This window comes from Emydura macquarii, unplaced genomic scaffold (assembly GCF_026122565.2).
Source record: "Emydura macquarii macquarii isolate MOO-44397 ecotype Brisbane River unplaced genomic scaffold, CSIRO-AGI_Emac_v2 contig_573, whole genome shotgun sequence".
Taxonomy (NCBI): domain Eukaryota; kingdom Metazoa; phylum Chordata; order Testudines; family Chelidae; genus Emydura; species Emydura macquarii.
Genome location: NW_027130710.1, coordinates 1,160,028 through 1,217,501, shown reverse-complemented (window position 1 = coordinate 1,217,501; position 57,474 = coordinate 1,160,028). Strand labels below are relative to the sequence as shown.

Genomic DNA, 57,474 nt, shown 5'->3' with positions numbered 1-57,474 from the left:
CCGACACGCCGTGCAGAGAGGACGTGGTGGGCCTTCGCTAAGAAAGACAGGTTTAAGAGGCAGCTGGGATTATACTCTGGGAGTATAATCAAACCCCTTCGTTTAACAATCCCCCCCCCCCCCCCCCGCTCACCTATTACAATAAGCTCCTGCCGCCTGACTAATAAAGTCACTAATGGTTCAGTTCCGGCAGCTAAATGAACAACGTTGTGGCTTTCTCCTCTGGGTGACACCGAGACCATCTATTAATGACTGAGGAGAGCTGGAAGCCCATGTGTTTAACCAGAATAGGTGCCTTTGTCCTGGTCTCCCCCCGCCAAACGCCCCCAAAACTGCCCTCTTGAAAAGCAGGATCTGTAGCACCCCGAGGGCTGGTCTCAGCAAGCCGGGCTATTCGCTACTTTATTGCTTCGATGATAAGGCCAAAAGATAAAGCCAAAACACTGCTCTGGCCACCTCCCAAGCTGAAAGATGGTTGGGCTAGTGAACGAGGGCTTTGAAATCTCCATTTCCCAGAACCCCGTGCTCTCCGCTGCCCTGACGGCCATGGTGTCCTGTGGGTGCCTTTTTCTGACCGGATCAAGCTGCCTGCTCAGGGGTAATGTCTTTCCAGACCTAGGAGCTTGTTTATAGACGCCACCGTTGGGTCTAATTATCTTTAATATGTTTATCGAGCTGGAAACAGGCTGATCTGCGGTGCCAGAACAGCCCCGGGGAGTCGATTTGCCTCCCCGCTTCCCGTTTAAGCTGTCTCCAGGTTGGCTTATTTAAAGGGTGTTTTTGGAAGAGGCCAATCTTTGTTAATTACACTATTTAGCGACCACCCTGGAGAGGTCAGGTCGCAAATAACAGGTAGCCAGATATTTATAATTACACCGTTCATCAGCGTGTGCTTGGCTCGCAACCAACGCCCACTCGGCCTGCACATGCCCCGCACACACACACACACCCCTGGCCGTGCTGCCTTGTCGATAACTGGCACGGCTTTTCAGTCCCCTCGGCCTTGTTTTAAAGAGGCAAACCTCTCCAGTTTGTGTGTAGGATTTGATGCTTCAGCGCAAACCCAGCTGCCGCCGTGAATCACCGTGGACTGGAGAATTACAGCTTGTGTTTTCAAAGGGAGCCGTGTTTACGGAGTGTTTCCCGGCTCCTTTTTCCATCCTCGGCGTTGAAATGAAGCTTGCCAGGGATTTAGACATACAAGAGATGTCCCGGGGGGGCGGGGATGTCAGGATTTAGGTCCCTTTCCCTCCATCTCGCCGGCTTAGGCCAGCTGATTTTAAAGCCACTCCTACCTGCAGGCTGTCGAGGGTTTGGGGGGGCCTCTTGTGCCCCAAAATCAGCCTCAGCTAAGAGGCGTGAGTATGGCCCTGCCCCATCCACCACCATGGTAGCAGGACCCCTCTGTGTGAGGGGCACAGAGATCAGTGCCTGGGTGAGGTGGAAGAGAGATGCCCAGCGCTGCCCACCCCCAGCAGCTGGGCCAGCACGATCCCGGCTGGGGGAGGCTGTGGGGCGTGACCGACCCCCTCCAGCCCCCCTCGCAGAGCAGGCCCTGACTCAGGGAGCGTGGGCTGGGAGCGGTGACGTCACATGCCAGCGAGCGGGGGCGAGAGCCTGGTTTCCCCGCCCTTGTGGCTGCCAGACGGTGGCTTTGGCAAGCCAGGGGCTGTGGTCAGGCTGGAGGCCGACGTGACGCCCAGCCGCCCCCGCTCCCCCTCCCGGCAGGTCGCGCTGCCCTAGGAGTGCCCAGCTCTGATCAACAGCCTCCTTCCCGCAGCCTGGAACCCCCCACCCCAAGCAGCGCCCCCAGCTGCAGCCTCGCCCAGCTCACCCGTTGATCTCAGCTCCTCCCCGGCTGCATTTGATCTCGCACAGAGCAGGGGGGTCCTGCACAGAAGCACACGGCAGGGGAGGCTGGTTTGTGCATCAGGAATATTATTAACCCAACCTCGGATGGGGCTTCTCCCCCCCCCCCGTGGGGGGACCTGAGGCACAGATGGCTGGGCAGAGCAGCCCCGGGCAGCTCCGGGATGCTGGAAAGTGGGATTAGACAGGACGTGGAAACAGCAACGCCCAGGCGGCGAGGTGGTTTTCCAAGGCCCCCCAGGGGTCCGCCCTGTATGGCCAACAGGATGGGGGCTGTCATCTGTCTCTGGCACTTATCCTCACAATCTAATGCACTCATCTGACACCCCCTGTGGGGCAGGGCAGGGCCGGTTCCCCCATTGTAGAGATGGGCCAGAGCAGCTAAGTGGCTGGCCCAAGGTCACACAGGGAGTCGGTGGCAGAGCTGGGAACTGAACTCAGGCGTCCTGAGTCCTAGACGAGGCCCCGACCACTGGGCCTCCCTTCCTCAGCTGTAAGCGCTGCGCCGCCTCTGAAGGCTCCTGGCCTTCCTCCCGCGTGGCCGGGCAGGGTCCGTGGCACGATTTTGCCTGCCAGCCTTTTGCGGGACGGCTGCAGAGCTGCACAAGGGAGAAGCCAGCGAGGTCCGTCCCGCCAGGGGGGCGGCTGAGGGCACGGAGCTGGGATCCAGCCCCGCTTGGCTGCCCGAGACGGCTCGCCCCGGCTCCAGAGCGTGCCCAGACTCCCCCCTTGCCACGTCCCTGACTCCCCCCCCACCCCGCACTCTTGCGTAGGATGCCGGGCACAGCCCAGCTCAGAAGTGGCCTCTGCCATCCCGAAGCTCTGTGGGGCAAACTCACAGGGGCCGGGGGGAGGGTCCCAGCGCTGGTGGGGAGATTACAGGTTTCTCAGCCTCCCCCCCTCCCCAATTTCTCCAGGATGGTGCCAAACTGCCCCAGTTCCTGCAGAGCCTGGGCTGGCATCCGGAGCTGTCCCTCAGAAGGGGGCAGGGATGGGCACAGGCAGGGCGAGGGGCAGGGGGCACTGGAAGAGGGGTGGGTGCTGGCAGAGGAGGGAGGGAGCAGGGCTGGCGACATTGGAGGCGGCGTGGGGCAGAGCCCATCCGGTGCCACTTGCCTGCTAGCTGGCTCAGCCTGGCCCTTCCAGGGTCCCTCCTGGCTGCAGCCCCATTGAGGGAGAGGCCCTTCCCCTAATCCTCCAGGAATCCTGTCCTCACCCATCCGCCCCCCTTGCCCTGCACCTGGTGCACCACCTGGGCTAGGCCAAGGAGAGCAACTGAGGTGGCCGGGGGCACCCGGGTCGTGGGCATGGGCCAGGGATTGCTCAAGCATCCACCTCCCCTTCCGCTGAGACCTGCAGTCCTGGCCCCGGCCCTCCACCCGGCCCCTTCCTCCCATCACGGGCTGGGTGGCTGGCGTCGATCATTTACTTACAGGAAGCACGGTTCAGCAGACAGAGCAGGGGGCTGGGAGCCAGGACTCCTGGGTTCCTTTCCGGACTTGGGGAGAGGAGGAAGGCCGGGTGAGTCAGAGCAGAGGATGCTGGGAGCCAGGACTCCTGGGTTCTCTCCTCAGCTGTGGGAGGGGAGTGGGGTCTAGGGGTTAGAGCAGGGGAGCTGATGCACTGAATGGTCGGGGGGGCGTTCCCTCCCCTCTCTGTGTCCCAGTTCAACCCTAAAACCCGGGGCAGGCCCTTCCTTGTAAGAACACAGGAGCCCCCACAGCCCTTGCTGGGCTGTCTGCAGGGCGTGGAGTGGGGGGGCTCATTTGGGGGACACTCTGCCCAGTGCTGGCCCCCAAACCATACCACTGTGCGGGGGGGCCCTGCTGCAGGCGGTGTTTGGACGAGACCCAGCCCCAAGGCGCTAATCTGAGTGCACAGGCCGGGGGAGGACGTCCTGGTCTCGCTCAGCCGGGCTGCAGTGCCCCCCGTTCTGGGGCGGAGAGCCCATCCCCGGTGCCGCCGGTCTGCCTCCCTAAACGGCCCCTGCAGGCGCCGTTCCATACAGGGCCCTCTCTGCCTCCGGTCCTACCGCCCTGCCCTGCGCCTGGTGAACAGCTGCCGTGCCTCACCCCAGAGGTGGCTGCATTTCTGGGCGGGCTGGATGTGCAAAGGCAATGGCTCCCTGGCTCTGAGCTGCTGGGGAGATGCCCTCTGCGGTGGGGGCAGGTGGGGGGCAGCCCAAGGCTCCTGACCCTCCGTTGCTAGTTCCCTTTAAGGGTCTTTAAGAGACAAAGCCAGATCTCCTCCATCTCCAGCCTTGGGCAGACCCCACTCCCCTCCCAGAGCCCGCGATAGAAGCCAGGAGTCCTGGTTTCCAGCCCCGCCCCGTGGCTCTAGCCCCTAGACCCCATTTCCCTCCCAGAGCCGGGGACAGAAGCCTGACATTGGCCTCTCCCTGGTCCAGTCCCAGGACAGGACTGGGCTTTTCAAACACGGACCAGAGCCCCCGAGTCAAGCATGATCCTATGACGGGCCCGATCCAGACCATCCCGCAGCAGCGCCACCAGCCCAATCCAGCCACCCGAAAGCCCGCGTGGCTCTGCCAGATCCATAGGGCCGGCTGCTTTCCCCCACGCCGGCCCCGAGCTGCAGATTCTCTGGTTCCTGGCAGCTTCCTGGCCCCCTCCACTCCCCCCTGCCATCCTCAGTGCCCAGGATCAGGGCCAGTTCCCCCAACCAGCTGAGCGCAGGCGGGTGCCAGCAGGGGGCCGGACTCCTCGAATCCAGCACCAGCTCAGCCCCGCTTCCCCGGCTTCCTTTGCCCAGGCTGCAGGGACGCTCGGTCACGGTGGGGCTAACCCCGCCTGCCCCAGCACGTCTCACCCCCATCACACGGTCAGCCCGCGCCACCGTATGCCACCTTGAGCAGGGTGAAATCGGCTCCTGATCTCTGCCAGCCTAGATCCAGCCCAGCCGGGCGCTAGCCAGCCCTGGTGGGTGACCCCCTCCCAGCCCTGGGGAGCGGCCGCGTGCCCCCGCAGCTGGCTGGCAGGAGCGGGTTGCCCTGGCTGGGTGGGGCCATTCCCCTCGGCGAGGGCAGCGCCCCGACGGGCAGAGCACCCAGCGGCGGGCTCCTGGCGGCGAGGTGCCAGCTGCACACAGCCGGTCCTGGGCTCGGAGCCACTGGCCCATCCCAGGATGCAGCCGTAACCCGCTGTAGGCATCTCTGCCCGACTGCCCACGGGCTCCGGTCCCCCTGGGTTGCCCCCTGTGCCAGCCAGCCAGCTCTGAGCCCAGGGTGTCTGGGGGCCCGTGACAAGCCTGGGACCGCGTCCGCACCAGGGTCCCTGCTAGGTGCCCCCCGCCACGGGCAGCGCCTCCCCCGCCAGGGAGAGATCAGAGCACCAGCCCCTCCGAGCGCACATGGCAGCAGCGCTCCCGTGGTACCCGGGTACCGCAGAGCCGGGCAGCGTGCGGGGGTCCCAGCGCGACTCACCCTGACGCCAGGAAGGACAGACGTTCAGCCCCCTTCCCCCCCAGTCCTGGCTGCCATTTCAGATCCCCTGGGCCTGGGAGCGCGGCCCCCCCGTGACTCCCCCGCCCGGCTCAGGCGCTGTTTTTCACACACCCGTCAGCTCCTCCACGCAACGCCGAATTCATTAACGCCTGCCCTGACGCTCGTCACTGGCTCTGAACTAGGCCACGGGCGCGGGGGGGGGGGAGCAGCCGGCGCGCTTAGTGCCCGTGATGTCCCAGAGCTCCCCCCCGGGGGGGGGGAGATGCTGGCACATCCCAGAAACCAGACACTCCGGCACGTCAGGCCCCCGCCGCGGGACCCCGTGCACAGGGCTAGACTGGCCGTGGAGCGACTGGGCCTCACGGGAGATGGGGGCTTACGAGGGGCTGGGGGGCTCTGCTGTGGGCAGAGAGAGACGGGACTGGCCGAGCGGGGCAGGCTGGGGGGCAGAGCCGGGGTTGCCATGGCCTGGCACCTGGATCCCCCTGACTGGTGCGGGGCTGGGACCCGGCCCCGCCAAGGCTCAGCTGAGGGAAGAGGCAGCAAGACGCCAGGAGACTGGGGCTCCCAGCCAAGCAGCTCAGGATGCCCGGGCACCGGTGCCTCCTCCACACTGACGCTCTCCTGGGACCCTGGCGTCCGGGCCGGGCTCTGCTTCCTACTTCCCCAGGCTGGGCTAGGGGCCAGCTCCCCGCAGCCGGATGGCCACGCTGTTCCCTGACGCCAGCGGAGGGGCAAGGTCCATCGCTCCCAGGACCGGAGCGAGGCGGCCAGGGCGCGTGGGCATGAGACGCTGCACGTGAACAGCCAACACGAGACAGGAGTCAGGGCCCAAGGGGCCATGGCAAGCAGGGGGGCTACTGCCAGGGCAGGGCCAGGTGAGGGCAGCAGTAGGGCAGCGGGTATCACTGAGGCCACGGCTCTCCCTGCTCCCCTCCCGGCCTAGAACACCGGGGGGCTGCGGGTTGGGTTTGAGGGGCACCAGCGGGGCTAGGGTGGGGAGCCCAGATGCCCGTCCCGGCACTGCCCAGCCCAGAGCCACGGGCGCTTTCCCCCGCACCATGCCCCAGGACTGGGGGAGGCTTCTCCGTTTCACACGTACTTGGGAGATTCACGGCCCAGCCCCGGCACAGAGCGACTGGAGCCAACGTGGGGACCAGCCCTGGCAGCTGCCATGGGAATCCTGCTGCAGCCCAGGGTACCTGCCTTCTCCCACACGCTGGCCACTGTAAAGCCGGGTGCCAGCGCCGCGCTGGGAGCTGCAGTGATTAGCTGGGAAGCAGGACTCCTGGGTTCTTTTCCTGGCTCTGCCCTGGGTAAGTCACTTTGTCGCTCCCTGCCTCAGTTTCCCCAGCAATGAAGTCACTTCTCCACTCCCTGCCTCGGTTTCCCCAACAGCAAGGTCACTTTCCTGCTCCCTGCCTCAGTTTCCCCAGCAGCACGGTCACGTCCCATTTCCTGCCTCAGTTTCCCCAGCAGCGAGAATGAGGCTGAGCACATTACTGTCTAAGGGGCACAGGTGGGGTTGGTGTCAGAGGGCGAGGAGGGGCCATGCTGAGCACAGCTCTTCTGACCACCATGGGTTGGCACTGACGGGGGGGCGGGGAAATAGCCCCTAGGGCCCCACCCTGCTGGCTGCTCCTTGCAGGTCTTCCAGCCACACACTGGCCCGGCCCAAGCCGGCTTGGTACGAGGCTGGCAGGGCGCCCAGGCCGCCAGGAAAGTTAGTTTCCCACAACTCATCTTCTCCCTCTGCCCCCTCCGAGGGCCATGGGAACGGCGCAGTAAATCACTCAGGCAGGATGGGCAAATCCGCCTCACTCCGGTTTGACTCACATGCCCTCAGCTGGCACCGGGCCCAAGTGGGGTCAGGGCATGCACCTGCCACCGGGGTTGCAGCTTCCAAGCCAAGGGCAGGGAAGGGGGGAGACAGCAAGACCCTGGGCAAACCTGAGCTTAGAACCCAGGAGTCCTGGCCATCAGCCACCCCCTGTCCCCTCCAACCACTAGACCCCACTCCCCGCCCAGAGCTACGCCCAGAACCTAGGACTCTAGTTCCTAATTCCTGGGGCTGGGAGCCAGAACTCCTGGGTTCTAACTGGCCCATCCACCGACTTGCCATGTGACCCTGCCCCCTCTGCGACTCGGTTTCCCCAGCGTTCAGCTGGCTGGAGCAGCAGGAAGCAAAGCGTTATTGTTATTTACAATCGTTCAGAGTCCATCCCACGCCAGCAGAGAACCCTGCGGCCCCGCCCAGCACGTCCCACGCGCGCCCCGTGATCCATCACACGCAAGCCAGACAGCCTGCACGTCCTCTTCATGCAACGCTGGCCTGCCCCACCCTGGGGAAACCGAGTCACAGGGCAGGGAAGTGTCCCGTGGAAGTCAATGGATGAGCCAGCTAGAAGCCAGGTGTCCTGGCGTCCAGCCCACCCGTTCTAACCCCTAGACCCCGCTCCCCTCCCAGTCTCCTGCGCTGGGGGCTCTAGCGCTCGCTGCCCCAGCGGGGTAGCTGGTGTGGCAGCGCGGGGCGAGTTCCCACGATCGGGCCCTGGGGCTGGAGGTGCCCTGGGTGGCGCCATTGCGGTCTGTGCTGCCCGCGCAGCCCTGGGCCCATCACACAACAGCTGGCATGTGCACACGCACCCACAGGCTGATCACGGCGCAGCCCGCCTCCCTGGGGCTGTGGGCCAGCCGCCGGCTCCACCCCAGAGCAGGCTGCCTCTTCCAGGTGGCGAGGGAACCCCGGCTGTTTTCATCTCCATGGAGGAGCTGCTGCCCGTTGAGGATGGGCAGGTGGATGGCACGGTAAGCCTCCTGCAGAGCACCCCTCTGGGCTGGGGGGCTGGCCCCCCATGTGTCTGCGCCCCTTGGTGCTGGCACCAGGAAATGCTGCAGCGGCACCTGCAGAGTGGCCTGTTTCCAGCCTGCCAGTGGCCAGTCCATGTGCCCCTTGCCCGCTCGCTCGGCAGCCGCATCCCCAAAAGGGCCTCAGGCCCCGGGTCCAGTTTGGCGGGGGGGTTGGGAGTGCAGCTGGCTGCGCCAGGCCGTCCCGGGCATAGACGTGGCTGACACCCGCCCGGCCAATGCAGCCTCCCGCTGGCGAGACGGGTGCTGGAGAACCCGCTGTCCGGGCGTGTGCGAGAAGAGAGGCTGCTGGGCCAGCCGCCAGACGGTACAGCTGAGTGCCAGGCCACGGGGAGGGGGGAAATGCAGCCACCTCTGGGGAAGGGCAGGGCAGACTCCAACCCTACTCAAATCGCTCCCTCCCCCAGGACAGGGGATCCTCCCCACCCAGCGGGTGCCACCTGCATCCGGGCACCCAGACGCCGGTGGGAACCACCTCCCCACTGCCCCCCACACTCCAACTCCCAGCATGCAGTGCTCCTTCTCCCTAGCTTCCCCATAGCCCTTGGGGGGCGCATGGAGAGCGCCCAGGAGCAGAGCCCTAGCAGGGGGCTCCAGGCCTCCGCCATGGGGGGTGAAGGGGAGACTCTCCCTAAACAAAGGGCCCGATCCAGCAGCCGCACACCCCACTGGACTCCACGTGCAATTGCTGACGGCTGGGGGGTGCTGGCCCCACACCGCCCTGCAAGAAATCTGCATTTCTTTTCCTGCTGATGCTGCACGTCAAAGATCCAGCCCCCCCATGCCTCCCGGCCCACCCCCAAGGAGAGCCCACTGCACATTCAGGGGGGTGCAGAAAGCAGCTCCCCGGCAAGCCCTCCGTGCTGGATCCCCAAGGACTGAGTTCACCCGTCACCCGCTGCTCCTCAGCCCCTCGCCCGTGCTGCACCCCCTTGGCAAAGAGCGGGTGAAGCCATGCCAGCAGCGGCCAGAGCAGCTGGGGGGCACAAAGGCGACGGGGGGAACGGCACCGGGCGGTGTCTGGGTGATCCTGACACGTAGGGGGCTGGAGCCCTCAGGACTGGAAAGGGCCGGGCCTGGATGCTGTGGGGAGGGGAAGGGGCACAGAACGGCGGCAGGCGACCGTTCCCCATGCCAGGCCTTCGTCAGCCGCGCTGGTTCCCAGGGCACAGTGACACCCCACACAGAGCTCCCCCTGGCACTGCCCAGCCCCACTCCTTTCCATCCCACTGAGATCTGAGCTGGGCCCGTTCCTCCCTCCACCTGGCATCGGGCAGCTGGGGGTTCCCCTCCCACTGCCTCACCCATCCCCGTACCCGCCTGGCACCGGGCTGGGTGGGACAGCCCCACAGGAGGTTCAGCGGCAGATCTGGCCCCTGCCCTCTCCAGCTTATTGATAAACGCACGAGGCAGCCCCAGATCTCTGCCCCCCTGTTCCTGCCGGTTCCTCTGCCCTACCCCTACCCAGCTGGGGGGCTGTGCCCATTACCAGGCTGGCAGTATGGCTCACCGGGCTGGCCCCCCTAGTGCTTGGGGCCAGGAGCCACTAATCACCAGGAGGCCGGTTCCTGGACCCCCACCCCCCCGCGTTTTACAGCAGACGCCAATGCAGGGCCCGATCCTGCCACGCCAGCTCTCCTAGAGAGGTGTCGCGGGTAGGTCCCACAGGGACGGGGAGGTCCTTGGGGGGGAAGGGGGCAGGAGGGAGCCCTCAGGGACTGGGCCGCAGCCCTGCCCCTGCAAGCAGAGGGATGTGGAGTTGCTGCCCTGCCCACGCTCTGACCGTCCCAGGACCAAGTGGGATGAACTGGGCTACCGTGACTCCACAGAGACAGATGCTGGGGCCAGAGACCTTTTACTCCCCGTCGCTGGGCGGACCACCGCTACATCCAGAGCCCCCCACTGCCACCACCCACGTGCCACGGCCGTCCTTGGTCCCACGCGGAGGGCGCTGGAGGAGCCGCTCTCCTGCCCCAGAACGGGTCAGCAGAGACACAGGGAAGCAGGCGGCCTGGCTTGGGCATGGGAGACCCCACTGCTCGGGATGGCACTGACCCGGCGCCCCGTAAAGGGGAGAGATGGGGCAGCCATCCGTGCCCAACTGGAAGGAGGGGGAAGCCTCACGCCGGGGGCGCCAGCGGCTACAGGTATTTGTAGATGACCTTCTCCGGCACCGTCTGCACTTCCAGCTTGACGGGGCACTTGTAGAAGTAGGAGAGCAGCGCTTCGGTGTAGCCGATCAGGAAGTAGAACTTGTAAGCCGGCAGGCACTGCAGGAAGACGGCGCAGATGACCAGCACGTTGGCGCGGCGCTTCAGCACGATCTCGTTGGCCAGGCAGCCGTGGAAGGTGCCGTAGATGAACTTGCGGATGAAGACGTCCTCCAGGGTGCGCTCGGCGGCCCCGTCCTCCCCGTCCAGGTTACCTGCAGGGCAGGCGGGTGGGTGGGTGAGGGGACAACGCCAGGTGCCCCATGCCAAGAGAAGCTACGAGCGGCACCAGCCAGAGCTGGGGGGGTGCATGGGTCTCCGGCCGCGTGGGGGCTCTGCCGCAGGAGCTGGCTACGGAGCACGGCGCATCTGCCAGGGGACAGGGACTCCCCCTCCTTCCCCCACCACTGGAGATGAACTCGGGACGGGTAAAGGTCCTGTCCAGGTTGAATACCCCCCCCACCCCGTTTTGTTACGTTAGAGGGGCCACACAACAGGAACACCCCAGCCCAGGGGGTACTGTGGGGAGTGGGGCAGGAGCTGGCTGGAGGGGGAAGCTCCCAGCTACTCCAGTCCCGATCTCTCCCAGCAGGAGGCGCTGTGGGGAGCAGGGCAGACGCCAAGAGAGAGGAGGAAGCCCAGGTACTCTCAGGGCAGCGGCTGGCGGGTCACTCACTGGTGTGCTGAGAGAGCCAGCCCTTGCGATGGGCGATGTAGTGGGGCGGGTGGGCCTGCTCGTACGTCACCGGCTTGTCTCCTTTCCCCCCTCGCACTCGGGCCGCTTGGTTCTGCAAGATAACACAGGTGGGAGGGGTGTGAAAGACAACAGGGGGCCGGGAGAGAGGGACAAATCTTCCCCTGCTCCGTAGGCGTTAATGGCTGGAGGGCAGGCAGCGGGTATTTCAGAGCGTTGGGCAGAGCACTAACCCCCTGGTGCCCACTGCCTACGTGCCCCCTTCCCTGTGACTGGCGCCGTCGCAGCCTGGCCATGCTTGGCAGTGGAACGGCGCGTGGCCTGCGTGCGAGGCTGCCTGCAGGAAGCTTTCGCCTGAGTGTTCGTTTCCCCGCCAATGACGCCCCAGGTCCTGCCAAGACTGAGACTCACCCACACGCTCTGCGGGCATCTCTGGGGCACTGCCAGGGGCCAGGCTACAGAACAAGCCCCGGAGCCACTCTTAGACACTGACTCACTGAGCCTCCAGGCTCCTGCCGCCCCTGGACGGGGGAAACCGAGGCAGATGAGGAACGACCCGCTCAATGGACATCCAGTGACTCAGTGGCAAACCTGCACGTAGAACCCAGGAGTCCTGACTCCCAGCCCTAACCACACCCACTTCCCAGGCCTGTTCATGGCACAAGGAGCTGGGACGGGCTCCCCGGGAGAGAGCAAACCATGCCCGAGCGAAAGGCTCCGGGAACAAGCTGCTGGGGTGCGTGGGGGGAGACGGGGGTTCAAGGCCTTGCCCAGAACTCCACGCCTCTGTCAGAGTGGCTCTGCCAGGTGGGTGCGAAGGGAAAGCTGCCCGCGTCTCACAGGTGCCTCTCCTGCTTTGGTTTGCTGGGTCAGAGGGAGGGACAAGGCAGTTACTTACCTTACAGCTCCAGGGATTCCTTCAGGGATCCCGCCGCCGGCACCTGCGTCTCAAGCGTGCACCATGCGCACAAGACCAGTGGTGAGATCCCCCCCCGGGCAGCCCCGGGACTAGCGGGCAGGCCTGCCCGCCGCACACTTACCTTGTGACACACAGCTGTGGTCTGTAGAGCCCGGCTCCAGGGAAGCAGGCCCGGGAAAGCGCCCCGGCTCCACCGAGCGGCCTACGAAGCAAAGCAGAAGGGGTCAGGGAGCAGGGGAGGCTGCGGGCGTAACGCACCCCTGGCTGCACCCGGGGAGCCAACGAAGGAGCTGCAGCTGCACAGACAGGATTCACCACCCGTGAGAGCCGGGTCCGGCTGCTGGAATCACTGGGGGGCGACGCCGACGCCCCACAGGCTGGCTCCGGAGCAGCGGGCGCCGCTGGGTCCTGGCTGCAGGGACGCCCAGCAGGCACTTTCGGTGCCGGGGTTTTGCTGGAACGTCCCCAAGGCGTGGCGCCAAGCAGCTGCGGCGTCCGCATGCACAGCGCCGGCCGAACCGCAGCTGCGGGCACACACGCGGGGCACCGCCAGGAGCCGGGGCCGCCCCCCCCCCGGGTGCAGCGGGGACTCGGCTGGCCGGTGCTTTGGGGGAAGGGCACCTCCTGCTCGCCATGGCTTTTGGAGCCCGGGAGGTGGTGACATTGGGGGGGGGGGGGGGGAGACAGCTGCCCCGTCTCCCAGCCCCTCCCGGCGAGGTGCCCCCCCCTTGATTTACACCCCCCCCCCCCGAGCGCGTCGTCCTGCAGAACCGGGCGGGCTGGGTGTTTGCGCAGCACTGCGCACAACGGGGGCCCTGGGCTCTGACTGGAGCCTCAGCCACGTACAGCGCCGTGCACCTTTCCGCACCGGCCCCGCCTCCGCTCTCCTCGGCCCGGCTGCACGGGGTGGGGGGGGCAGCCTGGCCTGGCCTGGCCCGGGGGGGTGAAGCTGGGGCTGGGCGGGATCGGTCCCGGCTCCCCCCAGCGGGGCCCCCCCCGCCTTGCCCAGCCCAAGGGGGGGCTGGGCCCCTCCCCCGCGTCTCACCGCCAGGCTTCTGCCCCCCAAGGGCGCCGCCATCTTGGAACGTGCCACGCTCCGCCCGCCGGCGGGGGTGCGGCAGCGCAGCAGCCGGACCGAACCAAACTGCGCGGAAGGTGGGGGGGGGGAGGCCAACTCCGTCCCCAAGGGCCTCCTGTGGCGCTGGGCAGCGTTTGGTTCCGCCCTGGGGGCGTGGTCACTCCCGGGGGGCGTGGCGTGGGGGCACCGTGAGAGGTACAGGGTGCCTGATACATGGCCTGGCGTGGGGTGTGTGGGGCGTATGGGGCACAGGGCGTGGGGGGCACAGGGCGTGGGACATGGGCTGTGGGGCGTATGGGGCACAGGGCGTGGGGGGCACAGGGCGTGGGACATGGGCTGTGGGGCGTATGGGGCACAGGGCGTGGGGGGCACAGGGCGTGGGATATGGGCTGTGGGGCGTATGGGGCACAGGGCATGGGGGGCACAGGGCGTGGGACATGGGCTGTGGGGTGCCAGGTGCAGGAAGGGGGGCATGGGCTGCAGGGGGTGGGACATGGGCTGTGGGGCGTATGGGGCACAGGGCGTGGGGGGCACAGGGCGTCTGCCATCCCTGAATCACTCGTGGGGGGCCTGGGGCTGGGACATGGGCTGTAGGGTGCCAGGTGCAGGAAGGGGGGCATGGGCTGCAGGGGGCGGGGCATATGGGGCGCGGGGTGTTGGACCGTCTCTGCCATCCCTGAATCACTCACCCTGGGGCTGGGATCCTCAACGTCAGGGGCTGGGGGCGCCTGAGCCCTGCCCCCGGGTGTGAACTGACCCCCCCCGCCGGCGATCGGATGATGGGGTAGAGACTCTGTGCTGCGGCAACTCCAGCACCACTAAGCGTCCCGCTGTTTAACCCTCCCTGCCAGGAAAACCGGCGTCTGATTTCAAGGTGGAATTTGGCCGACTTCCAGGCCCTGGCCTTTGCGGCGAGGTGGGAACGCCCCCGCCACCCTCCGCTCCCTTGTCCGTGCCTCAGGACCTCAGCCGAGTCAGTCGCGCGCCAGGAGCCTCGTCTGCCAGCCCCGGGGTGATGATCCAGCAGACCCTTCCTGGGGTGCGAAGCCAGGATTCCCGTCATGGTCTCACCAGGGCTGCGGCTAGCGGGAAGCTGACCTCCCTCCTTCGTCACCCTTCCCCTTTGGGTACCCCGAGGATCGCCGGTGCCTGGTCAGCCGCAGCCTTGCCTTGCGTCCTGCTCGGCGTCCCTGCGTGCCCGGCTGCCATCTCCCACGCCGGAGGGAAAACCCGGGTCTCATTCTGCACCCCGCTGCCTGGCCTTAGGCTGTGGTCAGACGCACGCTGGCGGGCCGGGGCCATTTAACCAGGCGCGGCTGATCTGTCCGTCACGGTCACCCGGCCCCCTCGGGTCGCCTGCCAACGGCACCAGCAAACGGCTGAGCCGCCGCTGAGTCGGGGGAGGCAAATCTGGAAGAGCCTCGGCCCAAGGACCGAGCCCTGGGGGGCCCCGCTAGCGGCAACCCCTCCTGCTGATAGCGAGCTGGGCCCCTGGTCGGTCCATGCAATGCAGGTCCCTATAGCGCAGAGGGGCAGGTCTGGTCGGATTCCTTTGGCCCCCATCACCCCGCCGGTCACACCCGCAGCAGCGCCGATGCCACCACGAGCAACCTCCCGGCCAGCTGCATGGGCGGCGGGCGTGCTTGGGAGACCTCTGCCCCTGAGCCAGGCCCAGCTGGCCTCCTGAGAGGCCCACGGGCAGTGCCAGTCCTGGGGGCAGGAGGGGGCTGAATCAGACACCTCCTCCATCCTCCGCTCCAGCCTGGCAGCGGGCCCCAGGCACAAGGCCACCCAGAGCTGGGCACCGCCGTCTCCCTGGCACAGCTCGGAGCCTGGTTCCCCCCAGTTAGGAGGCGCCAGGGCTGAGCCTTCTCCGGGGTAGCCTGCACGAGAGGGACGGGGGAGAGATCCCATGTGGGGGCTGCACGGGTCCAGGGGCTAGGGCTGCACTGGGGGTCGGAAGAGCCCCCAGAGGACAGGCCTACCCAGGGGGGACAATCTCCTCCTCCAGTCAGAGCATATAACTCCCACTTGGCCCCACAGACCACCCCTCTGACCCACAGCTGTAACCACTAGCCCCCACTCCCCTCCCAGAGCTGGGGATAGAACCTAGGAGTCCTGGCTCCCAGCCCCCTGCTCTAACCACTAGCCCTCGCTCCCCTCTCTGCTCTGGCTGTGGCATAGCAGGTGATGGGACCTGGGCCGTGCCCATAGGGGTTGCCTGGTTTGCAGAGGCAGTGGGGAAATCCCACCCCCCACGTGGATCCAGCTGCCCCACAGTGACCCCTCTTCCTGCCCTGCTCTTGCTGCAGGCCCCTCTTACCCCGGCTGATCTGGGGCCTGGGGAGGAGCCCCCCGTCACTCCCACAAAGCACAGGAGCCCAGGCCCCAGCTCCCTGCAGAACGAACCAGCCCTGGGAATGTGGGTTCCCCATGCGGGCACAGGGCCCATCCACGGGAGCACGGGCCCTTAACAAGCTCGGCAAAGCTGGTGCCTGTTTTTCATCCCCACGAGCGGGTCGGACCTGCTGGGGTGGTGCCCTCTGGACCCCTGTGGTGAACCCGGGGTCAGGGCTCTGCTCCCCGAACCCCCAGGAACCCAGCCAGGCAGGGACGGGGCAGGGCGAGGGCAAGACACTGCAAAACAGCTCCCAGTGCAGGCAAGAGAGGCTGGGACATGTACCCTCCATGCGCCACGCTGCACCCATGCTGGGGAGGCGCAACGAGCAGTGTGAACGCGCCCCGTGGGGCCCTGATCTTGGTGAGGGTCCGGGCAGCGCCTGGCACCATGGGGGGTCCTGAGCATGGCTGGGGCGACTCGGTGCTGGTGCAACCCTCCCCCCCGCTGCCCCACTGGTCAGATGTATTCTGAGGTTTTTTTAGATGCACCAGAGTTTGGCAACGGTGGAAAGGGGCAAGTGCTTGGAGGCGGCACAGAGAATCTGTTCCAGATGCCCGGCCGGTGTGTCTTTCCCCTGGGTCAGACTGGCAGGGCCCTGGGGGGTATCACCTTCCCCTGGGCACGTTGCACCTGATGGATTCCCTGCCCTCTCAGGGGCCTCGGGCACTGGCTCCTCTTGGGCTCTGTCTCCAGTGGACTGAAATGCTTTGGTCTAACCAAAGTCTCTGGGCTCAGACCGGGTACGTGGGTGCAAATGAAGGGCCTGCGCTGCAGAGCAGCTCAGACTGGATCTTCTAAGGGGCCCTTCGGGCTCCAGAGTCAAGGGAAGGATTTCAGCCCCCAGGCCGGAATCCTTTGCACTGAAATGCAGCTGCCTCTGGGCCGGAGCGCAGTCTGCAGCAACGCCCCAGCGGAGACGGAGGAATCCTGGTGCCCAGCAGTTCCCGGTTTAAAAGCAGACGAACGGTGAGAAAAAGGTTTAAATACAATTCAGGTGGCAAAGCCCCTTGTAAACACTGAGAGGCAGGCTCAGCCCGGCTGCAGGGCCGGAATCTGCCTGGAATCAAACACAGCAAAGCTGAGCCCCCGAACAACCGGGGCAGCAGAGACATGACGCAGCCGTCGGCCCCCCTGGCGCAGCCCAGGCTAGGGGCTGACAACTCGCTGGGCAGGGAAAGTGCGTGTGTCCACCCCCGGGGTGCGAGGGCCGGGGCAGCACTGAGGGTGAGAGAGCCCCCCCCGGGCCGGGCTAGAGCATCGAGGAGCCCCCCCCGCCCCCAAATCCCTGCAGCACAGCACCCCCTGGCTTAGCCCTGGGCTGGCTCCAAGAAAGGGGGACGGGGAAGATTTGATGATGCAGAGGGGGGGGTCTGTCCGGCTGCAGTACCCCGGCCCCCATCGAGTCAGAGAGCAATGGCCCCCCCAGCGGTCGCAGCAGCTCCGTGCCCGGTGGCTCTGCCCCAGGCGCTGCCCCTCAGAGGTAGTGGGAGGCTGTGACAGGGATCCCGGGCGGGCTGGCGTCGCAGGGTGCCTGGCCGTTCCTCTGCTCCTCCTTGTCCTGGAAACTGGGGTTCCTCACAGCCAAGCTGCCGGAGGGGCCCCTCTTCTTCGGGGCCTCAGCCAGGGCCAGGGCGGGGCTGGCGCTGGGCCCTAGGGCACAGGAGGAGCTGGTTAGAGCCGGGCAGGGTGGCACAAGCCATGGCCAGGGGCATGACGGGCATCCCCCCTCCCTGCTAACTGTGGTGCCCCATGCCCTGCCCCCCCGCCTCGCCTCACCTCCAGGGCAGGAGCCTTGGGTGTGGAGCTACGTCCCTGGGGGGTGTGGGAGGGGTGAGGGCTGGGAGGCAGCAAGAGGTCTGTGGGGAGCTGGGGGGCAGGTAGGCAGCAGGAGACCCTGAGGGGCAGTGGGGGGTTGCCAGGGTTGTGGGTGGCACTGGGAGGGGGTGCAGGTGACGCTGGGGGGCTGCAAGGGGTGCCGGGGGGGGGGTGGCGGCAGATGGGGGTGGCACCGGGGGGGAAGCCGGGGGACCTGTGAGGGGCAGCAAGAGGTGGCGGGGGGGGGATGTGGGGGCGTCGGGGGCAGTGGGGGATGGGGTGGTGCTGGGAGGGTTGTGGGGGGGCCACGGGGTGCACTGGGGGGGCTGCAGAGGATGGGGTGGCAGTGTGGGGGAACCCAGGGGCTGTGGGGATGCTGCGGGGCTGCGGGGTCTGTTGGGGTGGTGGGGGGGCACCAGAGGGGGTAGGCACCAAAGTAGCTGAGCAGCACGGGCAGGAAGACGAGGCCGTGCAGCAGGCCCAGCAGGGTGATGAGCAGGTTGAGGCGGAAGAAGAAGATCTGGATGAGCTGGGCCTTGGCGAACGCCAGCACCACGATGCCCGGCAGGTTGGTCATGGCCACGCCGGCAAAGACCTGCGGGAAGGGGAGGGGGGTTGGTCACGGACGGCCCCGGCCACTCAAGCCCTCCCCGGGGCTGGCCGGCCGGTGGTTCACAGCCCCCATGCCCCGGTGGCCGGACCCCCAGGAGCAGCCGTCCCCTCTGTGGGACACAGGGGGCTGCAAAGGGGGAGGGACCCCCGTGCGGCGCCCGCCCCCACTCACCGCGCTGCCCATGTTGACGGTGGCCTCCTGGGCCCGCTGCAGCCGGGTGGGCTGGGTGCTGATGGCGAAGGCACGGGTCAGATGGGACACAAACTCCACCGAGATGCCCACGGCCTGCAAGGGGCACAGGGTGGTTAGCAGGGTCGGTCCCCCCCGGCGCCCCACGCCACTGCACCCTCCACCCCCACTGCCATGCCCCCAAAGAGACCCCACCCCGGGGGGCGCTGGGCAGCTGGCTCTGGGGCAGCGCAGTTGGCACGCACCGTCACCAGGTTGATGAGGGAGATGGCGTTGTAGCTGATGTCCCACAGCGTCATCGCGCCTACAGTGTCCACCAGGATCATGACGATGGTGAGCAGGTTGATGATGCCCGAGCGCAGGTCCATGCCCAGCAGCACGCAGCACACGGCGAAGGTGGGCAGCAGGCACAGCGCCAGGTTGAAGAGCCCCTCATTGACGATGGTGAGGTACTGCTCGTAGAAGACGTAGGTGACCCTGGGGGCCAGGCAGGGCGTGAGACAGGGTCTGTCCCCTGGGAGTCCCCTATGCCCGGGACACAGGCCTGCACTGCCCCCCTCAGACCCACCTGTGCTCAGGCCAAGGGCCCGGCCCTGCTCCCTGGGATCCCCGTGCCCAGGACATGGGCCCAGCACTGCCCCCTGCCCTGGGACCCCCTGTGCCTGGGACACAGGCCCAGCACCGCCCCCCTCAAAGCTCCCTCTGCCCAGGACACGGGCCTGGCACCGCCTCCCAGGACCTCCCTCTGCCAGACCCCCACAGCACCCCCACTGGCCCCCCCCCCCCCATGTAATCTGCCCCCTTACGTGTAGGGGAAGACCCGGAAGCTGGGGTCGGTGCCCGGCACCTGGCGCATGGAGTGGGTGATGTCGACGGCCAGCTCCCGCGCCGCCCGCAGCGCGGCCGTGTACTCCTGGGAGTTGGTGAGGGGCGTGTGGTAGGCCATGAACCGCGAGGCTGGGGAGAGTGGGGGGGGGTCACGCCAGTGCCCCCTCGCCTGGAGAGCTCAGCTCGAGCTGTGACCTGGTATCCCACTTCCCCCGAGCCCTCCTGCCCCCCTCCCCCGAGCCCTCCTGCCCCCCATGTCCTGATACCCCACTCCCCTCCATGCCCTTCTACCCCCCCATGTCCTGGCACCCAGTTCCCCTCGTGCCCTCCTACCCCCATGTCCTGCTCTGGGGCCCAGGTCCCCCCCATCCCTCTCACTGCGTGGGGGGGTCTCCCTCCCCCCGTGGCTGCCCTGGCTGGCACTTACCCTGGATCTCACCATCCGGGCCCAGCTTCACGGCCGTGTCATAGGCACCCAGGCCCCTGGGCAGGGATAGGAGAGGGGCGGGTGAGAGTGGAGAAGGGTTCAGTCCCCTCCCCAATCCATGGGAAGGGCCCCCCCCCCCCCCGAGTCTGCCGTGGGACAGGGGCGCCCTGCTTCGGCCCAGGGGAGGGGAGGGGTCCCCAGCAGGGCAGATGTGGGGTCCCAGCATGGGGTCTCCCTGTTCAGCCCCTCGCCAGCAGGGGGCGCTGTGTGGGGGCAGGGGGGGGCGTGCTGCACCCCAGTCTCATCCGCTGCGCCCACAGGGCGTTTCCAGTCCTCCAGCACCACCCCACGCCAGGCCCCCTCTCCCCGCCGGCTGGCCCAATGCCAGGCCCTGTCCCCGGCCGGCACCTACCCCTTGGGGCAATTGAGGTTGGGCATGTCATGCAGGAACCAGGGCAGGAAGCGGGCGAACTGCTCCTCCGTGGGGCGCGCACCCTCGCTCAGGCTTCCCATGCAGCTGACCAGGCAATAGGAGGTGGCTGCAGGGCGAGAGTGTGGCATGGTGGAGGGGGGCTGCCAGCCCCTGCCCCTTCCCCAGGCTGTCCAGGGCCGCTGAACCCCACCGGCCACCCCCGCGTGCTCTGCTCACCCACAGCGATCTCCGGGGCAGCTCAGCCCCGGCTTTTGGCCTCTCCCACAGAGCCGGTCCCTGGCCCCCAGGGCCTGCTCATGCCCGCAGGCGGGAAGGCTCAGATCCCAGCTGCTGCTTCATCCCTTCCAGGGGCTCTGGCTGCTTTCGCTGCCCGCACCAGCGCAGGGCCTTGCCTGGCCGAGATCCAGGGGCAGGGAGTTCCGCAGGCCGTGCTGCGTTAAAGCCGTGCACTTCATTGCTTGTGGAGGGTGAGCTGTAATCCAGCCGTGCCCCTGGCCATCCAACGGTGGTTAGACCCTCCCCCCGCCACACCCTTTGGCCCCCGCTCCAGCCCCCCGACACACAGGAATCAAAACCCCCACTGAGTCTGACGAGCCCCGGGAAAATCGCTTGCGACTGAAATCAGAAAGCTGGCAAGCCGATTTCCGCCAGCCGCAGCGGGGCTGTGACCAGCACGTTGGGGGCGGGAGGGGGGGATCAGCTGGAGTGGGATGCGGGGCTGCTAGTCCCAAGCTCGCTGTCCCCGCCTGCCCTTGCTGGGATCTCACGGCGATTTGAGGGGAAATCCGGTTTTCCCACCCCCCAATCCCTGGGGTTCTGCTCGGCGGTGCCTCGCCTGGACGCAGCATTGAGCCCTGGAAGCCAGACGCCATCGAGGGGTGCGCGGGGAACCCCTCTGTCCGGACTGGGCACGAGACGTGGCTGTGCCGGGATGGTCCTGTCTCGCTGTGGGGCCGAGCCCCCTTCTCCAGCCTCCTCCCTCCCCGGCCTGCAGAATCTCAGCCTTGGCATGCCCCACGGGGGGGCCCCCGGCCCATCCCTGGCCCCTCTCTGCAAGGACCGGGCAGCACCACGGGGCAGGACCTACTGTTGGTGGACGGGCAGAACTGGCCGTCGGCGGCGCTGATGCGGCAGCATCTCGACAGTGGATTCAGCCAGTCGATGAAGTCGTCCACCCACGAGGAGGCCGGGATGGCCAGGTAGGACCTGCAAACGCAGCGGGGGGAGAGCTGTTCGACTCGGGGCCGCGGGGGTCTGTGCGGTTGCCGTGGGCTCACCCGACAGGCTAGGGACGGAGCTGGGCAGGAGGTGCTGCCCGTGTGGGCCGGGGGCCCGGGTTCAGATCCTGACTGAAGCCCCAAGTAACCCACCTTCGTCCAGACAGAGCAAATCAACAGGGCTGGGGGGGGCCGCGGGCCGGGAGTGAGGGGCACCGGCACAGCCAGCGGGGTAGCCCAGGGCTGGGGGGGCAGGGGCCGCGGGTCGGCAGCAGGGAGCCGCTCTGGGCGCTCCCAGCGGCTCGGCTCACTCACACGTTGGGGAAGCGCGTGGCGTACTGGATCTTCTGGGTCATGGAGTTGTTGTCGCAGCCGGCGCTGGCGCAGACGCCGTTCATGCCGGGCACGGTGGAGAAGTTGTAGCCGCCGGTGGTGACGAAGTAGGTGGGCAGCCCCACCATGAAGTACTGGTTCAGGTACTGGAAGTACTGCACCATGTAGGAGTCCTGGGGAGATGGCGCAGGGCCCGTCACCGCCCTTGGCACGGCCGAGGAGGAGCCAGCGTTCCTGGGCGCTGAGCAGCGGGCAGCTTGGCTGGCTCGGAGACCGGGCCCCACCCCAGCCTCGGTGCCACCTGCCGCCGTCCTCCTGCCCCACCCAGTGCCGGCCCAGACCCGGGCACCAGGCCCTCAGAGCTGTGGCTAGCGCGTCCCCCTGTCCCCTCCACCGGCTCCACGGAGCAGAGGGCAGTGCCAGGGTGGGCCTGCCCCCCCCAGACCTGGGTCCCGGGGACATGCCAGGCCCAGAGCTCCCGGACGGGGCCGCAGCTCCAGGAACCTCCCACTCGGGGTGAGCTGGTGTCTTTGCATGGGAGACGGAGCATCCACGGGGCTATGGGGCACCCTATGCCTCCCCAGTCCTGCCCCACCCACTGGGTGCCCGTCTCGGAGCCCAGCACAGGGCAGCCTGGGCATTCACAGCGCCCCTGTCGGGCACGGCCCCCGCGTGAATGGCTGGAACCAGCCCAGCACCGAGGACATGACGGGAAGGCGCTGCCATGGGTGCGAGCTGGGCGCGGCTGCCCAACCGCCAAGGGGTGCCAGGGCCTGGCAGTGCCAGGACAGGGTTCTGCAGCCCAGGGCAGGCTCCGGGCGCCCTGGGAGAGCTGTGCAGCCCGCAGGGCCCGGGCAGAGGCTGGGGGGAATCTCACCTTGGGCATCGCCAGCTGCTGGTCCAGCCCCACGGGCACCTGAAGCGCCAGGTAGATCCCGGCGCAGAACATGAAGATGAAAAGCAGCATCTGGGGAGGAGAGGGGGGCACCACAGTGAGCGCAGCTCCCCCAGCCCCCTGCACCCTCCCTTCCCCTTGCCCCACCACCCCAGCCCCGTCTCCGTGACACCGGAGCACAAGGGCCCAGCCCCACCTGTGTAGAGGTTCCCCCGCCCCGGGCCCCATCCCCTCCTCCGGGACCTGGGCCCCCTTCCTGACCCTCCCCCCCTCCGGCACCGGGGCCCAAGCCCCCCCGTTACTCACCACCAGGGCCCGGACGGCGCCGTGGAGCAGGGCAGGGGCGTAGAAGCGCTGCATGAAGGGGTACAGCAGCCCCTCGCTCCGGGCCGGGCACCCCGCCTTGTGCAGGCGGTGGCAGCAGCAGACGTCGAGGCGGGCGGCCTGGGCGGCAAACGGGGGCGGTCAGCGGCGTGAGGAGCGCCGGGCACCAAACCCAGCCCCCCCGGCCCGTGGGGCACCCGGCCCTGCCTGCAGAACGGGGCAGAGCCCTGCCCTCTCCGTGCAGCCGGGGAACAGCTCCGCGCCCAGCGGGGCGCCCCTCCCCGCCTGCCACCCCCCCCGGGCGGGCACCCTCACCTCCTGCCTGCGGGCGTCGAGGGAGACCAGCGCCACGAACATGGACATCTGGAGCAGGAAGTCGAAGAGCACGGCCAGGGCGGCGTTGAGGGCGAAGGTGCGAACCGCGGGCATCCGCGTCAGGGCCCCTGTGGGCACAGGAGCCGATGAGCAGGGGCGGAGGGGAGCGGGGGCCCTCGGGCTCGGGGGGGGGAGAGGCCCTGTGTGCACCCGGACCTGCCCTGGCCCGACTGGCGTTTCCCGGGCGCGGGGACCCCAGGCCCCGGCTGCGTCCCAGCTGCAAGCCGTGGCGGTGGGCACCCCCATCCCTGGGCCCAGCCCGCCCCCCGCCCGCCGCGCCGCGGGCACTCACCCAGGAAGAAGCAGGTGGCCTCGGAGAAGCTGCACAGCAGCATGCTGGGTGCCACGGAGCCCAGCACCCGCCCGATGTGCTGCTCCCGCTGCTCGCCCGGCTCCCGCACCGACCGCTGCAAAGCGCCCGCCGGGGTGAGGGCAGGGGTTGGGCGATGCCCCCCAACTGCTCTGCTGGGTGCATCCCCTCCCAGCCCCTCGCCTGACCCCCCCCCCCGCCCTGTCAGGGGCACCCCCACCCGGCCTGCTGCCCCCCCATGTCCTGCCGGGGACCCCCCCCAGCAGTCCCCCACCCCAATCTGGTTTTCTGCCCTTTTATTGCCCGCTGTAGGCAGGGCTTCTCTGACCCCCCCGTGCGCCCAAGTGCCCAACCCCTGGCCCCATGGATGGGCCCCGGTGACCCCCGGTGTCCCATGGGACCCGCCCAGTGGGGTGTGCCAGGCGGGGGCACACGCACTGCAGGATGTGGGGGTGGAAAGGGTTCCCGGGCCGGGCGGGCTCCCCCCAGCTCACCTGGTACTCCAGCACGAAGATGAAGATGTTGTCGGCGCCCACGGCCAGCACCAGGAAGGGCACCACCTCGATGATGACCAGGGAGGAGGGCAGCCCCACGTAGGCGTAGAAGCCCATGGAGGAGAACACGGCCCCCAGGACCACCAAGATCCCACCCAGGCCCAGCGTCACCTTGGAGTCCACCTGCGGGGGGGGAGGGGAACAGCGCAGCGGGTCAGGGCGGCGGGCAGCACCCGCTGGGGGGGGGGGGGTGACACAGGCACAGGAGAAATGCCATGGGGGGGCCGCGGGGGCTCAGCTGTGGGGCGCTGGGTTGCGGGGCCGGCAGGGGGCGCTCTCCCCTGGTGGTCAGCACTGGTGCCAGGGCATGGGTGGGGGGCACAGGCGCTATGGGGCGCTGGGTTGCGGGGCCAGCAGGGGGCGCTCTCCCCTGGAGGTCAGCGCGGGTGGGGGGCACAGGCGCTATGGGGCGCTGGGTTGCGGGCCCATCAGGGGGCGCTTTCCCCGGTGCTCAGGGCAGCCTATGGGGCTGGGGCTGCATGGGGCAGGGGAGCCCAGAGGTTCGGAGCATGTGTGGTGGCGACAGCCCCCCCATCCCCGCTCTGCAGGGAGAGGGCAGCCCCCACTAGAGACGGGCAGGAGACAGGCCAGCAGATGGGCACTGCCCTCCTGGGGCAGGCTTGCCCCTGGGCCTCACTCCCGCGCAGGCGCGACGGGCCCAGAGCAGCCCCCCCATGGCCTCCCACCAGCCCCCCGGCCCCCCTGGCCTCGCCACCCCAGCCGTACCAGGATGCGCCTGCAGCTGGAGTACTCGCCCAGCGCCAGCGCGATGTACAGGAAGATCACCAGGTAGCTGATGGCGAAGATGGGGATGTCCTCGGCCGTGGTGCGGTTGATCTCGTCCTCCAGGGAGCGCTGCGGGGGCCGGGGGTCAGCGACGGGCAGTGCCAGGGGGCAGGCCCCCCGGCCGCCCTCAGCGAATGGCTGGACTGCAGTTGCTGGAGCCAGGCGCTGTGCCCCGGGGCCTCCTATGGGGCGAGAGGGCTGGGGTGCCCCGCGCCCCCTCTGTTTGCCCCTGCCTGGCTGCAGCTGACCCCCCGCCCAGGACCCCAGCCTGGCATCAGGAAATGCCCCTTGCCTGGCATGGGCAGCTGCAGAAAGACCCCCAAACCTGAGAGTGGGGTGAGCCTTCAGTGAGGCGAGGAGAGGGGACCCCGGCTTGCAGCAGGATGGGGGGGATCACTCCAGCATTGGGGTCCCAGCCCCAGAGAGTTGTGGTGGGGGGGCTGGACAACCCTGAGCCGTCAGGGGGCTCCCGGTGGGGGGTGTCTATCTGAGCCCCCAGCTGGGTCTCTGCGGAGCCGGGAGCTGGCATGCCCCTCTCCCAGCTGGCGCTGGGCCGTGCCCCCCGGTACCTCGGCCATGTAGGCGACGGTGAAGTTGTGGGCGTGGGCGCGCTGGAACTCGCGCACCAGCTGCAGGAAGCGCTCTTCCCACAGCAGCACCCAGCCGTAGCGCGGGTGGTCGCGGGGGTAGTTGTTCAGGGAGAAGGTGAGGATGAGCGCCTGGGCCTCCGAGTAATCTTCACCTGCGGGAGGAGGGTGCTGAGAGCCGGCGGGCGCGGGCATCCCCCAGCCCCCCTCTTCCTGGCATCCAGCCTCACGCCCCCACCCGTGGGAACTCTGCCCCCCGGGCCGCAGGGAGGAAGCTGGGCTGATGAAGGGCATCGTAAAGACCCAGACTTTGCCATCCTACCCCCCCACACCCTGGCATCTTGCGGGTCAGGATCTCGGGCCACTCACTGAGCACTAGCCCCTTCCGCCACCACTGAAAGGCAGCCACCTCTGGGCTGCGGCATGGCAGCTGACACAACACCAGGCAGCCGTTTAGGACAGGAAGTGACAGCTCTGTACCCAGCTGAAACGGCCACGGCAGGGGGAGGAGGTCAGGCAGGCAGGCTGGAATCCCCAGAGCACTGGTCAGGACGCCGGGGTCCTCAGGGCAGCGTCTTGGGATCTCGAATGGCCTCCAGCAGCCAAGTTCCCGTCTCCTCTTCCAGGCGGCACCACCACGAGCACACCAGGACAGACACCCCAAGCCAGCCAGCCCCACCAACTACCCCACGATCCAACCCCCTGAACCGCCATGGACACCCCCCGCGCTCCATGCCCCCTGCAGCAGGGGGTTCCCAGGGGCTCAGCCAGGCTGCGTGGGAAACCTGCCGGTTCTTTCTGCCGTCCGGCCTGGCCTGTCCGCGCCCGGAGCTAGACCGTGCCCTCTCTGCGGCTGGCAGCCCCACTGCTGCAACGTCCTGCTCCCTGCCCCCCACATGGGCGCTGCTCCCCGGGGCTGTGAGCATGGCATCCCTCCCTTGGCATCCCACCTCCTCCAGCGCAGAGCTGCTGCCCGCTTGTCCCCGGCACCAGCCGGCACCACTCACTTGGTGTGGCCCAAACAAACGCTGCCGGGCTTCCTGGCCGCCTGCCTCTCATACCGGGGGGGACATTTCCCGGGGGTGTCCCCAGAGCCACCTTCACGCCCCTCCTCCAATCGCCCCACGGTGCCAGGCTGTGAAGGCAGCGCGCCCAACGCCCCTCGGGCCATCCCCTTGCGCTGCCCTTCCCCGCGGAGCCGCCGGCCCTGGGGAGGAGGCGGGCAGGGGCTACCCACGAAGCAGGCGGGCCGGGTGCCCGCCTGGCGCCGGCGCCTCTTACCCGCGTAGCCGCCCACGGCCAGGAAGGGGAAGACGGGCGCTCCGTAGTCGGCCATGCAGCTCAGCTGCAGGTTGGTGATGTCCTTGAAGGAGAGCGGGGAGCTGGGGGGGCAAAGCGGAGCGTGTGAGGGTGGCGGGCAGGGGTGGGGGGGTGCTGCCCTGGTGCCAAGGTGCCACCGGCTCCACGCCCGCTGCGAAAGGCACCCTGCCCACAGGAGCGCCCCCCAGGGACGGGGACGGCGAGAGGGGAGGAGAGACGGGGGGGGGGGGCTGGAGGCAGAGCACCCGGCGGGGAGGGGAACTGCGAAGGGGGCGGGAGGGGCGCACCGTGCTTTCCAGGGAGATCCCAGCAGGGGCCCCACCGGGCAGCCCAGAGGCCCCCCCCCCCCGAGGAAGTGGGAATGTTTGGTAGATTTTGGTGACGCCTATCTGTGCCTCAGTTTCCCCTGTCCTTTGCATGGCAACCCCATGGGGGTGGAAGGGTAAAGCCTGCCCTTGAGGCCGGGCAGGAGGCGGGCGTGTGTCCGGGGCACAGGGACTGGGTCGGGACAGGTGTGGATCCCTGGCAAATCAAGGCAGAGAGTGGGACACCCCCCACGGCCCGACCCTGGTGTGGGGAGCCTGGGGGCCAGGCTGGGGATAAAGATCCAGCTTCTGGGACAGGCGAGGGGCTGAGAGGCAGAGCCTGGTGGGTGCCCATGGCCGGGGGGCCCCAGCAGGGCCAGGTCCCAGCCTTCGCCAGCCCGGCCTGCATCCAGCCGACCAATGCACCCTGCTCTGCTGGGCCAGGCTGCCCGGCCCCCGGCGCGGGAGAGGATCGGCTGAGCCATGCGAGGTATCTCCCGACATCGGACAAGGGGACAAAGGGGGAATTTTCTGTAACATAGTTAGGAAGCCACTGCGTGCCTCAGTTTCCCCTGCACGCTGCCTGGTTACCAGGGTAAGGCACAGGTGTGAATGGCTCCGAGCTGTCTGGGGCCTGGAGAAGAGCCCGGCAAATCCAACTGCCCGGACGCAGACACCTAGCAACCGACGCCCCCGAGATCTGGACCGAGCTGCAGCGCCCCAGGACTGCGGGGCGGGGGGGATGAGGGGCATTGAGCCTGGGCTGCCGGAGGAGTCAGGGGGCCCCTGAACTGAGAGAAAGGGAGATCAGAGGGGCGGGGGCACTACCCAAGGGTTTCCTGTGCTGTGTCCAGCCGACGACACACCCTCCTGCGCCCGCGCTGGCTGCGTGGCCCTGCCGATGGCGGAGGGGTACGTTGCTCCCCAAGATGGGGGGCTGCCTCAGAGGGACTCACCATGGGAAGCAGGGGGGCCCATAGCCCGGAGGTCCCAGCCAAGGAGGCGGTGAAGCTAGTGGCTTGCCCTAGAGGAAAAGCGAGACCCCGGGGGGGTCCCAGAGACTTGCAAAGCCCCGCTGGGCCGGTCCCGTGCGTCCGTGATGCCAGGATGGATGGCACAACGAGAAAGTCACAGGGACAAGCTGGGGGGGGAAGGGGGGGGTACGACGGCCTCGCGTCCTGACGCTGCTCTACCTCAGCGCTGTGGACAACATCCTCCGGCTGTGCCGGGCCCGGAGATCTGCCAGCTAGAACAAACCGACTCCGGACCCCGCGCGCGGCTCGCAGGGCTGAAAATCGACACGGAGAAAACTAGGCGCCTGAGACGCCGCGCCCGGCAAGAACCAGCGAGAACTCTGCCACCGGCCGACCGGCCACGGGAACAACGCAGAAGCAGCCCAGGCACCGCCAGATCTCGACAGCGGGGCAAGCAGACGAGGGCATTACAGCCCGAAGAGGGGGAGCCGGACACGATTTGCGAGCGAACCCCAAGCGCTAGGACCGGCTGCCTTAAACAAACCCTCCACGCCAGACGGCCAGGAAAACTCCCGAGCGCAGGACTTGGGAAGAGGACGACAGGGAAGCGGATGGGCCGGGAAAGGATGGCCCGAAAACGGAGGCGGCTCAGACCGAGGACAACTTGGCAACGGGCGACAGGAGCCGAGCTGGATGCTGCAGGAAAAGGCCACGGAGGAAAGGCGGCAGGGGGACAGAGGTCGGGAATGAGGGGCACCGGCAGCGCTGTATGGGGAGGGTGATTCGCACCCGCGCCTGCCCCCGGTTCTACCATACAGGGGCCTGGCACTTACTTGACACAGTACAGGAAGTGGTCCCTCCAGTCCACGGTGCCCGCCTGACTGCCCTGCGTCTGGCTGGCCGTCATCTGCAGGCGGGTGTGGTTGTTCTGGAAGTACTGCACCAGGCTGTTGACGCAGCAGTCGGTGGCGCTGGCGTTGTTCGGGTTCAGGGGGGCGTAGCAGACGTCCTTGAGGGTCACGTTCCTGCCGTCCTCCTCCGACCAGACCTGGATCTCCTGCAGCCGGGTCTGCAGCGCCAGCAGCTCCAGCAGGACGTCCATGGAGAGGATCCCGCTGAAGTTCTTCGTGCCCAGGAGGACGGAGTCGTAGGTGTAGCTGGGGCGGCCCTTGGCCGTGAAGATCACCTGGTTGGTTCTGAAGAAGGGCCCGAAGTTCTGGTCGTAGAAGTCCTTCTCCTGCCGGGCCTGGCTGTCGGGCGAGGACCACAGTTCCACGGGATCCGTGGTCAGCTGGATAAAGACCATTCCGCAGGAGAGCACCACCACCACCACGGCCGAGACCGCGATGACCGTGACCGGGTGGGAAGCCACCATCGTGCCCCATCTCCTGAACAGCTCCCCCAGGACGCGGTGGGTGGCTTGGCTGAGCTTCTCCGAGTACGTCAGCCGGTCCCTCGGGCGCTGCCGCGCCTTGCCGCCGGCCTGCCTGGACCTGGAGACGCAGCGCCACGCCAGGAAAGCCGCGAAGAGCACGGTGAGCAAGCAGAAGAGCAGGCAGCACACGAAGAGGACGCCGTCTAGGCTGCCCACTTTGAAGGGCGGGGGCTGCGGCGTGGGGGCGGGCACCTGCGGGCAGGACTCGGCGCAGTCCAGGCAGGAGCACGGCTGCCCGTGGGCGCTGACGTTCTCGCCGCAGCGCCACGGTTTGCCGTTGAGCGGCACGATGCCTCCTCCGACGGCGCTGCCGGCCGGCATCAGCCGGAAGTCGATCTGCAGCGGGGCCAGCCCGTTGCCGCTGTCGCCCTGGAAGTCCAGCCAGCGCTGGCTGGTGCAGAGGGTGGCCCCGTATTTGCCGCACATGGCGGCGATGGCGTAGCCGCCGGTGGCGGGGAGCCGGACGCCCTTGCAGGAATCGAAGGACTGGTCGGCGAAGGTCTGGTTGTAGAAGCACTGGTACTCCAGCACGCCCTGGGTGGCGTTGGTGTGGTCGAAGACGCGGGTGACGTTGGTGAAGAGGCTCTGGTTGGGGCTGCAGATGTTCTGGCAGTAAATGTTGGCGAAGTTCTCGGCGCAGGAGGGGCAGCGGGTCAGGACGGCCTGGGACATGCCCAGGCTGAGCTGCAGAGCCACCAGCTGGGTGTAGGTGCAGCAGGCATGGGTGGTGTTCTCGCCAGTGTACAGCTGGGGGCACACGGCCTTCAGCTTCTGGAGAGCGGCGCCGGAGAGCAGCCGGGCCGGCGTGTTGGACAGGCAGGGCACCTGCGAGGCCAGGAGGCTGACGTTGATTTCGGGGTTCCGGCCACACTCGCCGTAGAAAGAGCAGTACCCGACCTGGTGGATTTTGGTCAGCGCCGCCCCAGCCTGCGCCCCCACGGGAGGGAAAGGAGAGAGTTAGCGGCGGCCCAGCTGGGGGGGGCTGGGAGTACCTGGCGATGGGCCCCTGCCCGGACCCCCAACCACACTGCCCCACCCCAGTGAGACCATCCCCCTCACTCCGACCCCCCCACCTCCTCCAGCATGAGACTGACCCAGCGCCCCGACCCCCACCACTGTGACCCTCCCCCCAGCGTGAGACCGATCCCAGGTCCTGCTCCTGCCCCGCTGAATGCAGGTCCCAGCCCCCAGTGGTCATGTCAGAGCTGGGGAGCCCCTTTCACACCCTCCGGCCCCCCCACACCAGCTGCTCCCAACATCACTGCATTATTTTTAATCCTCCGTCCTTGATCGTTTTTTGACCCAACGTTTTTCTCAGCTTCAAAGTGGGGAATTTTCTAGATGGGTGGGGTCGGAGTTTGGAAAACTCCCTGCCCAGCCCTGGATCCCCAGCAGGAGGGTAGGGGGGCACTAGGGGCTTGTCCTGGATCTCCGCATGGCTCCCTCCTGAAGGAGAGAGTCCCAAATTTGGGTGCCTGGCCCCTCCCACGGCAGCCGTCCCACGGATGGCCGTGCAGGCAGCACTGCAGACCCCTGGCACCCGCCTGAATCTGTGCATCCTACCCCTGGCATGGGACTGCCCACAACCATCCTCCTCGATGCCAGCAGGTGAGCCCCCCCCCCCCCCAGTGCGGGGACGGTGCCAGCCGCACCAACCCAGAGACTGCACACCCCATAGGCTGCGGATGGGCCCCTCAACTCCATCAGAGCTTTGCTCACCGAAACCCTTGAGGGGAAGGGCCCCGTATCCTAACTTCTGACCCCCCCGGAGCCAGCCGGCCCCCCTGCCCTGGGGATGGATCGGAGCCTGCCCGTTCCCTGCCCATCCCCAAATGCCATCTTTGAAGCTGCGCCAGACGGGCACGATCACCCCAGTTTTGGAAGAGACGGTGCCCGAGACGCCAGCCCGGGCCCCAGCGGGGTTGGTTGGTTCCAGCAGAGCTGTTCTGTATCGGGGGCCCCTCACACCGCACGCCCCTGGCTCCGCCAAGCCAGCCGAGGCTCACTCACCAGGCCCAGCGCGGCGCCGAGCAGCGCCCAGGTGAGCGGGAAGGAGCCCGGCATCCTCACGCCGTCCAAAGGGGGCTGGCGCTGGCGCTGAAAGAGCAGGTGACAATGGGAACCCAGGGCCAGGTCTGCCCCACTCCCAGGGACCCTGCCTTAATGCAGCCGCTGCCTGCTATTTGCTATTAGCCCCGCTGGCCTGATGGCCGGGAAGCCAATCAGGCTGCGCCGCAGCCGTAAATCCCTTGTATCATTAACTCGGGGTCAGGATCCATCGTGGCCAGTGACGGGGGCTGGCGTTTTACAGGCTCTCCCAGTTGCAGAGAGAGGGCCGGGCTTCCTAGTTTGAAAAAGCAAACCGAAAACTAGAAACCCCAGCAGCTGGGGTCACGCTGCTGCAGAAACTGACAGCAGTAGTAGGTTGTTATCTTGTTTGGACCAGCACTAGAATCTCTAGTGGACACAGACTCTTCTGCCCGTTTCTGCCAAATTTGACCTCCCCGACCTGTCCTCAGCCCAGTCCTGTCTCCCTCCCTCCCCCCTCCGGTTCCACGTCCCAGTCCTCGTCTCCTACACACACACACACATCGCCGTGTGCAAAGCACCACAGTCACACCACACTGCCGATCAGACACAGCACACGGACTCACTGGCCAGCAGTCGTCCTCTGCATTTCGCGCTCTCCACGCAGGCTTGAGAACCGGGCTAGGACGCCACCCGTCCCGCCAGCCACCTCATTGCATGGCACGGCCCACGGGCACGCCCTGGAAAACTTGCTCCGGCGATCCCGCCGCTCGTCCTGCAAACTCAAGCTTGCTTTGTCAGCTCAGCTTGCCCCTCCCAGGGGTCCCTCCAGCAGCGCTGCGGGTTTGGGCGGTTAGCTCGGCGCTAGCCGTGGGCACGGTGCAGCGATCACCTGGAACGCACCGGTTCTGAGGCAGAACCGTGACCCCCATCTCACCGGCATGTAGAAACCTCCCTAGGCTCCTTGCCCCACATGGCACAGGACAGCCAGGCTCCCTGGCCACCTGTCCCTGGAGGATCAATGGCAGGAAACGTCCCACTCAGCCCCCTGCAGCCCGGGGATGGAGCACGCTGGGTCGCTCTGTGGGGATGGAGCATGCTCAGTGCATTCAGACAATTTAGCAGCCGAACTCTAACAAGTCTCCGCCGGGCAGGGGCAGGCGGAGACGTTCAAAGGCTCATAACTTGGCCAGATTCGGGTGTATTTTCTCGAGGGCAGCAAAAGGCCCCTCCCAGCCCCCCGGGTATTTCCCCTGCCCTGTCAAACGTCAACCCCCTGTTCCAAAGCACGGGGACATTAGAGCCGCTCAACCAAAGGTTGTAAGCGGGTTTTGTGGTTTTTTTAACGTGGGCAAAACAATGCACGTCGCCCCTCTCCCCTCCTCCTTCTCTGAGCTGAAACTTTCCTGACCACGCGGCTCGAGGCAGATGTTTGGCCTGGAAAATTTCAGCCGAATGCCCGAAGCCGCTTCAGACAGGACCGTCCGAGAGGGCGGCGTCGGGCGCCTTTGCCTAGCTATCGCTGCAGGCTCCGCCCGCGCCGAAGAACGGAGCGAGCTGGAGCCGCCTCGGCCTGATTCACCGCGGCGCTTCTGCCCCGGGTGGAATGAAGTAGCACACGTAGCCTCGCAGGTCTGCAATAAAAGCCAGCGAGATAAAGGCTATCACGGAGATATTAGAGCAGGGTTCGAGGACAAAAATCGTGCCCAAAGGGCTGTTTTTCCTGAACAGAGCAGAAACTCACGAATCCGCCTCTCCCGCCCCGGATCTGGGTCAGTGAGGGGCACAGCCCATGGCAGAAGGGCTAGGTGGGGAAGGGTGGATGGCACGTGGTTGTGGGGGCTGCAGGGTGTCCCAGATCTGTCCAGCCCCCACTGCTGTATCCCTTAGCATTTTAACCATCCGGAGTCTGAGCAAAGCTCCGCCCATCTCGTGGGATCCTCAGCCATGGGCATGGGGTGAAAGCCACCCCCTCTCCGCGCTCAGACCACGGGGGCCCCTGCCCAGCCCCTCCCCGGGTGGCTAGGAAGCACTGTCTCACAGAGCACCCAGCCCGGACACTTCGCACACAGCCCGACCCGTCTTTGCTTAACAGCTAAGCAGAGAGAGATCACCTGGAGCCCACCCAAGCCAGGGGCCCCCTCGCTGCCCCTTCCCTGGGGAACCTGTGGGGTCTGGCCGTGATCCCCCCCAGCCGGCTGTACATGCAGCTGCACTCAGCACGGGAGGATGGCTGAAGACAGCAGAGACTTTGCCACCGTGGGACAGTCCCCCCCGGCATCCTCCTTGCTGGGCAACTGCAAACGGGGGCCAGCCCTTTGTCTCGGCAATCGCTTTTCAGTGGGCAAGCGCTTAAATCAAGGACCTTCTTGGGGACCCTGTCAGACGTGGAGGCATACCTCGCTTTCCCCCTTCTCCCCGCATTCCCAGCCGGTGGGATGCACACGCAGCGCTCACAACAGCCCCCACTTCACGCCATAGGCAGCCCCAGGCTCCGAGTCATCCAGGTGTGGGGCAGGGGGAGCGGCTTGCTGTACGGAGCGTGGGGCCATGGGGGGCTGGTTTGTTGTAGGGGGGCCGGGTTGGGGACCATGCGTGCCCCAGGCTGGTGCTGACCCATGGCTCACACCCCTCCGTGGGCGCGATGCACCTGGACCCACGTGTGTCAGGGCAGCTGGGCGCCCTCTGCCCCAGCCTGTTATCGTCCGGGCGAACCGGCGCCCCAAGGTTTATGGTCCCGCCTACGGCCTTGGAACAGGCCCCGGCCCCGATAAGGCGATACAGCAGCAGATACGGGGAGCCAGGATCGATGTGCCAAGGCCACCGGCTCGCTGGGCTGCCAGCACCCTGGCAATGCAGGGCACCCCTGACCCCACCCTCCGGTCCCCAGCAACCCTGACCCCACCCTCCCCACATCCACGTAGCAGGAAGCTGCCCTCGTGTCCAACACCCCTCTCCTATCCCCCCAGCAACCGGGAACTCACCCTCCCATTGCCCCAGCAACCTTAACCCCGCCCTCCCATCCCCCCAGCAACCGGGAACTCACCCTCCCATCGCCCCAGCCACCTTAACCCCGCCCTCCCATCCCCCCAGCAACCGGGAACTCACCCTCCCATTGCCCTGGCAACCTTAACCCCGCCCTCCCATCCCCCCAGCAACCAGGAACAAACCCTCCCATCGCCCCGGCCACCTTAACCCCGCCCTCCCATCCCCCCAGCAACCAGGAACAAACTCACCCCCCCATCACCCCCCAGGCAACCCTGCCCCTGCCCTCCCATCCTCCCCCCAACAGGAACTCGCCCTCATCTCCCCATAACCCTGTGTCCCCCCCAATAGCTGTCTGGGATGGATGCTTGGAAAGCTCCATGGGTCAGCCAAGTCCCACCCAGCCTGAGCCCCACAGCGCATGGGGCTGAGCCAGGCCACGGAACCAGCGCAGCCGTGGGCAGGGGTTTTCCCTTGTCCCTAGGGCCACCGGCCGGTGGCCTGCTGGCTGACGCTAGCCCCAGGCCAGGGCAGGGGCCGGTGCTGGGCAGCAGAGCTGGGGCGTGCCCGGCCTCGCTCGTCCAGCACGCAGCCCGGGGAGTCGCCCTGGCCCGAGCCCCAAGCAGGACGCTGCAAGTGCCACCCCTCTCAGGGCAGGGGGCTGGGCCTGCACAGGGCCGGGGGTGCCCCCTGCCACTGGAACGAGGGGGGCTGAAGCGGTTTCCCTCCTACGCAGGGTTTAAGGCTTTGGTGCGCCGGCTCTCAGCTCCCCCCATACAAATTGTCCCCACCCTTTCCTCCCGCTGCTCCGCCACCTCCCTAGCAAAGCGGGGCTGGGACAGGAGCCCAGGCCATGCCAGCGGCGGGGGGCCGCGTGCCCTCTGGGCTGGGGACAGGACAGGGACCCATGAGGGTGGGGGGGGGGGCCGGCAGCAGTAATTGCCTGAGAAGAGCACACGTACACGACCCCCCCCAGCTCACTGAGATGTTAACGTTGCACAGCCCGCGGGCAGCACTGCCCCAGCCCAGTCCCGGCCCTCGCCCGCCGCCGGCTTGGAGCCCAGCCACGACCTGCCCCACCAGCCCCACGCCCTGAGCGGCGGGCGATGGCTTAAACCGGCCCGTCACCCCCAGGGCCAGAAGGAGCGGGACCAGCGTGAGCTGGGCCGTAGCGTCCCGGGCAGCCTGGCCCCAGCCTGCCCAGGGAGAGGTGCCCACCTCATGAACCCCTACATGGCCAGGGGCAGCCCTATGCCCTCACTCAGCCCCGGCCCTGCTCCCCCCGTGGGCCCCACAGCTGGGCTGCCGGCTAGACACGGCCCTGACCCCAGCCAGGAGAGCAGAGCAGGAGTCGGACCCTCCTTCAGGCCACTCAGAGCAAGCCCCCCCGGGCCCTACCTCGTGCCCCCATGGGCACGGGGCTGCCCAGTCTCAGCAGAGTCACAGCCGCGTGGAGCCAGCAGAGATTTATTGTGGCCAGCTGCCAACTGCACCCTTTTCGCCCCAGCTTCCCCCCCCCCCCCGGGGCTGGCACCAGGGCGTGGCCAGTGGCTGGTGCCAGGAGATGTCCACTCTCGCGCTGCGGGTGCCCCGTGAGACCGCTGCGCCGGGAGCTGCGCCAGCGAGCGAGGGCCCGGCCAGGTGCAGGGGGGCAGGCCGCAGTTGCCTGCTCTGAGCCCAGCAGGGGCGGTGCCCGGGGGGGTGCCAGCCCCAGCCACGCAGGTCAGTGTCCACTCCGAGTCCAGCCGGGTGCAGCGGCTGGCGGGGGGCCCACAGCTAGGACGTCTCCCCCTTGCGGGCCGGGCGTCGGGGTCTCCTCCCCATGTACCGGAAGCTCCGCAGGGGGTTGCGCCCCCCCTGGGTCTAGGAAAGAAACGGGGGGTGGTTAGGGACAGCGGCTGGGAGTCGGGGGGCTACAGGGATACACCTCCCTCCCCTGCAGTGGGGCTCTACCCCCAGGCACTGCAGTGGGGCTGGCTCCCCAGCGACCCCTGCTGGCCGGAGGCAGCTCTGCTGGTCCCCCAGGATCAGTAGTGCCAGGTACTGAGCCCCCAGGATCAGGCCCCTGGGGGTGGGTGGGCACCACCACAGCCCCTCCCGCTCCTGGGCTCGGGCCCATGCTGGGGGCTCTGAGTGGAGCCCCTCCTCCAGCATACAGAGCAGCGGGCAGGGGCACAGCCTTGTCCCATCTCGGACTGACCGCTGCTGGCTCCCACCCTCCCCTCCCCACGCAGGATGGGGGAGTCCCCCCCGCACACCCCCAAACTCTCCCGGTGCAGGACCTGGCCTAGACACCCACCTGGAAGCCCCGCCCGGGGCGGCTGCTGCGGGTGGCCAGGGGCTTCCGTCGCTTGCGCTTGCTGAGCAGGGGCCGGGCGATGGCACGCAGGGTGGGGGGCACTGCCGGGAGAGAAGCCAGGTCAGGGGCTGCGGCTGGGGAGGGGGAGAGGGGCTGGCTGGGCCCTGGATCTGGGACGCCCGGCCCCATCCAGCGAGGCCAGGACAGAGCTGAGGGAACCCCCCAATCGGGGAGACTGTGCGCTGTAGCTAGCTGCCCCTGTGCCCCACCCCAAAGGGGCTGTGTCCTGGCGCTGGGTGAGGGGCCCCATATACCCAGCCCCAGCCCCCACGCCAAGGGGTCCCTCTAACGGGTCTATACGACCTTTGGGATCATGCTGGGGGAAAGGTGCTAGAAAGACAAGTGACCCCAGAGGAGCCCCCCGCCCGCCCCGTGCCCTGTTCCCACCCCGGCTGGGAACCGGTGAGTCTCCCCCAAGCTGCACCCAGGAACAGCGCCCGCCCCCCCCGCCCACGGCGGCACCGACCCAGGTACTCCGGCACGTTGCGCAGGTGCGGTTTGACGATGGCCGGGTGCAGGGGCCGGTCGTGGCGCAGCAGCCGCAGGTCGTGGGGATTGTCTTCGAAGTAGGTCTGGGGGGAGAGGGGTGGGTTGAGCCCAGACCCAGCTGCAGACACACTGGGGGCCCCTCCGCCCTGCCACGCCCCGGGGCTCAGTGTCCCCCACCCCTGAACAGCCTGCATCTAACATGTGGGGCCAGGCGACCACCCTCCAGGCCAGAGACCAGGTCACGCCCGGACACCCACGGGGAGGCTGCCCCACAGCTGGCAGCCCGGCCGTGTGAGCGGCCCCCTGGGGCTGTGGGACTCACTGCCCGCCAAGGGAGGGGGTCGCACCCAGACTCCCGCCCGGGGCCCATCCCTGCCTGGGGAGCAGACAGCCCCCCCCCCCGCCTCCGGTACCTTCAACTTCTCCGAGTTGAGCAGCTCCTCCTTGATCTCCCGCAGACGCGCCTCTTTGATGGCCTGCTTGGTGACGGAGCGCATGGCGTCCTGGGGGGCGGGAGGGCAGGTCAGAGTCCCCAGCACAGACATGGCGAGGGCCTGGCCCCCCCCAGACCCCAGCGACCACAGGCAGCCCACACCCCAGACACCAGCGCCTGCCCCCAGGGCGTCCCGCCCCCAGCCGCCCTGCGGTGCAACTTGAAGGCTGCTTCAGTCACCCCGGCCCCCTGGAGCTGGGGGGCAGCTGTGCCAACCCCATGGGGACTGTCTCTAGCTCCCAGCCCCCCTGCTCTGGCCAAGTTGCCTCGGGCCCCACTGTCTGACCCCCAATGCTGACACAGGGAGGGGTGGGGATGTTTCCTGCCCGGCCAGCCCCCCGCCCCGTGGCAAGCCGGGCCCTGTTCTGCTCACCGTGCCCCCCACTCACCCGGCATCGGTAGCGGAGCCCCTCGACCTCCTCCATCCGGAACTGGTAGGGCTGCAGCACCGGCTCGGCGCTCTCTGTGGGGACAGACGGGGTCTGTCAGGGCCAGGGACCCCCACCCCGCAGCCGTGCCCCTCCCCAGAGACGGCAGCTCAGATCCGTTTCCGCAGCAGCCAGATCCACCCCCCGGCCCAGCTCACTGACCTCCTGCCAGCGCCTCCTCGATCTCGGCGAGCAGGGGGCATTCCGGCTGCGTCACGAAGGTCAGGGCCGTGCCGGGGTTGTCAGCCCGGGCTGTCCTGCGGGGGGCAACGGGGATCAGCAGGGGAGCCAGCAGCGCCCGCCCCGCTGCGCAGAGGGGCCCTACCACCCTGGCTGGGCAATCGGGCCCAGAGGCAGAGACCCAGGTGCCGTGCCTCCCCCCCATAGCATCTGCCAGGCTGCGCCCCGATCCCGGACTGGGCCTGCTTAGCCGGGTGCCTGCGGCTCCCCCGCTGTCCCCTCAGTCCGGCCTGACTCGGGGGGCCTAGAGCCAGCACGCCCTGACCCGGGGGTTGCGCCCGGCCCGAGATCCCGTCTACACACACGGGCACTGCAGGGACTGTCGGGGAGACCCTAGCGCTCTTTCCCTACATGGATGGCTCACAGCCAGCCAGTTGGGCTCTACCGGCCCATATGGACCGGCTGAGAAGTGGAGAGCAGAGCGGGCCATCCCCACCCCCAGGCTAAATGGGGGCACCTACCGCCCCCCCCAGGGCGTGGCAGGAGGTGCCACAGCCCAGCCCCCTACCTGCCGGCCCGGTGGATGTAGGACTCAACCGAGGGAGGTGGGTCGAAATTGATGACGGCGGCAACGTTCTGGAAGTCGATGCCCCGGGCCACGCCGTACTCCGGGTCCTTGCCCCTGCGAGGGAAGGGGAAGGGGCAGCTCAGGGCAGGGCCGGCACAGAGAGCAGAGCCTGGACCAACCCGCCAGCCCACCAGAGATCCAGAAGAACATCCAGCAACAGGGCAGGGCAGTTCCCGAGGGCAGGGTGGGGCAGGGGCTGCGGGCCCAGCAGAGCTCGGGGGTACGGCTAGGGGCAGCACGGCGCAGTTGGACGCCCCCAGCTGCTGACAGAGGCTGGTGCTGCCAGGCCCGGCTATTGGATACGGCCCGGTCTGCCCTTGCCAGGGCCGGTCGGGGGCCCCCGACGGGTCCTTACTTCTCCGCCTTGGCGCCCTTCTTCCTCTTGGGCCGCCCCGTGGGCTCCGCCAGCACCTGCTCGTCCGTGGCGACGATGTAGTCGTAGAAGCCCCGGTTGAACTGGTTGATGATGTGGCACCTGGAGTCCAAGCAGAGGCGCCGGTGAGTGTCAACGGGAGCTGCCCTCCCCACCCCCCCCAGGGATCCTTGCCCCCCCGCCAGCAGCGCGGGCTGCCCCCCGGGCTCACCGGGACTGCACGGGCAGCTCGGCGTTGAGCACGCAGGCCGGGATGCTGAACTGCTCCAGGAAGAGCTTGAGGCGGTAGCCGCGCCCCACGGCGCTGACGAAGAGGATGGCCTTGCCCCGCACCAGCCCCAGTTTGAGCAGCGCGTAGAGCAGCAGGAACTTGTCCTCCTCGGCCGCGCAGCGGATCTGGTACTGGCGCAGCTGCGAGGCCTCCGGCAGCTGGGACTCCTGCAGCTTCAGGGTCACCTGCCGGGAGGGGCGGGGCTTAGAGCTTGGCCCAAACCCCGCCCCCCTGGGAAGGGTGTGGGGTTCCCCCCCCCCAGATCCCAGGGAACCCCATGACAACAGGCCAGGGGGGTTCAGTGAGGAGCCCCCCCCCACCCCGAGTGATTTAACGCCTTGCGCAGTGACAGCGCCGCAGAGCAGAGCTGCCCCGGGCCACAGCGCCCAACCCCAGCCCCCCGGGCACCAGGCCGGCCAGGCCCCCTCACCGGGTTGTGTAGCACCAGCTCCTTCAGCGCCCGCACGTCCTCGCTGAAGGTGGCCGACATCAGGAAGCTCTGGTAGATCTTGGGGAAGTGGCTGCCAAGAAATCAGAGACCAGCTCAGAGCCGCCCCCTTCCCACGGGCTCCGGGAGGGGCTGGCAACCCTACCATCAGCACAGACCCTCTCTGCCACCAGTGAACGCAGCAAGCCACCTTCCCTCCCCCCCCAGGAACCCCCCGCCCCAGATCACACCTGCCCCCCAGGCTGGGCACCGGACCGGCCAGTCCCGGCAGCTCACCACAGCAGGTTCTTCAGATCCTCCTCAAAGCCGAAGGAGAAGAGCAGGTCGGCCTCGTCCAGGACCAGCACCTCCAGGGAGTGGCGCAAGTTCAGGCTGTGGGCCTGCAGATGAGCCAGGACCCGGGCCGGCGTCCCCACCACCACGTCCGGCTTCTCCATCAGGATGGGCCTGCCAGGGGCACAGAGTGAGCGTGAGGGGCAGGGCCAGGTAGGCTGGGCCCGGGAGGGTCACTACCAGGCCATTGCACACCACAATGGCCAGCGTCTCCTACTGGCGGGGGAGTCACCCAAGGCCGCACAGCAAGTCAGTTGCGGAGCTGGGAAAAGAACCCAGGAGTCCTGCTCCAACCACTAGATCTTGCTGCCTGCCAGCAGGGTTCTGGCATAGCACCATCCCCCAAAGCGTGGGGCAAGGGCTAGCCTGGGCACACAAGCCCCTGGGCTTCTGGGCCGGGCCCCCACACGCACAAGCCCCCAGGGACGGCCGCCTGGGTCTGCAGAGAGCCCGGCCAAACCCGCTGAGGTGTGAGCGGCCCCGCTCATTTCCCCCCGGGAGGATACTAAGCGTCACGGCTCCTGGGGGGGTCCCGCTGCTCCCCCCAGCCGGTCAGAGAGAAGGAACCAGATCAGAAGCTGCACTGGCACTGCACAGCTCCCTACCAGCCATGGAGCACAGTTCTCAGGAGTTGTTGGCCAGGGCCCCTCACTGACCCCCAGCCTTTGTCCCTGCCCCACAGCCTGGGCCGGCCCTGTCAGGTCCATGCTGGTTCTGGACTCAGATAGCCAGTCACTATCGCCATCCCTGGGACCACTGACCACGAGTAGGGACCGTTCTGTATCACCGGGCACACAGCTCCCTAAGCCCCTCTCTTCTCCCTCTCCCTTCCCATCCACCCCAGCCTGCCCCCTTCTCCCCGGGGCTCTCACCTCTGCGCAGACATGTCCACCTGTCCAGAGACATCAGCCACACGGACGTCGCGGGAGCAGTACGCCGTCAGCTGCCGGATCATCTGCAGCACCTGCTGGCCCAGCTCCTTGGTGGGCACCAGGACCAGCCCACGCACGGCCTGCTCGGTCACCGAGGGGGACTGAGGGACGAGGGGCAGGGTCAGACTCCAGCCGGGCACTGCCCCCATTCCAGGGCAGCCACCCAAAGAAGCTACCATCTCCTGCTTACACGGCGACGGCCTCGGGGCAATACAGAGGTTGCTGGAGAACCGGGTTCTGATCCAACCTTGGCATGTCGGAGCGAAGGGATCCCACCCGGGCTGAGAGGCAGACGGGTCCCAGCTGCTCCCCCAGGGACTCAGGGCCCTGGCCACACCCCCAAGCCAGCGGGGCTCCTAACAGGATCAGCCCTGGACCAAGTGTGGGGCAGGCTGACGGCTCCCCCCCCCGGCTTGGACACAGCTGTGCCCCTGGGGGCAGACGTACCATCTTGACGTGCAGCAGGTGCTGGATGAGAGGGATGGCGTAGGCGGCCGTCTTCCCAGAGCCCGTCCTGGCCCGGGCCAGCAGGTCCTTGCCCTCCAGGCCCAGCGGAATGGCCTTCTCCTGGATCAGCGTGGGCTTGGCCCAGCCCAGCTCGGCAATGGCCTGCGGGGAGGGATGGAGGAGGCCGGGTGGGGATCCCAGAGAGCAGCCAAAACGTCTGGGGCACGAGGGGGGGCGGGGGGGGGGGCGCTGCAGGGGCATGGCGCCTCCCTCGCAGCCAGGCTCTGGGCCCAAGCCTCGGGGTCCCCCCCACCCGCTGGGGCCAGTGGCTGGCGGCCGAGATCACACGGGGCTTCGCCGAGGGGCTGGATTTCACCCCGGCCCCATCGCCCCACGGCGCAGAGCAGGGGGGACTCCCCCCCAGCCCCACACACCCAGTCAGCGGCGGGGCCAGGAACAAAACCCCAGAATCCTGGCGGCCAGGCCTGTGCTCTAGCCCCTAGGCCGAGGGGGGCGGGGCTGGGGGGTCACACCATCCATCCCCCCGCCACACACTGGGCATCGCCGGGGGACCCCGACCCGAGGGGCCAGCAGCGAGATACTGCCACCGGCAGAGGGGACGCGCCTGGTACCCCACTGACACCCCCCCCCCCCCCATGGAGACAGGGAGGGCAGGGGTCTCCTGCAGCCTCAGCAGGGAGCAGGGCCCCCGGGCTTCGTGCCCTCCACCCTGCCCCTGCCATGGGGGTCACAGCTCCTCTCCTAGCTCAGGGAGGGGTCTAGGGGGAGGGGTGGGAGCCAGGACTCCTGGGTTCTATCCCGGCTCAGGGGGGGGGGGTGTAGGGGGTTAGAGCAATGGGGGGAAGGGGGGATCCAGGACTCCTGGGTTCTATCCCGGCACGGGGGGGGGGGGCTAGAGCAGTGGGGGCGGGGTGGGGACCCCGGCCGGGAGGGGGGCGGTACCTGCAGCAGCCGCCCGTCCAACCCCATGTGCGCGAAGCTCAGCCCCGGCTCAGCCATCTGCAGCTTGTGCGCGTGCCGCTGCCGGCCTGGGTCCGCGTCGCTGCGCGTGCGGCCGCCAGGTTCAGCAAGGGCAGAGCGCATGCGCCACAGCCCCCTTTAGTCGCACGGAAGCACCATAAAGGCCCCACCCTGCGGCTAGAGCGTCCCCCTCTCCCCTCTGCTGCCCCCTGAGCCGGAGGAGCGTCCTGCATTCCCCCCCCCCCGCACTCAGAGGGGGAGGAGCCCTGCAGCCCCGCCCCCGCCAGCCCCAGGGAAGGTCCACTCAGTTCCCAGCATAATGAAACCCATGAGTCCTCCTGCCCCTGCCCCACTCTGACCCCTAGACCCTCACCCCTCCCAGAGCCAAGGATAGAACCCAGGAGTCCTGATTCCTAGACCCCCTCAACCCCTCAGACACCCCCTCCCCGAGCCGAGGATAGAACCCAGGAGTCCTGGCTCCTAGCCCTGCTTTAACCACTAGACCACACAACCCTTCCAGGGCTGAGATACTGGGGCTTGGCCCTTCTAGGCCCCCGTCCCCAGCGCAGGGCTCAGGAGGCGACAGGGCCATTAATGACCCTTTGTCTCAGGCTTTTAAGATCCAGGGTGCTGGGTTGCACCCCCCCCACAGCCAGCCAGCGTGGTGTTAAATGCATTGCGACAAGCCAGAGGCCGCACAGGGAGGAAGCACAGGATGGTGGCTGGTTCCGATGCCCGCCTCCAGCACAGCCACTCCTCACTCCCGCGCCACCAACTCTCAGCAGGCTGGCGATACCTGATGTTTAGTGAAGCGCCCGTTCCCGGAGCCAGGTGATTGTGTGAGGACGTTTCTACCCGCCCTGCTGCCAAAAAAAAAAAAAGCTGGAAAATACCTCCCCTAACAGCTCAGAGACCAGGAGGCAGAGAAAAAGAACCAACTTTTGAGTATTTTTGCTAAGCTGGGGGCAGGCTCCTGGTGTTAAGGCCCCAGGGGCTGACTCAACGTGGACCTAGGCCATTTACAAATAAGAAACTCACTGTAATTGTGGCAGCACCCAGATCTGATTAGGGATCCCACTCTTCTGAGTGCTGCACACACAGAAACCCCAAGCAGGGCCCTGCACCACCCAGCTTAAAGTCCCATTATTTTATTGGTTCCACGGTATCTAGTCTGCCCCCCTGCACAACCCAGGCCATAAAACGTCCCTGAATTAATTCCATCTTGCGGAAACACATCCAGTCTTGATTTAAACATTGCCAGTGGAGGAGAATCCACCATGATCCTTGGTAAATTGTTCCCATGGTTAATTACCCTCTGTTAAAAACGTACAGCTTCTTTCCTGTCCGAATTCGTCTAGCTTCCACTTCCAGCCATTGCGCTGCTACACCTTCTCCGCTAGGCTGAAGAGCCCTCTCTTACTGAATTTGTTCCCCACGGAGGTGCTCATAAATATAGACTATGATCGAATCACCCCTGAGCCTTCTTTGTTAAATAAAACAGACGGAGCTCCTTGAGTCTGTTGCTATCAGGCAGGTTTTCAAACCCTTTAATCATTCTCGTGGCTCTTCTCTGACCCCGCTTCGATTTATCAACGTTCTTCTTCGATTGTGGGCACCAGGACTGGACGCAGGATTCCAGCAGCAGTCGCACCGGTGCCAAATACAGAGATTAAAATACCCTCTCAGCTCCTACTCAAGATACTGTCTATGCAGTCCAGGATCACCTTAGCTCTTTTGGCCCTCATGTCCCACTGGACGCTCATGTTCAACTGATTATCCATCATGCCCCCCAAATCCTTTCCAGTCCCTGCTTCCCAGGATGGAGTCCCCCGTCGTGTAAGTATGACCCGCATTCTTTGCTGCTACGTGTAGGACTTTACATTTTGTTGTATTAAAACGTGTATCGTTTGCACCCAGTTTACCAAGTGCTCCAGATGGCTCCATCTCAGAACCTGTCCTCTTCATTATTTCCCACTCCCTCAACCTTTGGATCACCTGCAAACTTCAGCAGTGATGATTTCATTCTTTCAGGTCACTGATAAAAATATGAAACAGCCTAAGGCCAAGAACTGATCCCTGCAGGACTCCTTTGGAAACACCTGTTCAATGACGGTTTCCACACAATGATCCCAGGGAGCCAGTCCTAGCGTGTAACTCTTATACTGTTCCTACTGCACGTTGTTTGTGAGCGATGCACACTCAATGCCTCTGTGGCTGCGTGTGTATATGCCTTCTGCGGTCATCATGTGAGGTTTCAAATGAAAGCCAGGCTCACACAGCTCATTGGCATCGGTGTGAAATGTACGTACGGATACCACATAAGGAGCTCTGTGTAGAGACTGAAGATATGTTCTTAGAATTTGCAGTGAAGTATTAGTCACCAGCAGAGGTGAGAAGCAGGTTTCTCTCTGTGTCAGGATGTAAATTAAGCACTGGAAGCTAATACAACAGATATCCAGCTTCAAATGAACTTAATGTTACCAAACAGATGTGAAGTCACCAGGAAAGGAGCACGCAAGAAAAAACTAGCCTGGGGGGGGGGGGGGGAAAGAGAGTGGAGGGGGGCGTTCTCCTGTCCATGAGCAAAGACAACGCACGTTGGAGGGATTTCTAGAAGGCAGAGAACCCGCCTCTCCATCCTGCACCTAGGAAGTAAACGGACAGCGCATTTGTGTTCATGAAAATGGTGTCTCAGCCCTTGGCTGAAACGCTGCAGAGGACTTTGGGTGAGAGAAACTGCTCTAGAGGTGAAGTTAACCTGGTGGTTAAGTACAGGCCCTAGAAAGCGGGTTTTGATTTTGTTTCTCCCCCCCCACATCTTTATTCACTGTCACCTGAATCTCTCACAGCCAGACGGAGACCTCAGAAACCGGCCCCAACGCCAGAGTTACCAGAAGAGATTTTATTTCACTCCAAAACCATAACAAAACATCTCTAATGAATTCTCCCCGAGGCACTGGGGCTGGGCCCCCTTCGGTAGTACCACGGAGGGAAGGAGAAAACATCAAACTGCATTTCAGTTGTACTGCATCTTAAATATGCCAGGGCAGCCCCATGCCCATTTGCCTTCACCACCATAAATACCAGAAGGGAGAAAGGGGGTTCCACTGGTGCTAGCCGCCTCCACCTGCCAGGCAGCAAAGCCAGGAAGACACTCCAGAGGATAGCACCCACTTCACCCCTCGAATAGACTCTGCGCCGACCCAGCTGAGGGAGGGTGCGTGGAGCCTGGGATTGCAAGAGGAACTGAACAGATCATGTGCCGGGGTGAGACAGGCCGATACAGCCTGGCGTGGTGCCAGCTCCAGGTGCTCCTGGCCACAGTCATAGCATCCCTGGTCTCTTAAAGGGGCTGGAGCAGATTACCTGGGAGGAGAGGGGGGTCTGGTCTCTCTGTGGGTAAGGGGCAGGGTGCTGGGGAAAGGAGAAGCCTGCTAGGGAGGGGGCTGCAGCGCGGGGCCATGCCGCTCTTCTGGGCTGCAGGTATCAAAATAGATTCTGGTATAAAACAGCAGCTGCCCCTCACCTCTCCTCACACCCAAGTGCCTGAAACAGACATGCGAAGCTGCTGACCCAATGCACCGAGCCCCCCGTCACCATGGGAACACACCCCAAGCCCCCTGGGGGCTGCTCCTGATAGAGGAGTCAGCTGCATCAGCTGCGACCACAGGTGAGAGGAACCAGAGCGAAACAGGTGCCACGTGGGTAAAGGACAGGGCAGCAGGGCCCTAGCGACCGGAGGGAGAGCAGCACCGAAGGCACCCAGGCGCGGGAGAGCAGAGCGGCCTCCGCCAGGTCTGGCGCACCCCTGACGCAGTGCCAGTAGCAGGGCAGATCAAGGCCGAGCACCCAGGAGGAGCTGCTGGGCCCCGCTGGCACAGGATCAGCGAGCGCCCGCTGCCCTCAGGCACCCAGCCCAGCAAGACAACCAGGGTCTGGCCTCCTGCTGCCATCTGCAGCCAACACAGCAAGAGGCCCGGTGGCAAGGCCGGCTGATCGCTGCCCCCCAAAAGGGTTAGGGCGTGGGGCTGCACCAGCCAGCAGGTACCCGGGCCGATTCAGTGCCTAATTATGCCCCAAAGGGGGAGGGGCAGCGAGGGGCATGGGAGTGGATGGGGGGTGTGGAGAGGGCGCTGCAGTAGGGATCAGGGAGGTCAGGGGTTAAACCAGTTTCTTGGCCTCGAAGAAGCTCTTGAGGTGTCTCATCTGCCAGATGCCAGTGAGGATGAGGATGATGGTCTGGGCGATGGACCACCACAGCACCCGCTGGTTGGTGCTCTCGCTGGTCATGCGGAACCGCTCCTCCCGGTACTGCGTGGGGAGCACATGGGCAGAGGGGTCAGAGCGGGCAGGAGCAGGGAATCCTCCCCACCCCCAAGCCCACTCCCCCTCGCAGGCCCCTCTCCAGCTTGCACCAAAGGGATCACGGCACCTGCTAGTGCTCAGCCAATGCCATCCAAACCAGGGCAGGACCCCCACACTTCCATCCCCTGCCAGTAGCTTCTAGCTCAGGCAGGCACCAAGCCACTCATTCCCCAGCGGTCTCAGTGTGACACAGAGGAGGATCACGTAAAGCTGGGGGGGCAGGGAGGGGGCGCACGGCCATCCTATGCCCAGCGGCCTCATGCCAGCTCCACTCATGAGCTGCCTGTCCCCGAATCCCACCTCACCCAGCTACAGCGTCTCCCATTCCCCCTTTGGCAGAACATGGTGCCAGCTGTGTGTGTCCAGCCTGTACGTCCCGGTGAGCTCACGGGGCTGGCTTTCCGGCCCGGTTCCCTGCTTCCAGAACTTTTGCATGCACCAAGGCAGACACGCAGTGAGCAGGTTTCTACAGCCCTGAATTTTTTTGGGGGGGGTGGGGGAAGATAGTCACCTGAGTGACCCTCAAGAGCCCAATGCCCACCCACGCACCCCACCCCTTACCCTTTGGTAGTTCTGCTCCTTCTGGATCTGCTCCACCTGGTCCAGCAGCTGCCGGGCTCGGAGCTGCAGCTCCGTCAGCTTGTCCTTGGCTGCAATCTCAGGGTAGTTGTTGGTGTGCTCCCCGACCTGGATGTCCAGGTGCACGCGCTGCACACGGAACATGTGGGGTCAGAGGCACGGGGCTCCCAGCAACACGGCACAAGCACTTACATGTTAAGGTCACAGAGAGCCACCGGGATCGTCCAATCCGTCCCCACAAGGACCTGGCTCCCTCCGTGGAATGTCAGTGCCCTTTACGCATACCAGAGAGGCCTGCTTCCTCTTCCCACAAGAGGTGGGCATTACCCCCGTTCTACAGATGGAGAAACTGAGGCACAGAGTGGACAGGGCAATAGCCCAAGGTCACACTGGGAGACAGTGGCAGAACCAGGACTGGATCCCAGTCAGGCACATTAGCCAGACACTCCTTTCCCTCGGCCAACACTCAGCATTTCAACTGCTCTCTCACCATGGAAAGAGCCTCTGGGGAAGCTCAACCTGCACCCTGAGTCTGCCCTGCCCAGCCAGGCTGCTACTTTCCCCAAGACCCAGAGGCAGAGCCGGGGTGAGGCGGTCACCGGCCCAAGGCACCGGGGGATTCTCTTACCAGCTTGCCACCTGCGAAGAGCGCCATGCGCGTGGAGTTGGAATGCAGGCAGATCTGGTGCTCGCCCGGGGTGTGCGAGGTGAAGGTGAAGCGGCCCTCTGAGCCGTACTGCCGGGACAGGACCACCTGGAACCGCCAGCGACAGAGCCGTGAGAGCGACGCAAGCCCCGTCCCGGCACCCCACTCCACAGCCAGCTGGCAGTGCCAGCGTACGGCTGGTGGCACTTTCCAACGGCACGGGAAACCCTGGGCCAGCGAAGCCCGCAGCCCCCAGGGTCTGGCCCCAAAGGGAGGCCCCAGGATCTGGGCAGTGGGAAGGGAGAGGGCACAGGAAGCTGCCCCCCTGCAGGACAGCTGGGCTCTGCCCCTAGGCAGCAGGGTGAGTCCCCCAGCCCCACGCCAGCGCTACCTTTCCGTCAGGGTCCTTCACTTCCACGTGCATGCCCAGCCCCGGCGTGGAGGGCAGGAACGACTCCGACTGCTTGTCCCACAGCTGGGTGCGGTAATTCCCTGCGCCAGAGACAGGGATCAGGGGCGGGGCGGGACGGGGGCGCTGCCCCCCGACTCTGTGACCCACCACTGCCCTGCTGCCCCCCGACATCCCCACCTCCTGCGGCCCCACATCTCCCCAGACACCCCCGACTGGCATCCAACCCAGCCCCGCCCCCACGTGTCAGCCCCCTGCCCTGCCCCCACACCTCGGGGCCCCCCGCCCTGCCCCCCACGTGTCAGCCCCCCGCCCTGCCCCCCACGGGTCAGCCCCCTGCCCTGCCCCCACACCTCGGGTCCCCACGCTCTGCCCCCACACCTCGGGTCCCCCCGCTCTGCCCCCCATGTATCACCTCCCCCTCCCTGCCCCCCACACCTCCGGTCTCCCCCGCCCTGCCCCCCACGTGTCAGCCCCCCCCCCGTGGTCCCTTCCGCCCGCCTCATCTCTCCTCCCCCCGCGCCCCGGGCCGGTTGGTCTCTCCCACCTGTCAGCCCTGCTCGCTCACCCGGCCCCCCCTCCGGTGTCCGGTTGGTCTCTCCCATCTCCCCCCCCCACCCCCGACTCCGGGTGGTCTCGCCCCCCCCTCACCGATCACCATGGTCTCGTCCGGGATCTCCTCAATGAAGCAGCGCTTCTCGGTCTCCCCGATGTGGAAGTAGAGCGCGTGCGCCCCCCGGCCCGCCAGCTGCGCCAGGAGCACCAAGGCCGCCACCGTCCGCAGCATCCCAGACACCCGGACCCTGCCGCCGCCTGCCATGGACAGCCCCGGCCGCTCCCCACCGCGGCCTACTGCGCATGCGCTGCCACGGCTCCCGTGGGATTGAGGACGACGCGCATGCGCAACCGCTCGGCGCCTCGACCTGGAGGAGAGCTGCGCCTGCGCCTTGCCTGGGCGAAGGGCTCTCCGCATGCGCAGCCTTCAACCACCACTCCTGCTCCCACACGCCACAGGTACTGGTGCGCGCAGGGATGCGCCGCGTTCTCCAGCCCCGCCCCTGAAACGCGCATGCGTAGCACCTGTCAGCCTGGGTGTAATGAGCATGCGCGCAGACCCCCTGCTGATCTCTCGTGGCTTAAGCGCAGAGCGCGAAGTTGCAGGTTCGAGCCCCGGGCTTGGAGCTATGGGTCAGGACTCCTGGGTCCTGTTCGTGGCTGCAGGAGGCGGCTGGAGGCCAGGACTCCTGGGTCCCATGCCAGTCTGTGCTATTGCCCTATAGCAAGTGTTCTTCATTGCAAGGCCCGGGAGCGGCTCCCATCCACCCTAAGTGCGGCTCCACGACTAATTGTTTATGTTCCAATTTACTTTATTTGTAACGTTAGAACATGGACCGAGCCCCTCAAAGTCCGCCGCCTTCACACGTCCCATTGAGCACATGCCACCACGGGCGCCAATAAGCACATCTAAGTATAGCCCCGGTCCACTAATCATGATGTTACCATAGCAACCAACGCAGAACTCGGAGTGGGCCGTATCTTATTTTCTGGCCCCGGGGAGTTCCTGGAAAGAACGGAGAGATTCTTAATTCCGATGCAGAGAAAGTCGGAAAGTGGAACAGGAGGAAAAGCGGATACGAAGGTAACCGTGGATATCAACGAAACGAACCAACAGAAGTTTTAGGTACACGCGTCGCTCTGTAACGTGACAGCATTAGGGAGCAGCACGCAGTGTGTTCATTTAGTAGCTGATGTAGCTCTCCCATTGTCTCCCAAAGTGGCCCCTGCTTGAAAAATAGTGACGATCACTGCCCTATAGCTTCCTAAGGGAGTTCAGGTGTGGCAGACAGGTGGTCTCCTGGCTAGGGAGACCTAAGGGCAGCAGAGACACAGAGGACCCAGCTGTCACTGGTACCCTGAAGCTGCCCAGCCTTTCTGCCGCTTTGCGGCAGTGGTATTGACCCAGCCCATGGCAGAGTCGCAGGGGAAAGGCTCCTGTGGCGGAGGAAGAAACAAAACTGCCTTCCCTAGAAGAGGGGGTGGTGGAGAATCTCCATGAAAGCCGCTTGGAGATCTCTCCAGAGGATGACAGAGACACCCTGGTTCAGATGAACAAAGCGCTCCATGGGGCGCCCCCCGGCTAGCTCAGCGAGCCAAAGAACCGAGAAGCGGATGGGGACTCCCCCTCGCTTTGCTCCATCTCTGCCCGAGCACAGGACTCTGAACTGATGTGGGTTGTGTAGTTGGGCTGCCATCCTGCCCTTTTTGAATTTACTCCCTAACATTTTTAGTGGGTAACATGAGCCCCGTAAAGCAATGCAAACAACACCTTGCAGATGGGATGGGCATAGGGTTACCTCCTGGTGGGTATTTGACCGGCCTGGTGTGACAGAGTCCTACAGGAATGCTGCCCTGGAACCCCTGGGGGTGCAGCCAGACAGGACTCTAGTGGGGTGGGTCTCCCCCAGGGCCCTTCGCACCAGCGCAGCCAATTCTGAGTCTGGCCTTGGAGCATTCAGCACCCCTGTTCCTCCGTGAGCCCCCCTGGATGGGACGTCCCAGGGGGCCATGCACCCTGCCTTGCAGTCAGAAGCGATTCCCAGCCGGCGTGGAAATCAGACGGGTTTCTTTCGCGCTCCGGATCACAATGTAGACAGACTTCGTTGGCAGATGAATCAGCAAGTTACGGCAACGACCATCTGTGGAAGTTCCAGAGCCCTGTTCTCAGGCTCTGCTCCCTCGAAAGTGTCGAAACCCCCGCAGGGGACGACTGACTCACTCTTCCAGCCAGCCAGCCCTCACGCCTCCCCTTGCCTTTGTCTGTTCTCCCGGAGAAAGAGATCACCTGACCCCTCCCCTGCTCTCCCACACCTTTGCAATAGGATGGGCTCCAGCCCTTGTCTGTGCGCAGGTAAGCAAATGGCAGCCACACCTGCCCTCTAGAGGTCAGTACGAAGATGACACACTCGTAACCCAATACTGGAATAATACACAGGGGAAACTGAGGCACACACAGTATCCATGAGGAACATTCCTACCTCGTCACACCTGGCCAGTTTTTTTTTATGGATTTGCCAGTTGCCAGAAAAATAATTTAACCTGCTGGCTTTTTTTTTTTTTTTTTTTTACACGGGTCTAACAATTCGCACGACACGCTGGGATACCTAATGTCCAAAGTTTCTGTGTCCGGCTAAAGCTGCGGCCATGTTCCCACTTCCACAGATTAAGCGATACCAGATCAAAACTGCTGAAAATACGCCAGCTGCCTGCCTACATCGTTGAATCCCGGGCCACACGGGCGGCGTCTCTGCCCTCAGGCTCCTCTGATGTGTCCATGGGGGGTCAGCCTGTAGTTTGTTGCAAAACCAGATTCCTTGTGCTCCCTTGCTCTGATGAAGCTCATTTGCTTACCCGCGGCACTGCTGCAGCATCCCCGGAGCAGCCTGCACCTTGAGGGCAATATTTCTCCGGCTGGTCCGGAGCTGCGCTTGCATTGCCTCTTCTCCACAAAATCCAAGGAGATCCACGGCTTCTTTCCTGCTCCGGGCAGAAGCAAGCTCTCTGTGTGCATGGACCTGGCATGGGCAGGTGCACACAATCAAGGGAAGCTGGGTTTGCTTGCCAAACTGGGCAATCAGGAAAAGGCATTTCAAAACCACGCGAGGAGTTTTAGATGGGGAGGGAGGCAGATTTACAGGCTCTGGGACCCCTGGGCAATAGAATCCAAAATAACGACCAGAGCGATCACTATCACAGCGACTGGGGCATTGTGGGACCAGAGGACTGTTAAGGTTGACACACGTAGTGTCTACACTTGCACTATGCTGACTCAAGTAAGTGCAATTTGGCGAGGTGGCTCGGAGGTGGTTTTACTGTGGCGCGGTCACAGACCGATTTGCGCGTAGGCACGTGCACAAGTCGACGTGCGTCAGCCTAACGTAGTGCAAGCCAGGCCCAGGACAGTCTGGTGCTGGAGCCAGCACACTGGAACAGCGGAGCCAGCTGCTGGGAAGCCAGGGGCTTCAGCGTGTGAGCACAACACGGTGGTGTGTCCCGAGAACAAAGCTGAGAGATGGCGGGTTCAGAGGGGCAGAGAAGTTGCTTGCCGCCCCTGCTGTAGCTGGGACAGTCGTGAAGCGTGGTGGGTGGCGCTCTGCATTGCAATACAATAAAACCTCCGTCCTCTCTGCCTGGAAATGAGCTCCGTTCCCCTGGCCTCTGTTGTCTGGGGCATAGTGACAAACCCCGTTCAGGGCCTGAGGAGATGCTTCTCAGAGGAAGTGACCGACGCTATTGTGGCAATCCCAGTTCCTCTGGCTCCAGGCCAGCTCTTCCCCTTCGGACAGGAGCAGCAGACGCTGCGCTGCGTAAATGGGCCATTTCCTTGTGCATCTGCGCCGCTGGGGAGTGGAGGTTTGGCCAGGAACTTCCCAGCTGCTTTCCTGGGAACACGGTACATTTTCAGATCTCGGGTGATTTATTAATGAGTCAAGGCACAAGCTCCGGTCTGAAATCAAGCCAGGGTTTTGGACTGGCTCATGCCCCCACCACCGCCGCAGCTTTTGATTCATTCCCCCACTGGCTCCTTTCAACCCTGCCTTGAATCATGGCCCTCAATCATTCCATTTCCTTCCTCTGGGCCCAGACGCAGCTGTGCCCCTGCCGAGGTCTGATTCACAGCCCCTGACTCTCCTTGCTCATGTATGTGGGGGCAGGAGGGGGCAGCTGCTGTCCAAACCAGTCTTCTGCCCGCTAGAGAAGAAGGCTGCTCAGGCAAAGAGGAAGAAGAGACATGGCGTGGAGGGCCCGATCCTGTGCTCATGGATCTCAATGAGAGATTTAATGTTGACGAGCTGGCTCCGAAATTCCCAGGCCAGAGGACCAGAGGCCATTGAGAGGAGTTACCAGGAATGACTCCCGAGTCGTCTGTCGTCATCGTGAGAAGCGTCCAGTGGGAGTGGTGCCCGGACGCACCATGGATGCATTCTGCATGGCAGCGGGACCCCAGGAGCAGCAGGCGATGCCAGGCCCGCCCGCCACTGGCTCGGCCGCCGTGGGGGCGATGCCACCTGTTCGAGTGGTTCTTGCTGCGTCCGACATGGTGCTCGTTGAGTCAGCCGCTTCGCCTCCATGGTGCTCTTATCTGCACAAATAAAGTGGGTTTTTTATGCGGGAGGGAGGTCCCTTTTCTTCAGGGACAGTTGCAATCCACCCCGCTTCTGGCACCACGTCATCAGCCGTGCTAGGAGCCATCTCTCTAGACGTCCCAGCTATCTCCTAACTGGTCTCCCTGTAGTCCATCAGTGTAACCTACAATGAATCAGTCGGCCCTTAAACTCCAGGGCATCCATTGTCTCCCCGCCAGTCTCTTAGAGACAGCCTGGCTGGGGCCGATGCCCCTCTGCTATTCCCATCTTGCTCTGGTCTCCCTCCCTTATAGCTGCGGCTGCAGGCCTCTGACAGGCAGCTGGTCCCCTCTCCTCTCCCCATGCTCAATATGGGGCTTGGAAACCCCACGATAAGGGCTGGGGGGGGGACGACCGCACTGTAACGTGTACTGTATTGCAGTCCCAGTGCCCTGGGAAGGGCGCTCAACTCTCCCAGCCTCGTTTAGCCCGTCTGGGAGTTTCTGGCAATGGCCTGTCCCTCAGTCGGCAACTCCCCACCCGGCCGGGTCACAGTCACACGCCTCCCTCCAGCCTGGCATAGCCTTGTGCAATGCCGGTTCTCTGCCGAGCCAGCCCTCCCAGGTGTGACCACACCCTCCCCTCGCTCTCCAAACAGCATAAATAGCCGGGCAAAGCAAGGCAAGGCATCAGGCAGAGGCAGGCGAAGAATGTGTGACCCGGAGCCACAGGCGGGCATGGGTACTGTATTGCGATCAGCCGGCTGCGGCGTGTTTCTCTCCTCTTCTGCTACTGCTCCGCTGGGTCTTTGCGGCGAGGGATGCGTCACAGCGGGGTTTTTTTCCTTTCCCCTTTTGCTGAGCGCGCAGTTGGAGGGATACGTGAGGCAAGCCACCCAGCTGGGATCAGCTGAGACGCCTCTCCGAGACAGGGCAGAGGTTTGCAGCGTGAGGAGCGGGTTTTAAAGCGAGACAATGAGCTGATAGACAGAGATGTCAGCGGGCGGCAAGCGAGCGGACCAGGGTCATTTTGAGTTTCTAGCAATGTGACGATTTAGTTCTAAGGAAGGTGGGATCCCCGCTCATTTATCAGCGCTCGATTTCTAAATCAGCCCCCCCTTGGCTCTTCTTTTCGATGCATATCTCTGACAGCCGCTTTCATTCCCGATGAGGCGACAAACAGGAAGCACAGGGTCACCACAGTGCGGAAGTTGCAGCCCGGCTGGTTGCAACACCGGCTGCAATGAGCGCAGGTTGAAACTTACGCGATTGGAAATTTTGATGCCACAGAATGAATTCCGCTCGAAAGCGGTGATGTACATTACCGGCATGTGCTGGCCTCTATAAAGAAACCTGGGCTGGGAATGGCAGGGCAGATGTACCGAGCAGGGTCAGCTGCTGCAGGATGGGTTGTCAGGCGGGTCCCCTCGGTTCCCTGATGGTGCTTTTTCTCTGCGTTTTCTGTTCAGAGGCCGGTGCCTTCAAGATTTGTGACAAGCCAGCGGCCCAGACGAACGTCTACAAGTACCGGTAAGTGATTTGTGTGACCCATCAGGGGCCGTTTCTGCAGCGAAGGGCTGGGGAGTTTGGCTCAGTGGCCAAGCTTCAAATCAGCGGATTGCGAAGATTTTCACAAGACAGTTGTCTCCCTGCGTTGCTATTTATCATCTGCATCCTCAGTCAGGGGACAGGGCCGCGTTGTGCTAGGGGCTGCACAGACACAGATCAAAAAGACGGTCCCTGCCCCAGAGGTCTACAATCTGAGTAACGCATGGTGGCCCGTGACTGGAGATCCTAGGAGTGCTGTGAAATCCAGCCCCCATGTTAAATGCCTCTGAAAATTCGTGCCGGGAAAGTTGGTTGTTTACCGCCCTGTGCTGTTCAGAAATGATCTCAGCCACCCCAGCCGGGCAGGAGCGGCCCCACGGCACACAGAGGAGGAGAGGGGAAAGGCAAGGCAGGTGCTGGCGACCGCGAGGGCAGACTCCAGCCCAAAGACAGGGCGGGTTGGGATTTGCAGTGGGATCGTGCACCTAAATCCCATCATCTCCTCTGCGGTCACAGTCAAACTCCAGGCAGAATCCGGGAGCGGGAGGGACCCACACACCAAAGAGGGCTGGATCCCTGGGGCACTTCATCGCCCCTGGCCGGGCCCACCCAGCAGCTTCACGTGTCTTGTGGCACTGCTGGGCCCGGGGGCACTGTGAGGGCTGCACGGAGAGAGGCTGCGTCGGTTTAGTTGAAATCAGTGGGGAACCGGTGCCGGGGGGGTTGGTGGGAGCTGTGCTGGGGGGATTGAGGGGCGGCGGGGTCTGGCGCCGGGGGTGGATCTAGTCTGCGGCCGTTTCGGTCACACCTGGCTGACTTCGCAGCATTTGGGATGTCGCCCAGAAGTCTCTCTACCTGAGGAACAATCAGCTGGTCGCCGGCTACTTGCAAGGTCCCAATTCTGCGCTGGAAGGTGAGTTGCGCCCATGCGGCTGCCCCCGCCTCGAGTTACTGCCCATGCGGGCGAGGGGTTGGGAGCCAACTGGCCCGATCCTGTCCTGGGCGTCTTGGCACCGTTTGCAGTCCTTCTCCTCCCTCCCTGCGGACACGGCTGGAGCTCCGGGCTGCGCTCTGTGCCGGAAGGCCGGCTCCCGGGCTCCTGGACCCCGCCGAGGCAGAGGGCAGCTGATTCCACTGCGGCTCCTTCTGGGCGACCTGGCACCTGCGGGTCCGTCTTGCCCGTCGGCTCCTTCCCCTGTTAAAGCGCTAAAGAGAGCCAGGCTGGTTTTAGTCCCCCGGCCCCTTTGCCAGCTGGACTCCTGGGGTGCTCTGCCAGGGTGGCATTGAGCCACGCCCCCTAGGGCACCCTCTGTGGGTGCAGCTCGCCCCAGGCCCTGCCCCGGTGCTTGGCGGGCAGAGCTGTCCTAGGATTCACTCCCCGTTTTCTCCTTGCAGAGAAGATTTCCTGGGTCCCCAACCGCTCCTTCGAGCGGGAGAAGTTCCCCATCATCCTGGGCATCCAGGACGGGCGCCGCAGCCTGGCGTGTGGGACGGGCGGCCAGCCCGCGCTGCAGCTGGAGGTGAGTGGGGTTAGCCAGGCCGGGAACGCCCGCCCCGCTCAGATCTCCACCGATCTCCCCGCCAGGGCTCTGCCCCCCTGGTTCCAGCACAGGCTGGTGGCGGGTCCTCACCCACCCCCTGCTCCGTTGGGCGACCTCCCTGCCCATCACTACTCCCCGCTCCGGATAAACCAGCCACGAGCCCTGGATCGGCCCCCGGCTCGTGGGATTCTCCATCCCTAACCGGCCTCTCTCCTCCCACGCAGGACGTGAACATCACGGAGCTGTCCCGGGGCGGCGAGGAAGCCGCCCGCTTCACCTTCTTCCGCTCCTACAAGGAGGGCATGTGGCGCTTCGAGTCGGCCACCAACCCGGGCTGGTTGCTCTGCACCTCGGCCCAGTCCAACGAGCCCCTCGGCCTCGCCCGGGGCCCGGACGCCGCCCACATCGTCGACTTCTATTTCCAGCTGTGCTAATCCCCACCGGCGCGGGTGGGGGGAGAGGGTGCCCGCCGGCCCCAGCCACTCGGGGTCCCTCCCGGCCCCTGGCTCCCTGGCAGCGTGGGAGGAGATCAGCTGGGTGGAGACGGGCTGCAGCCAGCCTTGGGACGCACGACTCAGCTGCAGCCAGCCAAGGCCCGGGGGGCGGATTCCTGGGTCCCAGCAGGAGGGCAAGGGGGCAGTGATGGTGGGGACCCATCTCCAGAGCCGCG

The 57,474-nt window shown here is 65.6% G+C and overlaps 5 protein-coding genes across 5 annotated transcripts in view; 1 reads left to right on the top strand and 4 right to left on the bottom strand.

Moving 5' to 3' along the window:
* Positions 1-10,035: 10,035 nt before the first annotated feature.
* Positions 10,036-13,173, bottom strand: MRPS24 (mitochondrial ribosomal protein S24). The gene is made up of 4 exons (XM_067540262.1): positions 13,066-13,173; positions 12,142-12,222; positions 11,084-11,195; positions 10,036-10,622 (listed from the first exon to the last, which is right to left on the bottom strand). Exons 1-4 carry the CDS (start codon positions 13,096-13,098, stop codon positions 10,339-10,341), a joined length of 510 nt encoding a protein of 169 aa, XP_067396363.1. The 5' UTR covers positions 13,099-13,173; the 3' UTR covers positions 10,036-10,338.
* Positions 13,174-16,145: 2,972 nt separating this feature from the next.
* On the bottom strand, positions 16,146-31,283 carry NPC1L1 (NPC1 like intracellular cholesterol transporter 1). Its single transcript, XM_067540327.1, has 19 exons — positions 31,230-31,283; positions 28,618-30,146; positions 26,467-26,567; positions 25,168-25,340; positions 24,539-24,667; positions 23,753-23,935; positions 23,241-23,355; positions 22,889-23,016; positions 22,556-22,693; positions 22,232-22,321; positions 21,337-21,527; positions 20,892-21,010; positions 19,784-19,910; positions 19,372-19,427; positions 18,923-19,073; positions 18,362-18,593; positions 18,099-18,212; positions 17,747-17,909; positions 16,146-17,149 (listed from the first exon to the last, which is right to left on the bottom strand). Exons 1-19 carry the CDS (start codon positions 31,281-31,283, stop codon positions 16,974-16,976), a joined length of 3,969 nt encoding a protein of 1,322 aa, XP_067396428.1. The 3' UTR covers positions 16,146-16,973.
* A 3,349-nt stretch (positions 31,284-34,632) lies between these two features.
* DDX56 (DEAD-box helicase 56) lies at positions 34,633-42,752 on the bottom strand. Its single transcript, XM_067540328.1, has 14 exons — positions 42,577-42,752; positions 41,614-41,775; positions 41,107-41,267; positions 40,178-40,348; positions 39,884-39,974; positions 39,394-39,638; positions 39,165-39,284; positions 38,750-38,863; positions 38,164-38,258; positions 37,963-38,036; positions 37,494-37,583; positions 37,058-37,163; positions 36,532-36,632; positions 34,633-36,095 (listed from the first exon to the last, which is right to left on the bottom strand). The coding sequence occupies exons 1-14, from the start codon at positions 42,715-42,717 to the stop codon at positions 36,009-36,011; spliced, it is 1,758 nt and encodes a 585-aa protein (XP_067396429.1). The 5' UTR covers positions 42,718-42,752; the 3' UTR covers positions 34,633-36,008.
* Positions 42,753-45,315: 2,563 nt separating this feature from the next.
* TMED4 (transmembrane p24 trafficking protein 4) lies at positions 45,316-49,566 on the bottom strand. Its single transcript, XM_067540323.1, is given in 7 exon segments — positions 45,316-46,905; positions 47,521-47,667; positions 48,167-48,292; positions 48,576-48,676; positions 49,245-49,446; positions 49,448-49,509; positions 49,512-49,566. Coding segments are annotated over 7 exon segments (843 nt in total). The 3' UTR covers positions 45,316-46,755.
* A 4,640-nt stretch (positions 49,567-54,206) lies between these two features.
* Positions 54,207-57,474, top strand: part of LOC137147910 (interleukin-36 receptor antagonist protein-like) — a 3,837-nt gene continuing 569 nt past the window's right edge. Inside the window, exons 1-5 of the mRNA XM_067540324.1 lie at positions 54,207-54,457; positions 55,185-55,245; positions 56,088-56,176; positions 56,659-56,783; positions 57,029-57,474. The exon at positions 57,029-57,474 is cut by the window's right edge and continues 569 nt beyond it. Coding sequence (XP_067396425.1) covers positions 54,226-54,457; positions 55,185-55,245; positions 56,088-56,176; positions 56,659-56,783; positions 57,029-57,238 — 717 coding nt within the window. The 5' untranslated portion in view covers positions 54,207-54,225 and the 3' untranslated portion in view covers positions 57,239-57,474. The remainder of the gene's footprint in view (positions 54,458-55,184; positions 55,246-56,087; positions 56,177-56,658; positions 56,784-57,028) is intronic.

Excerpts from the sequence above, each read along its gene's own strand:
- DDX56 (XM_067540328.1), bottom strand. The coding sequence starts at position 42,717 with ATGCGCTCTGCCCTTGCTGAACCTGGCGGCCGCACGCGCAGCGACGCG. Across the intron at positions 40,349-41,106 it reads GTGGACATGTCTGCGCAGAG|GCCCATCCTGATGGAGAAGC; the intron begins GTGAGAGCCCCG and ends TGCCCCTGGCAG. Across the intron at positions 39,285-39,393 it reads GAGCTGCCCGTGCAGTCCCG|GTGCCACATCATCAACCAGT; the intron begins GTGAGCCCGGGG and ends CTTGGACTCCAG.
- NPC1L1 (XM_067540327.1), bottom strand. The coding sequence starts at position 31,283 with ATGCCGGGCTCCTTCCCGCTCACCTGGGCGCTGCTCGGCGCCGCGCTG. Across the intron at positions 26,568-28,617 it reads CACTTCCTGTACTGTGTCAA|CTCCCCGCTCTCCTTCAAGG; the intron begins GTAAGTGCCAGG and ends TTGCCCCCCCAG. Across the intron at positions 17,910-18,098 it reads CCGTCAACATGGGCAGCGCG|GTCTTTGCCGGCGTGGCCAT; the intron begins GTGAGTGGGGGC and ends CCCTTCCCGCAG.
- MRPS24 (XM_067540262.1), bottom strand. The coding sequence starts at position 13,098 with ATGGCGGCGCCCTTGGGGGGCAGAAGCCTGGCG. Across the intron at positions 12,223-13,065 it reads TGGGGGGCAGAAGCCTGGCG|GCCGCTCGGTGGAGCCGGGG; the intron begins GTGAGACGCGGG and ends TTTGCTTCGTAG. Across the intron at positions 11,196-12,141 it reads CCACAGCTGTGTGTCACAAG|AACCAAGCGGCCCGAGTGCG; the intron begins GTAAGTGTGCGG and ends GTTATCTTGCAG.